General features: G+C 40.7%; 1 protein-coding gene across 6 annotated transcripts; it reads left to right on the top strand.

The window, feature by feature from the left end:
* Positions 1–22,344: 22,344 nt before the first annotated feature.
* MELK (maternal embryonic leucine zipper kinase) lies at positions 22,345–55,343 on the top strand. Of its 6 annotated transcripts, XM_058173271.1 has the most exons (19): positions 22,396–22,417; positions 23,858–23,950; positions 24,164–24,248; positions 28,541–28,626; positions 30,034–30,150; positions 35,298–35,441; positions 36,309–36,377; positions 37,670–37,762; positions 40,026–40,124; positions 41,753–41,821; positions 42,641–42,739; positions 43,669–43,755; positions 48,146–48,277; positions 49,145–49,276; positions 50,686–50,896; positions 52,224–52,311; positions 52,733–52,901; positions 54,605–54,708; positions 55,044–55,343. In XM_058173271.1, the coding sequence occupies exons 3-19, from the start codon at positions 24,185–24,187 to the stop codon at positions 55,219–55,221; spliced, it is 1,941 nt and encodes a 646-aa protein (XP_058029254.1). In that variant the 5' UTR covers positions 22,396–22,417; positions 23,858–23,950; positions 24,164–24,184; the 3' UTR covers positions 55,222–55,343. The 6 variants fall into 6 exon arrangements, with proteins under 6 accessions (XP_058029252.1, XP_058029254.1, XP_058029256.1 ...); XM_058173269.1 differs by lacking the exon at positions 23,858–23,950 and having other exon boundaries at positions 22,345–22,417; XM_058173273.1 differs by lacking the exon at positions 28,541–28,626.
* The last annotated feature ends 16,746 nt before the right edge of the window (positions 55,344–72,089 follow it).

The following is a 72,089-nucleotide window of genomic DNA, read 5'->3' as shown; positions in this document are numbered from 1 at the left end:
TTCCACATTGGTGAGAAGAAGACATGTGACACTCTAAGTCTTCAAGAAGGCAAGGTGTAACCTTTTTCAAGATAGGTATATTGTCTCAACTTTCCTTTCCTTTTCTTTTTTGCAAAAACTGTTGAGAAGGAAGAGGATTTACAATTACAAAGGACCTTGGAGGAAGTGACTTTTCTAGATCACTATTTGCATGGTTATAGACCCAGGTACAGTACTGATACCTCATTGATTAGGCCTGTGGATGATTCCTGGAAGAATCAGGATAGGAAGGCATGCCCTTTCAGTCCTGTTCTCAGAAGTTTTGATTCTATAAAGGATAGTGTCCTTCTAGACCAGGGGTGTCAAACTCACATTGTCCTAGCGGCGTCATGTGACATATCAGGACTTTTTCCCCTTCGCTAAACTGGGTGTGGGCTTGGCCAGCGCGTGACGCATCTGGCCCATGGGCTGGGATTTTGACAGCCCTGTTCCAGACTATCTCCAAGAGTTGAGAAGGGCAATGGCTTTCCTATAGGGGTTTATCATGATAACAATGGGAAAACTCAAGCCGTAGGGGCCTGTGTGATGAGGTGCCACAGGGCTCAAAACTTTCCCCATTCTTAACATCCATATGAAGTTACTGGGTCAGGTCCAGGGGTGAAATCCAGCAGATTCTGACAGGTTCTAGAAAACCATGTAGCGGAAATTTTGAGCAGTTCAGAGAACCGGTAGTGGAAATTTTGAGCAGTTCGGAGAACCGGCAAATGCCACCTTTGGCTGGCCACAGAGTGGGGTGGGAATGTAGATTTTGCAATATTCTTCCCCCAGGAGTGGGGAGGGAATGGGGATTTTGCAGTATTCTTCCCCTGGAATGGGGTGGGAATGGAGATTTTGCAGTATCCTTCCCCTGCCACACTCACCAAGCCACGCCCACCAAGCCACACCACGCCCACCAAGCCACGCCCACAGAACCGGTAGCAAAAAAAATTGGACTTCACCACTGGTCAAGTCATATAGTGGCATGAGATTAAGTGTCACCAATATGCAGATGGTACTCAACTATATATTTCATCCCCAAGTTGAACAGGCTCAAAATGCACCAATTTGTATGCCAATTATGACTTTTCTGGAATAGGACACCTTAACAAAAGTCACTCCTACAGTCACTTACTTCATCTGGACTATTGCAATGAGCTCTGCAATTGGCTGCTTCTGAAGACTGCCTAGAAACTATAAGTGATTCAGATGAAGCAATTTAAGGTGTTTCCGCACTTTGTTCATATAAACAGCTTTACTTTGAGATCAGTGCTGGTAACCTTGAGGTATATTTCAAGAAGCTGGTTGCCACCTTTAAAACCTTTTAAGGCTCAAGATCCTGGCTTCTTTTTTGCTTCCCTGGAATAAGATCAGGAGAGGCAGATTCTCTGAAGGCAATATAAAAGAATTGTGAAGACAAGCCTTTTCAGTCGCTGTCTCCTTCAATGGATCGCTTAAATTCCACTGGAAATTTAACAGGATATAGAAAGGCCTTAGAGATACAGTAGAGAGGGTTTGAACAATATCCTCCTTCAATTTGTTTGTCTGTTGATTTCATTATTATTATTGTACCCAGGTGCACATAAAGCACGTGGTAGGAGTTTTTGTTTGTTTGTCCCATTGTTCATCTGTATTGTTTTAACTCTGCTTCCATATGTTAGTTATATAAACTGCACCTCCTCAGCATCGATTAGAGCAGCCTGGCAAACAAATAAATAAAACACCAAGGGTGCCAGTAGCAGCAGGACTCTCAGTCCACATTTCCCTTCCATCTTTACAATCACACTTTGCAAGATGACTCAGCTACCCCATCAAATAATACCGTAATAATAATAATAAAAATGTTTGTGTGCCAGGCTCAACTTCTGTGTTATTAGGGAGCACCAATTCAACACAAAAAAAAAATGTTTCAGGTGGAAATAATCTATAGATTGATGTATTTTACTTTGGCCATGTTTGAGAATTACATTCTAAGATGAATAATTTGCTCCAGATAAGAAATCCTACAGCACTGTTTCATCTAGCTTCATAAATAGATAAAGGTCACATAGTTGGATGCAATGGAGAGAAACTCTATTTACTATATAAACTGACTTGTGAGGATTGGCAAAGGTATGGCTGGCTGTTTTGATAAAGCAGAATTCTTTTCTTTTTGCAAATGGGCCAGATTCCACACCTGATTCAACAAAGGAGCTGTGAGGTACACAACATCAGCTTGATGACTGCAGCAACAGCACCAAAGCTCTGAAAAAGTCCGTCAGTTTAAGAGCAAAATGATTGGAAAGATCTTCCTGAGCAGAGAACTAAGTTGAAGTGCTAACAGATAAAGAATTAAACAAAACGAAACAGGATAACTGTACTCCTACAGGGTAACATGAGGCTAGTAGTAATTTTCAGCAAGATTGATTTCTTAAATATCTTTAAAAATGTACCAATCTGGATTTTTCCCAGAGATGTCCTTGGGAGGACTTCAGATGAAATGTTATGTGCAGGAATCCTGATGCAGCATTTCTGCTAGAAAAGGCTCCCAGTTTGAGTCTTATTTCATATTATGTGCCTGTGATGTCCAGTCCTAGCATCATAGTCACTGACATGAAAAGAATCGAACACAATGGTTGATCCATGGTATTGTTAATCAGGGTTTGTTTGGGGTGTTATGTGCTTGTCTGTTTGAATTCTAAAGTCCCAGAGCACTTTAGCTTTTTCATTTCTATTACTTGGTCTATTTTGTGGTCCCACCAGGTTTTGCTTGCAGGCAAGCGGTGTTTTTTGCAGATCTTCCAAAGCACCATTGTTGCCGCTTTGTCATAGTCTGTGCTATCTTCTTGCAGCAGCTAACTAGGTGGGCCCACTGTTTCTTCATCTTCTTTGCAGCATTTGCTGTCTGTTTGTTGCTATCTTCTCAATTCTGGCTTTGTATACATTTGTTCTTAAGGCCTGGTCTTATGCAACCAGATTAACCCATCTGTCTCATTCTTCAGTTTCCTGCTCTTAGCCATCACCAAATCTTATTGTTATCTGCTTTGACTGATATTATTTTTTTTAATGTACTGGCCATGTTCTGCTTTATCTTGCTTTATTTATTTATTTATTTTATTTATTTTATTTTGTCACAACAATATATGTAGGTATCATACAACAAGATTATATAGTAAATAAACACATATATGAGTAAATATAAGGAGGTATAAGCATATATATAGGAAGACGAAAAGAAAAACAATAGGACAGGAACGGTAGGCACGTTTGTGCGCTTATGCACGCCCCTTATGGTCCTCTTAGGAATGGGGTGAGGTCAATAGTAGAAAGTTTTTGGATAAAACTTTTACGATTATGGGAAGAGACCACAGAGTCAGGTAAAGTATTCCAAGCACTGATGATTCTGTTACAGAAGTCATATTTTCTGCAATCTAGATTAAAGCGGTTGACATTAAGTTTAAATCTATTGGTTGCTCTAGTATTATTGCAATTAAAGCTGAAGTAGTCTTTAACAGGAAGGACATTACAATAGATGATTCTGTGAGTTAAGCTTAGGTCTTGTCGTAGGCGATGGAGTTCCAAGTTTTCTAAGCCTAGGATTTCAAGTCTGGTGGGATAAGGTATTTTATTGTTTTCAGAGGAATGTAAAATATTCCTGGACACGTTCAATTGTATTGATGTCAGAGATGTGGTGAGGGTTCCAAACTGGCGAGCTGTATTCTAGAATTGGTCTAGCAAATGTTTTATATGCTCTGGTTAGTAGTGTGGTGTTTTACCTTTACCTCGTGAGGTCTATTTTGTATTCTTCATTTGGTCTTTAAGTCAGTTTGGTCTCTGATATTTAATAGGCCTTCATGATACAGTGTACCTGCTTCAGTGCACTTCCTTCACTGTCCTTCAGACATTTTTTTAACTCCTCCCTTTTTTTTCTTCAACTGGTATACATGCAGCATTCTATATCCTAGTTTCCTTGGTGAGGATGATGAGTCCTGAAATATTTGACATTTTATTAGTATTTGATATACATATCAATATTTTAGCCTTTTCTGTTCTTTTTTTTTAATTTGCTACCTGTTTTTAGTTTTGTAGCTTTTTGTGTATTTGTTTTTCTTTCTTAATAATTTATAATTCTATTTCCTTCTCTGCAACATATTAAGAAATGAATAAGTAAATTAAATTAAATTAAAAATTAAAACCCCATGATATTTTATTCATTTGTTCATTTTTTTATTTTACAGCATTTCTACATGTCCCAATCGTCTGACTCTCGCTTAATTCAGTGGCTTGTTATAATTGCATTGCGAATGCTTAAAATGATAAAGGAATCTGTGTGACCTCTAGACAGATGAAACTGATGAGTTCATTGATATTAAGGGTTGGGCAAGAAATAAACATAACACTTTTAATAAGGACATTTGAATTTATATATCCCAGGGAAGTCTCAAATGTTATGTTAGAGCAACTGCCCACAGCAGGCTTGAATAGGCAAAATGAGAAGCAACACCCTAAGTTTACTTTACAGAAAGTCCTCAACTTGCAACCATTCATTTATCAACAGTTCAAAGTTACAATGGCACTGATAAAATTGACTGACAATCTCGCATTAATGACCATCACAGCATCCCACAATCAAAATTTGGGTGATTGGCAACCAGAAGGTGTCTGTGACAGTGTGTCGTGTCCCACTCCTCCGCTGACGGCCGGGTCAGGGAAATCTGAATCAGGCTTGCCTCTGCAGCTCTGCCCAAAGTCCTAGCAAAGTCCTCAGAGCAGGCAGGAGACCAGAAAGTGACTTCAGCAAGATAAGTTCGACTTTGCCTGACTCAGAGACTGCCAGAAAGCAGATCCTTTATATAGGCCATGGGGTGTGGCTCCATGACTCAGCACTCATTAAGGCCTGCCCCTCCCTTCCTTCTGTTGCCTCCGCCTATCCAGTCTTCTGATGCCAGGGTCACTCCAATTAGCAGCTGTTGGAAATAAACTTTCCTCAGGCTCACATGCTGTGGAGGAGGGGGAGGGGTCTAGCTGCTCCGTTTGCCTGGGCATGGAGCCAGGGCTGGGGCCGGGGGTTGCTCCCTCCTCTGCAGCCTGCTTGGGCATGGAGCCAGGGCTGGGGCCGGGGGGTGATCCCTCCTCTGCAGCCTGCTTGGGCATGGAGCCAGGGCTGGGGCCGGGAGATGCCCCCTCCTCAGCCTGTCTGGGCATGGAGCCAGGGCTGGGGCCGGGAGGACATTCTTCAGCGTTCGGAAGCAGATAAGCAGACCCCGGCTGCGGTGAGAACGGGCAAGACACAACACAGTGGCAGCATCCTGAAATCATGTGATCACCATTTGTGACCCTCTCAGTTGGCTTCTGACAGGAAAGTCAGTGGGGAAGCTGGATTCGTTAATGACCATGTAATTGACTTAACAACTACAGTGATTCGCTTAACAACCATGGCAAAAAAGGGTCATAAAATTGGGTGTGACTCACTTAACTGCCTTGTTTCGCAATGAAAATTCTGTCCCAAATATTTTCATCAGTTGAGGACTAGCTATGCTTTGCTGCTACAACTTTCATTGGGTTCAGAGTCATAGTCCGAGATCCAAAGATGCAATTTTCTTAATAAAGTCAGTTAGGTCCCAGCATATTATTGAAAATAGGATTTACTTTAAAGATATAGTATTGAACAACCACCCTACACCACTGGCAGCAAAATGTCTTGGGCCAGTCTTAGAATACCACCAACAGCCTTCTGCAGAATTTTAAGATTAATGGTCCCAGAACTTAATAACAGGCAGGGGCATCCATGGAGGTTGGACAAAAAACTTCATGTTCGAAAATGTATGGCTTGCTACTTTCTCGGTCAAACAGGGAGCTTTCCAAATGTCATTGTTTTTGTGGCAAATCAAAGAGATATTAATGACATAATCCCCAGCCCAAATGGATAATAAGCTAGCATCACTGCTATCAGGGGACCAATTCAGAATGTAGGGAGCTGACAGGATCTCACATCTGTTGCAAGAACTGGCTATCTCCTTGTGTCTGACACAACCTAGTCCTGTTCGGAATAGGCTACTATTTAGGGCTCCTAAAATCACAGTTTAAGAGCCAGACCTGGGCATTTTATGCATCCAGCCCTTTCTTTGACTGTCCCAGTCTGGTCTGTGGGGGGGACAGCAGTGGGGGGCAGCAGCCCTCCACAACAGTCCAAGTTTCTCATATGGCCCTTGGGAAAATTAATTACCACCCCTGACTTAAGCAGAATGTGGCACTTCCATTTCCATTTGTGACCACATTTGGTTTTCTTAAAGAGATATGTTGTATACCCCAGTCTCCTGAATCCAGTATTGACATCTGACAGTAATTCCATGAACTGTTGAATTATAGATTGCAAAATTCTGAGCAGTACCTTACTAGCATATAAAATATATACAATTGCTTGGTAGTTTAAACATTGTTGGTACTGCCTCTTTCTGATATTGGAATGTACTATTTTTTTCCATTCCCTTATCTCTTTGCCCCCATGTTTTCTGTATCTGCTTACAAACCTCATGTAGCACTGTGATATGTTCTGTTGGTAATTCATCAAATCCTAAAGCTTTGTAATTTTCTGAGGCCATTTAACTTCATGTTCCAAAAAGTATAGATTTAGTTATTGCCCATATCTTTCTTCATACTGATGTTGAAATTTTTCCTTCCTTCCTTCCTTCCTTCCTTCCTTCCTTCCTTCCTTCCTTCCTTCCTTCCTTCCTTCCTTCCTTCCTTCCTTCCTTCCTTCTTTCCTTCCTTCCTTCCTTCCTTCCTTCCTTCTTTCCTTTTGTGCAGTGACTTAAAGTGTTGTTTATTGTATATGCTGCTCTGTTTTTTCCCCTAGAATAACAACCTTATGGCATGCTAAATCTAGGAGGCTTAGGGGATTTTTAGTTAATTGTTTTAACCGTTTTTTAAGTGGGAGTTTTAATGGAAATTTTAAGGGGGGGAGGGAAACCGACGGGTCTGGGTTGGGGGTGGGTGGGAGGTTAGGGTGGGTGATGGGGGTAGCCCGTCGGGAGAGAAACCAGTTCCAGCGCATGCTCGTGGCGACAATCAAAATTTGGGTGATTGGCAACCAGAAGGTGTCTGTGACAGTGTGTGGTGTCCCACTCCTCCGCTGACGGCCGGGTCAGGGAAATCTGAATCAGGCTTGCCTCTGCAGCTCTGCCCAAAGTCCTAGCAAAGTCCTCAGAGCAGGCAGGAGACCAGTAAGTGACTTCAGCAAGATAAGTTCGACTTTGCCTGACTCAGAGACTGCCAGAAAGCAGATCCTTTATATAGGCCATGGGGTGTGGCTCCAGCACTCATTAAGGCCTGCCCTCCCTTCCTTCTGTTGCCTCCGCCTATCCAGTCTTCTGATGCCAGGGTCACTCCAATTAGCAGCTGTTGGAAATAAACTTTCCTCAGGCTCACATGCTGCAGCCTGCTTGGGCATGGAGCCAGGGCTGGGGCCGAGATGCCCCTCCTCAGCCTGTCTGGGCATGGAGCCAGGGCTGGGGCCGGGGTGATCCTCCTCTGCAGCCTGCTTGGGCATGGAGCCAGGGCTGGGGCCGGGGGGTGATCCCTCCTCTGCAGCCTGCTTGGGCATGGAGCCAGGGCTGGGGCCGGGAGATGCCCCCTCCTCAGCCTGTCTGGGCATGGAGCCAGGGCTGGGGCCGGAGGACATTCTTCAGCTCGAAGCAGATAAGCAGACCCCGGCTGCGGTGAGAACGGGCAAGACACAACACAGTGGCAGCATCCTGAAGTCATGTGATCACCATTTGTGACCCTCTCAGTTGGCTTCTGACAGGAAAGTCAATGGGGAAGCTGGATTCGTTAATGACCATGTAGTTGACTTAACAACTACAGTGATTCGCTTAACAACCATAGCAAAAAAGGGTCATAAAATTGGGTGTGACTCACTTAACTGCCTTGTTTCGCAATGAAAATTCTGTCCCAAATATTTTCATCAGTTGAGGACTAGCTATGCTTTGCTGCTACAACTTTCATTGGGTTCAGAGTCATAGTCCGAGATCCAAAGATGCAATTTTCTTAATAAAGCCAGTTAGGTCCCAGCATATTATTGAAAATAGGATTTACCTTAAAGATATAGTATTGAACAACCACCCTACACCACTGGCAGCAAAATGTCTTGGGCCAGTCTTAGAATACGACCAACAGCCTTCTGCAGAATTTTAAGATTAATGGTCCCAGAACTTAATAACAGGCAGGGGCATCCATGGAGGTTGGACAAAAAACTTCATGTTCGAAAATGTATGGCTTGCTACTTTCTCGGTCAAACAGGGAGCTTTCCAAATGTCATTGTTTTTGTGGCAAATCAAAGAGATATTAATGACATAATCCCCAGCCCAAATGGATAATAAGCTAGCATCACTGCTATCAGGGCACCAATTCAGAATGTAGGGAGCTGACAGGATCTCACATTTGTTGCAAGAATTGGCTATCTCCTTGTGTCTGACACAACCTAGTCCTGTTCAGAATAGGCTACTATTTAGGGCTCCTAAAATCACAGTTTAAGAGCCAGACCTGGGCATTTTATGCATCCAGCCCTTTCTTTGACTGTCCCAGTCTGGTCCGTGGGGGGGGACAGCAGTGGGGGGCAGCAGCCCTCCACAACAGTCCAAGTTTCTCATATGGCCCTTGGGAAAATTAATTACCACCCCTGACTTAAGCAGAATGTGTCACTTCCATTTCCATTTGTGACCACATTTGGTTTTCTTAAAGAGATATGTTGTATACCCCAGTCTCCTGAATCCAGTATTGACATCTGACAGTAATTCCATGAACTGTTGAATTATAGATTGCAAAATTCTGAGCAGTACCTTACTAGCATATAAAATATATACAATTGCTTGGTAGTTTAAACATTGTTGGTACTGCCTCTTTCTGATATTGGAATGTACTATTTTTTTCCATTCCCTTATCTCTTTGCCCCCATGTTTTCTGTATCTGCTTACAAACCTCATGTAGCACTGTGATACGTTCTGTTGGTAATTCATCAAATCCTAAAGCTTTGTAATTTTCTGAGGCCATTTAACTTCCTGTTCCAAAAAGTATAGATTTAGTTATTGCCCATATCTTTCTTCATATTGATGTTGAAATTTTTCCTTCCTTCCTTCCTTCCTTCCTTCCTTCCTTCCTTCCTTCCTTCCTTCCTTCCTTCCTTCCTTCCTTCCTTCCTTCCTTCCCCTCCCCTCCCCTCCCCTCCCTTGCGTTCTTTCCCTTTTGTGCAGTGACTTAAAGTGTTGTTTATTGTATATGCTGCTCTGTTTTTTCCCCTAGAATAACAACCTTATGGCATGCTAAATCTAGGAGGCTTAGGGGATTTTTAGTTAATTGTTTTAACCGTTTTTTAAGTGGGAGTTTTAATGGAAATTTTAAGGGGGAGGGAAACCACGGGTCTGGGTTGGGGGTGGGTGGGAGGGTTAGGGTGGGTGATGGGGGTAGCCCGTCGGGAGAGAAACCAGTTCCAGCGCATGCTCGCGGCGACTATCAAATGGGTTCGGAGGTTATGGGGGGAGTGTGTTCCTTTGTGTGAGGGTGAGTCCATCTGCACGGTAAGTGGGAGGCAGATATGGCGGAAGGGGGATCGATCGGTTTAGGGGTCACGCGTTCGATGTATACAGGCGATCGCGTGCCCGATCCCCTGACTTCTCCCGCTCCCCGGATGGTCAAGACCCTCAGAGCCTGGGCCTTCGCCTGATGTTATGCAACGCACGGTCCGTGGCCAATAAGGCCCCTAATACATGATCTGATTCAGGGGTGCCGCGGATATTATAGGCGCACGGAGACCTGGTTGGGCACTGAAGGCGTGCCCTGGTCGAGATGTGCCCACCGGGTTTCCGTGCATTCCATCAGCCGAGGCCCAGGGTAGGGGTGGTGGGGTGGCGGTTGTTATTAAAGAGAGTCTAGAGCCGAGGAGACCACTGTACCTCAGATTGCCGGGTGTGAATCCTCTTGTGAGGTGGGGTCATAGATGTCAGATGGGCTTGCTGGTCGCACCTGGCTCCTTGCTACGTGACAGCCGCCTGCCCGAGCTTCTGGAGGTGCTTGCCGGGTGGCAGTGGAGACCCCAGACTTTTAGTCATGGGGGACTTTAACTTGCCATCTGCCGGCCCGTCATCGACAGTAGCTCGGGAGTTCATGGCCTCCATGACGGCCTTGGACCTGACTCAAGTAGTGGATGGCCCTACTCACATCGGGGGAGGCACACTGGACCTGATTTTCATCTCTGGTCAGTGGCTGAAGGATCTGGACTTGAGAGATATAGTCACAGAACCTTTGTCATGGTCAGATCACTCTCCTTCGCCTGGACTTTCTGACCGCTACCCAACACCGCGGGGGGACGGACCCACTTCGTTGGTACCGCCCCAGGCGCCTGATGGACCCAGAGAGGTTTCGGACGGAGCTTGGGCCATTCCCTGAGGGTCTGGCTCACGGCACGGCAGAGGAACTAGCCGCAGCCTGGGAACGGGCTGCGGCTGGGGCTTTAGACCGTGTCGTGCCTCTGCGGCCTCTGACCCGGCGCAGATCCCAACCGCCCTTGGTTCTCCGAGGAGCTGAGGGGGATGAAACGCCGGAGAAGACGCCTAGAGAGTTCCTGGAGGTCCAGCCGTTCAGAGGCTGATCGGACACTAGTTAGATCCTATACTAGGACCTACCTAGTGGCACTGAGGGAAGCGAGGCGTTGCTACGCCTCCCTCATTGCGCCGGCAGATAACCGCCCAGCTGCCCCAGCCAGTGACCCGCCTCCTCCTTCACCAGGGGAGCGGGATGACCCGTTGCAGGGACGTGCTGAGGAGTTTAACGGTTATCTATACGATAAAATCGTTCAGCTTAGGGACGGCCTGGACCAAAATTGTGGCGATCCGGACGGGGCATCTGAGGGCGGTCTTGGTGATGTTGTTTGGGATGAGTTTGACCCTGTGACTCCGAGGACATGGACAGGTTGCTGGGTAGATTGAATGCCACCACGTGTTTACTGGACCCGTGCCCTCCTGGCTGGTGCTGGCCACTCAGGAGGTGACACGAGGCTGGCTCCAGGGGATTACGAGTGCTTCCTTGTTGGAGGGAGTCTTCCGCCGCCTTGAAAGAGGCGGTGGTGAGGCCCTCCTCAAGAAGCCTTCCTGACCCGCTGTTTTAGGTAATTATCGTCGTCTCCAACCCGCTCGCGAAGGTTGTAGAGAGTATGGTGGCATATCAGTTTCCTGCACCTGGAGGAAACTGTCTATCTGGACCTGCTCCAGTCCGGCTTCCGCCCGGTTACAGCACTGAGACGGCTTTGGTCGCATTGGTGGATGATCTCTGAGGCCAGGGATAGGGGTTGTTCCTCTGCCCTGGTCCTATTAGACCTCTCAGCGGCTTTCGATACCATCGACCATGGTATCCTGCTGCGCCGGTTGGAGGATTGGGAGTGGAGGCACCGTTTATCGGTGGTTCTCCTCCTATCTCTCCGACCGGGTCGCAGACGGTGTTGACGGGCAGAGGTCACCCCGGCGCCTCACTTGTGGGTGCCGCAGGGTCGATTCTTCGCCTTCTGTTCAACATCTATATGAAGCCGCTGGGTGAGATCATCAGTGGCTTCGTGTGAGGTACCAGCTGTACGCTGATGACACCCAGCTGTACTTTTCCACACCGGCCACCCCAATGAAGCTATCAAGTGCTGTCCCGGTGTTTGGAAGCCGACGGGTCTGGATGGGGAGAAACAGGCTCAAGCTCAATCCTCCAAGACGGAGTGGCTGTGGATGCCGGCATCCCGGTACAGTCAGCTGAGTCCGCGGCTGACTGTCGGGAGCGAGGCATTGGCCCCGATGGAGAGGGGGCGCAATTTGGGGGGTCTCCTGGATGAACGGCTGTCTTTGAAGACCACTTGACGGCCGCTCCAGGAGAGCTTTCCACCAGGTTCGCCTGGTGCGCCAGTTGCGCCTTTCTAGACCGGGATGCCTTGTGCACAGTCACCACGCCTTGTGACGCCTCGCCTGGACTACTGCAATGCTCTCTACATGGGGCTCCCTTGAGGGGCATCCGAGGCTACAGTTAGTCCAGAATGCAGCTGCGCTGGTGATAGAGGGAGCCCTCGTGGCTCCCGAGTGACACCTATCCTGCGCAGGCTGCACTGGCTACCTGTGGCCTTCCGGTGCGCTTCAAGGTGTTGGTGAACGCCTTTAAAGCGCCCATGGCATAGGGCCGGGTTACTTACGGGACCGCCTGCTGCTACCGAATACCTCTCACCGACCTGCGCCTCACAGAGAGGGACTCCTCAGGGTGCCGTCGGCGCGACAGTGTCATCTGGCGACGCCCGGGGGGAGGGCCTTCTCTGTGGGGGCTCCCGCCCTCTGGAATGAACTCCCCCCAGGACTCCGTCAACTTCCGGACCTCCGAACCTTTCGCCGTGAGCTTAAAACTCACTTATTCATCTGCGCTGGACTGGGTTAGTTTTTTAAGTTTATGGGTTTTTAATGGGTTTTACTTCTAAATTTTAATTCTGGCCAATTTAATAAGTTTTTTAATAGTATTTTAATTGTATTTATAGTGTATTATGTATTTTTACTTGGCTGTGAACCGCCCTGAGTCCTTCGGGAGAAGGGCGGTATACAAATTTAAATAATAAATAAATAATAAATAAATAAAATAAATAAATTAGATTGAGGAGAAATAGAAAGAGAGAAAGTGAATGAGACTGGGCTGATGATTTCATTCGTTTTCTTTTATTTAAATTGTCATTTTGCAAAAAGCTTGTGATCTAAGTCACAGAACGAATACCTACATGAAATAATTTCCTCTACAAATATTTAGGGGCATGCCTACTGAGGTAAACAGAATGATTAGAGCAATACCAGTACAGAGATCAGTAAAAAGAACTAGAGACAGACAACCAGAGTTAAAGTAAGGATACTTTTAAAAAATCTGTAGCATCTGAAGAAAGCAAGTGATTGAACTGAGAAGACAGTTCCCTCCCACAAAATAGAAGACAGCAGAAGCCCAGGCTATAATTAAAACTTCAACATAAAATGGGACTGGCATAGTACAGAAGGCTTATTTCAGCCATCCATTAACCCAACGATAGTTCAAATATAGTTGACAGTGGGCTACGTTTGTTTGGTGTAAAAGAAATAGAAAGCCATAGAATGAGATTCATCAATGTACTTCTTTAACTGTATAAGCCAGGGGTCAGCAACCCGTGGCTCTGGAGCCACATGTGGCTCTTTCATTCCTCTGCTGCGGCTCCCTGTCTCCAGTTGGCTCCACAATTGATAGGGCTTTCAGTTAGGACAGATAGAGGAAAAAGGACATCTCGCTAGGAGGAGACTCTATGGTGGGGGAACTGGACTTCCGGTCGGCTTCAGAATTGAATTGGAAGCTTCCGGTTAGGACCTTTGTGGCTCTTTGAGTGTTTAAAGTTGCCGACCCCTGGTATAAGCTATTGAACAGCCAAAGGAGATCTCAAGATCTTTTATTCTTCAATAAATTCTACTAAAAACACTGATTATGTTTACCTAACAATTAATGTGTGAGTTTGAGCTGGAGGAAGTAGAATTCCAAAGGAATAGCCATATCTTATGCAGCATGTATTTGCTAGAAAAGAGAAAAGCTAGAATTGTGTGTGGGGGGTTAATTTTTGCTCTATCAGCCTCACATATATTTTTACTCAGTTGGTATGATTTTTGTTCCTTTCAGTAGTAATGGGAGAGACTTTCTGGATGATAGCCTTAGAGCTGATATTCATTTTTCATAATTCTGGGAGATCAGGTTGGGAAAATAAGTTCATATCCACAAATGCCTATCCCACTTGTCTGAATACCAGAGAAGCAAACACTACAAATGTTTCTCTAATAGCTACGAAGAGATTTATGAGATTTAATCTTCCCATTAGGGGGAGATTTCAAATAGCTGGTGAAACTTGGAAATTTTTTTCAAAGAACTATTAGAGATCCAACATAACATATAAATTAACATCACTTTTAAAAAAACCAAGTATTGCTTAGATTCTTATACGTAAGGGGCAATGAACAACTGAATGAATACAATGAACAGTACTGACTTATGCATGACATTCTGTTAAGCAGGGTTTTTTTTTTTTTAGTTATCTAATATATTTATATAATCACTCAGTTCACACAGTCCACTAGTTCAGAAGACACTTTCAGAACTGCAAGGCGAGGTTATAAAATCTAGGAGACACTAGCAGACAGCAGTGGTCTCCAAAAACCCAACAAAATCGATGAACTGAGTAAATAGTGGATAATAAAATATTAAAACAAAAGCTGCACAATGAATTATGTTTTTATCTCATCAGTTCTAAAAGGAAACAATCCAAGGTGAAAATGGGGGTTTGTTGTAGGCTCACTTATTTGTGACAATACAGTATTCTTCTTAAGTCTAGCTTATGTTCCCTTGTTACTTTATTATCCTATCATTATCAGTATATAGACTGCTCTGAAGAATATAAGTAAAGCCAGCTGTAAGCTAGATTGTTCCATGCCCCTGCAGAGAAAAAATTACCAAGTGAGTTTGTCACAGTCATGTATACAAAAGCACAACTGGTTCTTACAACTCTTCGTTAGTGACCACCTTTAGGTTTTTGGTAACTTGAAGTACTAATAGTATGAATTACCCAGACTCTGAAGAAATTCAGCAGGAATACAAAATGCACAAATAGCAGAAGACAGTCAGGCATCTCCTGTCATGGGACTTGTGGACTGTATTTAACAATGGATCAGATTCAGGTATAACTAGATTTTAGATACAGTGTGAAAATCAATCATTGATCCGGTTCCTTAGTTAAACCTAAAAATCACTGAAATAAATAAAACATATTACCAGAGTTTAAATGGTGATTGCTGATTTTACCAAGCCTTTCATCCCCCAATTTTTCTAACTTTTTGTCCAATCCAGAAATCTAGTAATCACCAATATTTTTGAATGAGCCTAATAAAGGTATTACCCCAGGGGTGAAATGCTACCGGATCGGACCGGATCGGGAGAGTAGGTAGCGGAGATTGGTTCTGGTTCGCCGATCCGGTAGCAATCGCTGGCTGGCCACGCCCCCGAACCACTCCACGGCCCACAGTCCAGCCTTCGCAAGCTGGACACCGGAACACCGGGAAGGCAGCTCGCCACCTGCTCGCCCTTAGGTCAGGGGCCGGGGCCCATTCCCCGAGGCCCCGGAGCCACCGCCTGCCCCAACCGGGTCAGGGAATGCACCATTCCCTGACTCTGGCCTTTCCCTGGAGCTGCTGCCTGCTCTTCCTTTGCCCACTTGCTGCCCACTTGCCACCTGTTCCCCCTTCACCTTTGGTCAGGGCCCAGGGATACCTCATTCCCCTGAGACCCTGGAGCTACCCCTGCTCACCGCCTGCCTCAACCAGGTCGGGGAATGCACCATTCCCCAACACCAGCCTTGTCCCGGAGCTGCCGTCCGCTCTTCCTTCGTCATGCAGCGTATACTTACTTTCTCCCAGCGGCTGGCTGCCAGGAAAGGCAAGCGTCCAAAAGTTACTGGAATCCCTTTCCTTGAATATGCCGCCGCCATTGCTGCTTGTTCCATGCACCGGCTGTGCAAGCGCACACCGTTTATTTCATTTATTTATCAGCGGCAGGTTGGGTGTGTGCTTGCGCAGCCGGCGCATAGAACAAGGCAGCATATTCAAGGAGAGCAACTCCGGTAACTTTTGGATGCTTGCCTTTCCTGGCAGCCAGCCGCTGGAAGAAAGTAAGTATATGCCGCATGGTGAAGGAAGAGCGAGTGGCGGCTCCAGGACAAGGCTGATGTCGGGGAATGGTGCATTCCCCAACCCGGTTGAGGAAGCAGCGAGCAGGGGGTGACTCCGGGCCTCAGGGAATGGGAAGTCCCTGGGCCCCAGCCCCTGACCAAAGGCGAAGGGCGAGCAGGCAGCGAGCCGGCAGTGAGTGGGAGGTAGCTCTGGAGAAAGGCCGGAGTTGGGGAGTGGTGCATTCCCCGACCCCGTTGAGGCAGGTGGCGGCTCCGGGGCCTAGGTGAAGGGAGAACAGGTGGCAAGGGAAAGAGAAAAGGCAGAATAGAAATTATTTTTTTCCCCCTACTGGGTTCTGTGGGCGTGGCTTGGTGGGGGGTGGTGACTAAGTGGGCATAGCTGTGAGTGACATTGAGTTGGCCACGCCCACTCAGTCACAGGACACACCCACCCACCAAGCCACACCCACAGAATAGGTAACAAAATTTTTTAGATTTCACCCCTGTATTACCCTAATATGATTTGGGAATGTTATGGTTAAAGGTATCAATATACCAAGCCTTAAATGATATAACATTTCTATACCAGAGAAAACATCTGTTTTAGTGCAGTGCTTAAAATAGAACATTTTTTCTGCAATCAGCATGGTAATTATGACTGGATCCCACGCAACAATTAAAGGCTAAGCATTTGTTGTACAGTAGGTCATTAGCATTGATTTCAGGCCCCTGTAGAAATGATTTTATAGTAATTATGATGGATAGCAGATTTGTGTTTCTGCCAAAGACTAAGATGATTTTTGGAATGGATACAAGAAAGGGAGAGTTCAAAAGGTCTTTAAAATAGTTAGGCAATTGTTAAGAGACCTTACATAATGACCTGATGTCTTCTGAATAGGGGTAAATGCTGAACAAATAAATGAACATAAGGAGTTTGCTGCCACCTACTGACCCATATTTATCCATGTAGGCTAGACAATTAAATAATATTCTATCTCAGAGGTCTTCAAACTTGGCAGCTTTAAGACTTGTGGATTTCAATTCCCAGAATTCTCCAGCCAGCTATGATGAATTCTGAGGGTTGAAGTCCACAAGTCTTAAAACTGGTCAAGTTTGAAGACCTCTGTTAATCTGAAAGCATTAATTATTCCACGAAAAATAGGCATGCTATTTTATTTATTTTATTTTATTTATTATTATTTATTTACAAATAAATAAAATACTACTCTGCTTTATCTGGAGGTGTAACGGAAGAGTCCTTGCCATGTTTTTTTTTTTGTTTACATTTATATGTTAAACAATATACAGTATTATGCTTTTAAAATGTACTTTGCAGAAGTTGCTTTTTTGAAAATATGCAAATCTCAGCTTTCTCAAACTTGTTGGTTTTCTTCTTCAAGAATGTGCAAAACATAACATTTGATATGACTTGAAGAGAAAACAGAGTTTTGTCAGAGTATTCAAAAGAAAGTATAAGAACCTTCTTTTTAAATCTCTCCCTGGGTGGACTGAATTGGCATCACATTTTTTAAAAAAAATAATAATAATCCCACTTTTGTTCTTTTTATTAAAAAAAAAACACATCTAATACTCCTTCCTCCTCCTATTTCCTCCACAACTACATCAAACTTGTGAGGAGAGTTGAGCTGAATGACTGGCCAAAGTAACTCAGCAAGCTTTCATACCCAAGGCAGGATTTTGCTCTGATGTTCATCATACTATTCATGGCACTCTAAAATAATAGCACAAGTTCTTAAAATTCACTTCAGCTGTTCTACTGAAAATACATTTTTCTTGTTAGGTGAAAGGCCCTCGGAAGCCTCAGCAAAGGTAGAAATATATCGTTCAGGTATGATTGCTGTAAGGCAGGGATGTCAAACTAGATTTCATTGAGGGCCGCATCAGGGTTGAGTTTGACCTTGGAGGGCTGTGGTGGGCATGGCCAGTTCACTATCACCCGTGTCGGGGGCACCTGGGGTGGCCAAGTGCTAAGGAAGGATTTCCCTGATACCCTCCCTCACTCTCATTATAATCTCCTTCCTTCCTTCCTTCCTTCCTTCCTTCCTTCCTTCCTTCCTTCCTTCCTTCCTTCCTTCCTTCCTTCCTTCCTTCCTTCCTTTTCCTTTCCTCTTCATTCTTCTTCCTTCCCCTCTTTCTTTATTTTTCCTTCCTTGCTCTCTTCCCATCTTTCCTTCTTCTTCTTTGCCTTTCCTGTTTCCCTTTCTCCTTTCCTGTCCCTTCTTGCATCCTCAAATGCAAAAGGGGAAACATCTGTTTTCACTGGCAGAGGGCTGCAGGAGGCCATTGCAGCCAAAAACGTGTGTGGTCTCCCCTTGCGCTCCGTTTTCGCTGGCAGAGGCACTGCAGGCCAGTCCTTTGCTGTTTCCAGGGTTTCCAGGGTCACATCATTAGTCATGAGAACATACACCAGTTAGTGTGTGTGTGTGTGTCTAGGCAAGGAGATCTAGAGACTATTTCAAGCTATTCCTACAGTTCTAAAATTCCTTGTTAAATGGTAGATAGAGATAATATTCAGCCAACTTCATTTTGAAGGTAGTAGCAAGTTTTTAGTATGTCTTGCGGTTCCAGGTAGAATTATTTTGGAGTAGTTTTCATACTAATTGAGGAAGATTTAAGTATACACATTAAGGATGAAGAGATATTTATATTTCTATTTAATTATTGCAATTTAAAACTATTTAAATATTGCAATCTTCGATCACCACTAGCCAAATAAGTTAAAGCATCTTTCCTTGTGAAGTGAGCTGCTGCCTCCAGTGAGATATAATACATAATGCCCAGGTTAGACAATGTTTTATTCATATTTTTCAGCCTCCTTTTCCAGATATGCAACTCTAATTAGGGATAAATTGAGATTTTGTATATGTTTCCTCTATTTTTTTTTATTACATTTCCTGTATTCCTTTTTGCAAGAAAGTAAATACCTACCACCCATCCATCACCAGAGGTGTTTGAATGCTGGGCCTCTCTTAAGAGTAAACAAATTGTTTTTTCCTCAAGAGGACTAGAAACCTTGTGCACCACCAGTCACCTCGGTTTTTCTTTCCTGTAGCACATGGCGTACAATTGGGCTGTGCTGTGAGGCTTGGAAGTGGACTCCTTGGTGATGTTGGAAGGCCTTATTCTGACACAAAGCAAAAGGGTAACCAAGCCCCAATTGCTTTAATTGTGTCCACACAACACATTTAATTAGCTACTGAGATCTCATGTTCGGAGCAATCAATGGTAAATTTTCCTCCTTGTGTCAGCATTCCACGTAATGCAGTCATAGGAAGTAGAACTCTGAAGCAAGTAGATTCCTCAATGAACAATTTTATTGGATACAGCATGTTGGCACAACTGGTGAGAGCTGACTCTGAAAATTCCTGTGGCTTTCACCTAATTAAAAAGTAAAATTTCCCCTTTTCCCCAAGTCACTGGTCATACTGTCCAATCAAGGTGCTGGCTGGTTGCTTGGTTACTTCCCTCCTCCTCTGGCCAGCCACCTGCTAGAATGTCCTTGGTTCCCACAGGAAACTTTTTTTTTTTGCTACAAAACCCCATCTAGCTATTTCCCCCCTCCCTGCCCCTTCTTCTGCCTTATGGCAACTCTGAAGCCTCCAAGATGGCCTCAGCCAGGTTCATTCCTGAGTTGACACCTTGGTTGAATTTACTGTGAGCTTCCCCCAAGCTAACCACATTTAAAACAAACTGTGTGAACGGAGCGGCTTGGTCTTTTAACTGTTCTAGTTATTATCATTATAACTTTAGGGAATTTGTTTGCACCTTTGAAAAGTCCCTTTCTAAAATCCATCCACCTTGCAATTTATGGATTATACAAGGCCATGAGTTGGACCAGGATCCAACAGGGGAAGGGGATATCTGGGGGTTGAAATCCACCTCTTAAAGTAGCCAGGTTTGAGAAACATTGTTCCCACCCATATGGAGGGTGCAAAAAAACCTACTGCTTTGTATCCTCTATATGTCAAATTCAGAAGACCAAAAAGTAAGCCCATTGCAATGCTTAATCAAGATACTTTATTGCAAATGCTGCTTAATAATCTCAAATTACTTCCAAGTGTCTGATTGATTGAGTCACTGACTGATTGACTGAATGGTTGATTTCATTGATTTACTAGGGCTTGTAGACCACTCGAATTCAGCGGGACTCTAACTACTGGCACCAACTAAGAGAAGATAGAAGAGGAGCTCTCTGCCTCTACTGATCTCTTTCCACCCTACCACACCCTCTTGCTTAGTGCTTGACGTAGGAAAGGTTCCAGTCTCCTGTGATCTGGGAGGGCGGATGTGTTCAACAGGGACATAATGATGGGCATAGTTGAAGAGTGGTTGGCCATTGGGATAAACCTTGAACTTGTAGTTATCACAGTGGATAGAAAGCTGGGAAGAGAGGAAGTATGTTTAATGTGGCCAAATCAGCACATCTGGATCACCTTCGGTCCTCCAGGCTGGGAGGGGGGGTCTACAGTCCACGACATCCACAGCTTTTATCAAAATAAAAATCCCCCCAGTACACAAGAAGTGGTGGCTTTGATGGGGGGAGGTCACAATGGCCACGTTGTTTTCTTACCCACCATCCTACTCACCCTGCTCCCCAAAAGCCTGAAAGGCAACGCAGGAATAATTTTCCAGATGTAAAAATGGGATTTTGAATGGCCTTTTGGGGAGCAGTTCCACTCCTCTCCAATAGAGGGGGCATTATCCCACCAGCCTTCCAGAAGTTCAGATTTCAATTCCTTGAAGCTGTGCCAGCTGGAAATTATGGCAAATGGAGCCTCCTACCTCTGGAAGGCTCCAGCTGTATGTTCTCTTAATTCCCCTGCTCCATTCTCACAGAATAGAATAGAATAGAATAGAATAGAATAGAATAGAATAGAATAGAATAGAATAGAATAGAATTTAGAATAAATAGATAGATAGATAGATAGATAAATAAATAAATAAATAAATAAATAAATAAATAAATAGAATTTATTGGCCAAGTGTGATTGGACACACAAGGAATTTGTTTTGGTGCATATGCATATCAGTGTACATAAAAGAAAAAGAAAAAAAACCTTCATCAAAGGTACAACATTTACAACACAAATGATGGTCATAGGTTGCAATTTAACTCTTAATGATAGCAACAAAAAGTTACAGTCATACAGTCATAAGTGGAAAGAGATTGGTGATAAAAACGATGAGAAGATTAATAGTAGTATAGATTTAGTAAATAGTTTGACAGTGTTGAGGGAATTATTTGTTTAGCGGGAAAAAACTGTTCTTGTGTCTAGTTGTTCTGTTGTGCAGTGCTCTATAGCATCGTTTTAATGGTAGGAGTTGAAACAGTTTATGTCCAGGATGTGAGGGATCTGTAAATATTTTCACGGCCCTCTTCTTGATTCGTGCAGTATACAGGTCCTCAATGGAAGACAGGTTGGTAGCAACTGTTTTTTCTGCAGTTCTAATTATCCTCTGAAGTCTGTGTCTTTCTTGTTGGGTTGCAGAACCAAACCAGACAGTTACAGAGGTGCAAATGACAGACTCAATAATTCCTCTGTAGAACTGGATCAGTAGTTCCTTGGGCCAACTAGCCAACTAGCCAAGCTCCTTGCTGGAATCCAGGAGTGTTGTACTGTTGTTATTGTTGCTGGAATTCAGGGGTGTTTTATTGCCACCCAGAGTCACTTTTGGTGAGACAAGCAACTGTATGAATTTGATAAATAAAATAAATAGCTTTGAGGAAAGCTAATATCTACAGGCCAAGTAGCAGACAGCTGGCTTGCTGTCCTTTGTTAGAGACTTAAGATATTAAAGCCAAGTTGGTCCTAACAGCAAGTTTAACTCCATCGAGCACACAGCAGAAGCCAACAGGTCAGGATGAGCTGCTGGAGGGGAGAAGTGGGTTTTGCTTGCTTGGTTCCACTGAGCAGAATCTTTGCCAAAGCTGTTAAAAAAAGTGTACCTATGAACTATGATCTGGCTGTATGAGAAGATTCAGAAGCTTTCTGTTCCAAAATGTTACTCTAAATTTAGCAGCATGTTAAGTATGCAGAGAATTGCATCTCACATAAATTATACTTGGTGGGGTCAGGTTTTGTGGCAACTGGTCTTGTTCCTAGGTGATTATTGTAACCAAGTAATATTCTCTCCGATTACTCAGTTCATTCAGTGAAGGGGTCTAAGACAAGGGTCTCCCAACCTTGGCTGCTTTAAGTCTGGAGGACTTCAACTCCCAGAATTCCCCAGCCAGCAAAGCTGGCTGGGTAAGTCTGGGAGTTGCAGTCCTCCAGGCTTAAAGCAGCCAAGGTTGGGAGACCCTGGATCTAAGAGACCCTCCGCGATCGTCTCCCTTCGTGAAATGGACACGAAGAATTCGTGCGCTTCTGAAGCTCATCAGAAAGAAATCTGGACCAAAGGACAGCTCCTCCCATTGGCTATTTGAAGAAACGAAACCACGCCTCCCCAAAGTCCAACGCTGCAAACCAACCGCCACTCTTCCTCCATCGGCATGGTGGTTTGTTAGGTTTTTTTTTTGACCTTCCTCCCATGCACCCCTTCTTCGCTAACCCCGCCCTTTCCGCCGAGGATACGGCCATTTGTTTGGCTGGAAGCCGGAAACGGTTCAGTTTTCCGGGAATTTTAAACTTCGGGAGCGTTGAGTTGGATACAGTGGGTCATATCTGGAAAACGGTAGGTGTGTCTTTTCCTTTAATAATATTATCCGCCTCCTTTTGCTATATTTATCGCTCGGTTTTTCTTGTTTTTGCAGCTGTACTGAGGATTCAAAGGTGAGTTAGAGAGAAGAGCTCCTTTTCTGCTGTTTAAAATAATGTGATACATACATACATGTGTATATGTGTGTGTACATACGCACACACGCATGTAGGTCTTGTTATATTCGGGTCTTTTCCCGTGTAAGGTTACCTTACACGGGAAAAGACCCTAATATGCCAAGACCTACATACCTATATCTGTGAAAACCTACGAAAATACACACACACATATAGGAGGGAGAGACAGAGAGAGGGGGTATATGGGTATATCATATAGGGGGGCCAAAAGAGGGGATTATTTCATACTTCCTCTCGCACACATATTGCATGGGATAATTACAGAAAAGATTTGTTTTTGTTCAATGTACTTTGCTGCCTTTTAAACCCCCAACCTTCCCAAAACAGGCCATAAGTAGATTATTATAAGTGCTGCAAAATTTAAACAAATTGAAAATACAATACAGTTTTACTTACCTAAGTATAGTAAATGCCATACACCTTCCGTAATCAAGCATGGCCTGGTTTTAAACCCTCATTAAAAGTATCCATAAGCCAGTAAGTAAGCCAGCTGTTACTATAAAGTTATACTTTATAACTACTATAAAGTTCATATTTATAGTAACTGCTGGACTGCAGTAGAATCATCTAATGTGATGTTGGCCTTGTTGATCATAGCTTTTACTCTAGTTTTATAAAGTGTCAACAATTAATTTGTGTGGTTACAAATTCATACTTTTCTATGGAGTTTCCTGAATAAGATCAAACAAGAGCTCTGTGTTGCAAAATGAGACTGGATCCATATTTACACCAAACTGATATACTGCATACATGCTGAATTCACGTAAGATATTAAGTTAAAGCCAATGGCTACTAGATATATGCTGTAAAACTCTAGATAACCACTCAATATCAGCAAACTATAGTAGTTTACCACATTAACATGACTAGATGTGGCTTCATCCATTTTCATTGGTTAGCTTTATATACCTGTGAGGACCACTAAAATTTCATTTACCTAGGTGAACTGGGCTGCAGCTTATTGTATCTTAAATGTTTCAAAACATATATAATCATGCAAATTTTTTGTGAAGAATTTATATGAAGAAAACATAATATTGATAACTTTCCTGAGCTATGGCTTGTTGGTGAACTGGATAAAAGGTAGAAAGGTCTCCTGAGTAAATTGCTCCTGTCTATTCCTTAAGTGTAAATCATGCTAAAGATTCTGAATATGAATTTACTGGCAAAATAATAGCTCCCAATTACTTTATTCTCATGTTGCCAACTAATAAGTGATAGTATGAATATAACATTTCTCCATTTCTAATCAATACAATCAAAAATCCCTTTGTTCCAGGCATATTGTCCAGCTCTTGCCCGGATAGATCTTTACCAGACAAAACAGGAGCCTGAGATGAAATGCTAAGCTAGACTCCCTGAATTAAATCAAGTAAGATAAATGGTATATGACCCAAAAGGAGCCTTGATTATCTGTTCTCTGTAACATTACAGAAAACTCTTTTATTCTTTGAATTATGTTGCTCAGAGGAGGTTTATGAACACAGATTTAAACATTTTGAAGTATTTGTTAGTTGCCTGGTGATTATTTTTGTTTTTTGTTAATTCAGCCATGATTATTTTGTGTTTTGTTGTGTTGTTCCAGAAGACACTTTTCCATTTCAATATGGCTGTAGATGACTATGAGGAACTTCTCAAATATTATGAAATTCATGAAACTATTGGAACAGGTATGCTCCACAATATTTCAGATAGATGTAGGACATATACCATGGATGAATTTCAAAGTAGAACTATTTAAACTTAGCTACTTTATATTCTATTTTTTGGTCTGAGTTTTCCAATGAAGAGTATATCCCCAATATGCATACATTAAAAACACTGTAGGTGATTATTGTGATGTTTTAGCTTTATTTTCAGATTTATTGCAGATTCTAGATTAGTTTATAAACTGGCCCTACATTGTTCAATTAAACAAAGCAACCTGGTGGTTATTCCTAAGAAGAAGATCCACATTTTAATACTGTGTTTCCCCGAAAATAAGACCCTGTCTTATATTTTTTGAACCCTGAAATAAGTGCTTGGCCTTATTGCCATGCACTCAAAAACCCTATTGGGCTTATTATCAGGGGATGTCTTATTTTGGGGGAAACAGGGTATTTCTAGTAATATTTCCTAGATCTGTAGTCTTACCATTTTTCAACATTTTCATACATTGATTTCTTTATGAACACTGAAATTTATAACATTTCAATTTAAAACCCATAACCAACCCTTGAGTCCCTCACTTCCATTTCATCCCAAATCATCACTTCCATTTTAATTCTATTCATTATGCCGGAAACACCTTCTTTAGCTCTGTTCATCCCTAAATATCTATCAAAATGTTCCTACATTTTCTCTGCCTTTTAAAAAGATTAACCATTCCTTGCTATCCTTGACTACTCCTTGCAATATATTTTTCTGTGTACTGATTTGTTATGTATGTAGTTTGCCTGTCAGCTGTCAGAACTTATACATTTCAAATATATATCCTCTCAAAGAGATTATATACTTAGGGCTCAAGATCTTTACAAGAGAGGGGGTATTTGTCATCTAGGTACAGAAAGAGATTCCCCCAGCTCTCCTTTCATGAAGATTTAAAAACAAGTTTTATTTCCTTTAAAACAAAGCAGAAATTACTGGATAGAGGCTGGAAACAAGTGGAGTGCAAGAGCTTCCCAAACATCCTAGAACATAAAGCAGGAATCTCAAGAAGAGTTTTGGGAAGATTAGGAATATTAAACAGCAAAGGGAACATCTATTTGAAGAGTCTATTATTTCTACAGAAATTGGTTATAAGCCTTATGAGGTCTTTATATTTGGGGTTTAGTTTTATTTATTTATTTTGGCATTGTGCTAAGACTAAGACTCTTTGATTCACTGCATAAATTAGGAAACTGGGTTTTAATGTCAGCTTTGATTCATACTTCACATATGTGGCCTACTATCTAATCTTCGTTTTCTTTTTAACAGCAGTTTGCTGTAATTATAATAATAAAGAACCTGTTGTCTTTTTAACTGGGATTTTGGGATGGGGAAATATTATTTGTAGTAGCTTAGTATTACTTAACATCTATTCAGGGTATTACAATACGGTAGGTCTGTTCAGAGTATTGTCTGTTGCATTTTCTTTTTTAATTAAAGATTAGTTAATTTTCTGATAACCTGAACAGATCTATACTTCAATATTCAATATTGAATATTTTAGTTAATATTTCTCCTTTTTTAAAAAATAAAGTTTTATTTTGTTTATTTTTGTGTAATTGGAGAAGAGGGGAACAAGAGCTGATTAATTAAGTGCATCAGTCCTATGTGGTCAGGAGCTGGCAATATCAAAATTGTATCATGTTTTGTTTTTACTTTTTATTGTCTGAAAGAATGCACAAGTACTACAAACTTTATTTCCCCTTTACACAACAGTGGTTGAGAGAGGACATCAGATGAGGTTCCTCTGGAAGATGGCTTATGGCAGTGGAAATTACCACATCACCAATCTAAAACAGTAGGCAGATAGAGCTCATTTAACAAACTTAATTGGGATTGGCAATTTCACCACTAAGTAAAGTACCGTAGTTGCTAAGTGGGAAATCACTTGGCCACAACTGTGCCTTCTAGCTGAAAAGAGACAAGACTACTCAGTTTGATACCTGTAGTCTGTGTTTCCCTCCTAATCACTCCCCTGCACTTTGGAATGCTCCAGTGCCTACTTACTGTCTTGTACACACTGAAAACAATGCAATTGCACGAGCAGGCTGTGGCTGGGAGCCACAGTTACATTATATAAACACACTCCATCATGCATCAGTACTCTCTTGAAATCGTTTCTCCAACCTCTCCACTCTGGGGTGGAGGTGAGAAAACAAGTGTTTTCTGTAGGCAGTCCCTCCTTTGCCTGACCCTTTCCCGCTGTCGGTGCAATAGCATTGCTTGTGATATGTTGAAGAACAAGCAGCTTACTTTCTTGAAAAGCAAGGAGTGTCAGGCAACGGAGATTGCCAGCAAAAATTGATTGCTTTTTCTCTTCTTATCCCCCACCATAGAGCAGACACATTGGAGAGAAAGAGCTCTCAAGAGAGTAAGTTGTTTGCTCATCTACACATAGAAAGCAACATGATTGCACTGACAGCCTAGGGCTGGGAGCCACAGGCGCACTACACAAACAGCTTACAGTACTGTCTTGAAAGCCTTTCTCTAATCTCTCTGCACTGCAGGAGAGGAGAGCAAGCGATTTCTGTAGGCAGTCGCCCCTTTGCCTGAACTTTTCTTGTTGCTGGCCCGATCACATTGCTTTCAGTGTGTAGAAGAGCAAACAGCTTACACCACTGAAATCCCTTCTCCAATGTTTCTGTTCTGCAAAGGAGGGAGAGGGAAAAAAAACACTAGTCAGGTAAAGGACATTGCACATTGACACTAATAGAGATCATATGACTGAGAGGGCTGCAAAAGGTCAGTCACAAATTGGCAGTAATTTTTTCAACAGCATTGTAAGTTTTATCAGTCACTGAAGGAACAGTTGGTGATCAAAAACTATCGGTAAAGACGCAAATAGCCTCCGGAAGAGGTGGTTTGAGACTTCTAGTCCTCTACCCTTCAGACTCAACTCTTTTGCTATGTTGTGCAGGATATTTCTTTCATTTTCTGAGGCAAAAATTCCCTCAATGTGCGTTTTTCCATAGCTGATTTCATTCCCTCGAATGCATTTTTCTAGATTTTGCATTCATATAACATCACAGTCTTTAATGTCATTCCATAGCATAATTCTTTTTAAATTTTTCCAACCAGTTTCTGCATTCTCCCTTGTTTTCTACATTCCATTCATGATTTTGGAAAACCTATCCTCTAATACATGATTTGTACTTTTTTTCTTCCTCCAATCATTTTGCTTTCACACCCATTTTTTTTTCTAAATCTTAGTTTTCCATGCCTGTTTTTTTCTGAAAATGCACTTGACACCACCAAAAGTGGACTTTCCCATAACTGAAGCCTCTCATAACCCTTATCTTCAATAATTCTCTTTCATCAACAACAATCTTGCTTTTGGATTTATATTTCTTCTGTTGCTCTGTCTGTATGAATAGATTAATGATTAAATCATGATTTTAAAACAGACCTTTTCTTAAGGAAACACTTCTGAGTGACTTTATCTATTCCTACCACTGAGCAGGATAATTTTTTTTCTCCTGTGTGGCATTCAATCAGAATGTTGCATAATTTTCTCACAGCACCTCTCTGGTGCTGTTCACTAGAACAATGTGCTCTAGTAATAGATAATAGATAGATAATGTAACTATCGCCCAACTGTAGATTCCTGTTTTCATGTGCACCCACAACACCTACATAATCTCAATTCATACTTCATTGATAAACAGTTCAGTCCTTTGATTGATGAATGAAACTTCACCTTCATTTTCCTGCATTCACAACTCCATCTTACATGATCAGGCTACCTTTCTTCAGATCTGTTACATCCTCTCCTGAGGGGTTCTTGATGCTCTCTAAGCTTGGTTGTTTTTTGCAGATGTTTCAATACCCAAACTAGGTAATATCCTCTCCTTTTTTCTTAGTTTCACAGATACTGTGAATGTTTCTGTTGACCATTTACTCTTGCATTCCAAATTCCAAGATGCCTGGGCCTTTCTCAAAGAGTTGAATTTTGTGAGGGCATTCTAGGGGCAGCAATAGCATCATAGAGGTTACAGGAATAGAATCCTAAGCATATTAGAGGAAGATCTGCTTTGCTACAGGAGTAATCTGCCGATTTAAAGGTAAGACATTATTATGAAATAGAGGCTATGCTAGACATATAGCTGAACAGGTGCTCTAAGTAAGGGCTCCTTTGTTAAATAGCCATGAGCTGTCCTTGGAAAGGAGGTATTTTGACCTAACCAATAATTCTAACTAATAATCACTGTAATCAAAGCAGAATTGAATATAAATGCTAATTTTGAATCATGGTGAGCTTTTCTTTTCCTTACTGTAGGTGGCTTTGCAAAAGTTAAATTGGCTCGTCACTTACTTACTGGTGAACAAGTTGCAATAAAAATAATGGACAAGCTGACTCTGGGGGTGAGTTTCTAAGAAAGGGAATATTAGTTTTATATATACAAATACTGTTTCTAATCATACAGCTCATTAATTGTTAAGGTGTTTTTTGGTCTAAATGATTTGGAACCTTAGGGAATTTGGAATATGCTAAAACCTCTTGGGCCACATTTTGCATTAACTGAGACCAAACATTTGGCATTCTGTTAATGATATTTAGACAATAATGCTAGTTGGATGCCTCTTAATGATAGAATTTTATGTTGGATACAAAAGGCAAACTACTGTAATCCAAAGGTCAAATTGTCCACCTCTGAAGACTTGATAGACCAGACATCATAATGAGTTTCAAACCAAGGAATTCTTTCTCTGAAAGATGAAATAGGCCAGGATACTTACTCTTATTCTATTGGAAAGTGGTGCCCCCAGTCTTTTCCGAAATGAAGTTCTGTCTTCAGAAACTATTTTCTCTTTTAGTGTCATCAAACTAAGTATTTCAGAATATTTAGCTCCTTTTGGAAACACAGCTGGTCCCAGCAGGATGTAGAATATTGAAGGTCATGATATTTGAGGACGATGAGCTGGCCCAGCAAGCTAAATTAGGCCCATGGGCTGGATAGTTGTGATACCAGCCATAGTATTGCATCTGATTCTGCTCAGCTGCTTTCATTAGGCTAGATTGCCTTTATTTCAGATCCTTCCTTCCTATTCAATGTTCTCCTTTTTAAAAAAAAAAATTAGCTGTGACCCAATACATGATGGTCTTGATAAGGTGCTCTTGAAAGTAATTGTAAAAAACATGGTTTGAGTATTTTGACAGCCAACCCTCATTCTTGATTAAGACCTTTTTGTCCCTCAGACCAGTATACGTTAATTCTGAATTGGGGAATGAGGATAGATCAACTGAAACATGGACAATGTTTTTTAATGACATGTATTCTTTTCCTGAAACCCTGAGAAAATAATTTTCTTTATGTAGCACCTGAAGAATGGTACACAAGTTGCTCAGAAAAGCTCCTTTCTCCTTGTCTTGACTTTTACTTTTGTGCTGGATTAGACAAATATTTTTCAAACCTGACAATTCTTCCCCAGGTTTCTGCCTGGGGAATTCTGGGAACTGAAGTTCACACATTTTAAAGCTGTCTAATTTGTAAAACGCTCAGACAGACGAGAACTAGATAAGACAATTATCACTAAGTGTTTTTTCTTCAGAATTTTTTTTACTACTGTAGAACAAAAAGAAAGCAGTTAAAACAGACTTAAAGCTGGGTAGAGATTAAAGAGCAAAATAGTTCTTGTGCACACAGAAATATTGGGACACAAAAGGCAAAAAAAAAATAGGGAAAGAAGTAAGCAAACAAACAGATGCTTTCATCTTATTTATTTTGACATAAAATGACGTGGAGATGTCATGAATCTTCCATTTTTTAGGATGACTTACCTCGTATAAAAACTGAAATTGAAGCAATGAAGAGCTTAAGCCACCAGAATATCTGCCGTCTGTACCATGTAATTGAGACACCAAAGAAGATCTTTATGGTTTTAGAGGTAAGATTTAAAACCTCATACATTTTTACAATTTACATCTCAATTCTGTTATATTAAAGCAATTGCTATGAATTCTTGCAGCTGCCTGGTGTATTTATAAATTTCTTTAGCAAACACTGGATTTATACATTCATAGTAAATAGGAGGCTGTTCGGCTTGGTAAGGATTAGTCATCCCTGCAAACTTTTTTTCTTTTTGGAGAAAATGACAAGATAAAGAAAAGAAAATGAAATTGATTTAGTTATTTTACTGATGAAGATTGAAAAATGAGATTTTATTATTTGCCAATAAATAAAAGATAAGATACTGGATGAAGAGATTTTTGTTGAAATATTAGCGTTGAGTTATTGAAAATGTTTGTATTTGTTTTGATGAATGGGAAATCATTTATTTCTATACTTTTCTTTTGGTATTTTTCTTTTTTATAAATATATTTTTCCTTTTCTCCTCCCCTTCCTTTTTCTTTTCATTTACTTTCTTTTTTAAATATTTGTCTTAGATTGAGGATTGATGATAGAGATTTAAGTTTACTTAAGGAAATTTCAACTTAAATATTGCATAAGAGGAAAAAGTATATTTTTTTGAAAGACATTCAAACAGAAAAAGATCACATTTAGCTGAGATAAGTTGGAAGGGCTGATTTTTAAACAACAGAGATTCAGACTGAGCTATGTGTAGAAAGCAAGAGATTTTGTGGGGGGGGAAATCAAAGAAGAATTGAACGAAATGCAAATGGAAGGATAACAGGTGTGAATAGAATAACAAAAGAAGATTTTTTCTTTTCCCAAAACAAAAATAAATGCAGAGAAAGCCATTGATAATTTGATTTTCTTGTTTAGAGTTTTGGAAGATATGTATTTTGGAGATAGTTATTAGATATTCCATATTTTGAATACAGAATAGATATAACCCCCCCAAAATACCTATTTGAATCGCAATATAAGGGGTATTTTACAAAAGAGAAAAAAACAAATGAAGTGACATGAATCATGTACCAGGAATTCTTGAAGAATCATCAAGGAAAATATAAAATTAAATTGCAACTAAAGGTATACAGATATAGTTGTGACTGCTTTTCCCATTTAAAGTTATCAGAAAGATTTAAAATTGATAAAAAGATTTACAGTGTGGAATAAAATAAGAATTTTAAAATGATTTAAAAATTTTTAAAATGAGGACCCAGATTGTTGGGGGCAATAAGTTGACTTTGTATATAAATATACAAATAGGATGAAGACTATTGCTAACATAGTGTAAGCCGCCCTGAGTCTTCGGAGAAGGGCGGGATATAAATGCAAATAAAAAGAAAAAAAAAGAATTTGAAGTGTAATTGTGTACTGATGATGAACGTGTAATTGCTAACATGTATAAACTTATGTTGAATTTGAGCTAGAAGAGCAGGACAATGTATGATACATTGTATGATAAAAAGGTATCATACAATATATGATAGTAGACTAAGAATTTGGTTATAATATACAGATGAATCAAAAGGGGAATACTGTATGTGAAAAGAGTTAAATTTTACATTGTATTATTGTCAGGCCCAAGCAATAGCTCAACATGTGAAGAGTTCAAGTTGACTGCTTATTGCACTTTGTATCTATAATGCAGGAATCTCTCTACCCTGCTTGCCTTCTGTGGGAACAGATAGATAAGATTCTATGGAGCTTGGGGTGGGGGTGGGGTGAGGTCAGTCCTGGATCTTTTGTAGCTATGCAATGATTTAAGGCTAACTCCCCACTCTTTGCCTGGCTGAGCATTTTTTTATGATATTAAAGAGAAATTTTATAAAATGATGTATACAGGGCCTCTGGTGGCTCAGCAGACTAAGTCTGTCTGTTATTAACACAGCTGCTTGCAATTAGTGCAAGTTCAAGTCCCACCAGGCCCAAGGTTGACTCAGCCTTCCATCCTTTATAAGGTAGGTAAAATGAGGATCCAGATTGTTGGGGGCAATAAATTGACTTTGTATATAATATACAAATGGATGAAAACTGTTGCTTAACACAGTGTAAGCCGCCCTGAGTCTTCGGAGAAGGGCGGGATATAAATTCAAATAAAATAAAAAAAAAGAATTTGAAGTGTAATTGTGTACTGATGATGAACGTGTAATTGCTAACATGTATAAACTTATGTTGAATTTGAGCTAGAAGAGCAGGACAATGTATGATACATTGTATGATAAAAAGGTATCATACAATATATGATAGTAGACTAAGAATTTGGTTATAATATACAGATGAATCAAAAGGGGAATACTGTATGTGAAAAGAAGAGTTAAATTTTACATTGTATTATTGTCAGGCCCAAGCAATAGCTCAACATGTGAAGAGTTCAAGTTGACTGCTTATTGCACTTTGTATCTATAATGCAGGAATCTCTCTACCCTGCTTGCCTTCTGTGGGAACAGATAGATAAGATTCTATGGAGCTTGGGGTGGGGGTGGGGTGAGGTCAGTCCTGGATCTTTTGTAGCTATGCAATGATTTAAGGCTAACTCCCCACTCTTTGCCTGGCTGAGCATTTTTTTATGATATTAAAGAGAAATTTTATAAAATGATGTATACAGGGCCTCTGGTGGCTCAGCAGACTAAGTCTGTCTGTTATTAACACAGCTGCTTGCAATTACTGCAAGTTCAAGTCCCACCAGGCCCAAGGTTGACTCAGCCTTCCATCCTTTATAAGGTAGGTAAAATGAGGATCCAGATTGTTGGGGGCAATAAAGTTGACTTTGTATATAATATACAAATGGATGAAGACTATTGCTTAACACAGTGTAAGCCGCCCTGAATCTTCGGAGAAGGGCGGGATATAAATTCAAATAAAATAAATTAAAATAAAGAAATAAAATAAATAAATGTATCATTGGTACATGATGCCAGAAAATTTATCTACCATAGAATGCATAAAGACATTCCAAATGTACTGTATGATAGAAATGTGAAAACATGAAGCATTTTGTCATGTTTGGTGGATGTGTAAAACTAAAAATTTTTGAATTCAAATATATATATATATTGACATAGAGGATTTTAAAAATTAATATTCAGCTGAAGCCAGAGTTTTTTCCTTCTAGGACTGATGGATGATACACAGTTTGAGAAGAATCATGGAAAATTATTTCATTCCATGATTACTGCAGTGAGATAAGCACAAACATGGATTAATTTAATTTTAGAGGGATTTGGTTAAAATTATATGTATAAATTTATATGTATAGCAGACAAGAAAAAGATCAGAATCCATTTAATACATTTTTTTTAAAATTTGCATTTATATCCCGCCCTTCTCCGAAGACTCAGGGCAGCTTACACTATGTTAGCAATAGTCTTCATCCATTTGTATATTATATACAAAGTCAACTTATTGCCCCCAACAATCTGGGTCCTCCATTTTTGCCATGTTTTTTGTTTTATTCTTTTATTCTTTATTTTTTTCTTTTCCACATCTATATTTTTTCTTTGAATCAATTTCCTATTATATATATATAAAATCTTGTGTTCAAAATTATTTTTTTTTAAAACCAAATAATTAACAAACCGCTAATGTTTTCTTCTTGACTTTTTTTTTTTTTTTGGTATTTCTTGAAACAAGCCAATTGTGGGATTCTCTCTTCAGTGTTTTAAAGATATTCTGCCTCTAGAAATCAACAGCATAGTTGAAAGTGATCCTGGGGGCTATTAAAAATATGGTTTGGGTAATGCCAGTAATTGATGGGATTTTTTTTTCTCTGTCATCAGATTGTTTGGCAAAAAGATGCCCTATCTTTTTTTCCCTTTTTTAATTAAAAAAAATTGTAAATTTCAATAATTCTACTCGAGTAATTTTTACAAAGGTAATATCTGCAGTATTTTGCTGATATTGAATTTAAGAAACGTATATATGTTTCCCCTGGCAAAATATAGAAGTGGATAGGGGTCCTCTACTTATTTCTTTTCAGGAAAGTCTAAAAACCCTTGGATTCTATGGTGGTTTCCCATCCCTGCTCCTAACCAAACTATTCAGCACTTTTTGCAAAGACCAGCTAGTTAAAACCAAAATGAATAAGAGAGCAGGAATTATTAATATCAATAGAAATTGAATTTATTATGTGGTCTCTCCTCTGAGAGCCAGGTCAGGTGGAACTTGAGTGTTGGACATCCCTGCCTTCAGTTTAACACTTTCACCATTGTGATAAATTGCCTTACTATGGAAACCAATTGCTAATTGAAAGGAAGAATTAACAATTATATCTTTATGGGTGGGTGTACTCTAATCTTTCCTTCAGTAGGCATCTGTTGTTGCTGGGAAAGAGAGAACAGGAAACTTACCTTTTGGTAAGTTTCTGTTACAACATAACAGAATAACAGAATTGGAGGGGACCTTGGAGGTCTTCTAGTTCAACTCCCTGCTCAGGCAGGAAACCCCCATTTCAGACAAATGGCTGTCCAATCTGTTCTTTAAAACCTCTAGTGATGGAGTGCCTACAACTTCTAGAGGCAAGTCGTTCTGCTGATTAATTGTTCTAACTGTCAGGAAATTTCTCCTTAGTTCTTTAGGCTGGTTCATAAGTGGATGAAGAAAGAAAGCAAAGACTTTGCCCTCCATGGACTTTGCCCTCCATGGAGTTCCCTGGATTACTCTGTCTTTTTCTTTGAACAGGAGTAATATGCTTTTGGCTCTGGGCATGTCCACCGTTCCTATCAGCTTCATGTACCAATAACATATGGAACCAAACAACCAATGGAACAGCTTGCCTTCAGAAATTGTGGGAGCTTCCTCACTGGAAGCTTTCAAGAAGAGATTGGGCAGCCTTTTGTCAGAAATGTTATAGGGTCTCCTGCTTGGGCGGGGGCGGGGGGCGGTTGGACTAGAAGATTTACAAGGTCTCGTCCAACTCTGTTAATCTGTTAATATAACTCTTGAAAAATTAATGAGCAGGATGCATCTCTCAGCTGTCTACCAGGGCTTGGAAAAGAGGTTCTGTTAAATGCTGATTATTTTTCCTGTATTCAATGTTTTTTGGAGAGCCAGCAACATTGCTTGGGTGTTGTGTGTGTGTGTGTGTGTGTGTGTGTGTGTGTGTGTTTTGGGGGGGAGGGGGGCGTAATTCCAAACTAGCCAATTTTTTCCCCAAACATCATTGCCTCTTTTCTTCCTCTGCAGTACTGTCCTGGAGGAGAGCTCTTTGATTACATCATTGCAAAGGACCGCTTAGCTGAAGATGAAGCCCGCATCTTTTTTCGTCAGATTGTAGCTGCAATTGCCTACGTACACAGCCAGGGATACGCTCACAGGGACCTCAAACCAGTAAGTGTAGACAGCAGTTGCCTACTGTTCCTGGAATAATAAGCCGAATCTAGATTGGCGCCCAGATGGTCTTCATTGCTGGCTGGTGGTTTTATTTCTATTTCGAAGCCTGCAGCCAAAGAACTACATGACAGGTTCAAGCCAATTTATAAAAAGCCTCACTGCCAACACATCTGTTGCTCCTTGGCTGGCATTGGATATCACGAATGCCTTCTGAGTTCAAGGCTCTCTGATCTGCCACCCATGGGCCTCCGTGTTTGTCTGCCTAGTCTTTCTTATTAAACTTCCAGTTTTTTTTTGTTTTTTTTTTGGCTCCTCTCTTTCCCTGCACTTCTCCCTACCCATTTCTCCTCCTTTAGTTTTGCTTAGAGCCTACAATCTTTTTTTTCATTTTTAAACAAGGCCTCTTTTTGCCTTGATGCATTGTTTTATCTGCTAGCTTCAAACTTTTATTTCGTTTCCTCTTCCTTTGTTTCCCCCAGTTCAGTGTCTGCTTTGTTGTCTCTCCCTAGAGCAGTTTCTCAACCTTAGCAATTTTAAGGTGAGTAGTAGACTTCAAACCCAAAATTTCAATTCTGGGAGTTGGAGTTACACATCTTAAAGTTGCCAAAGTTGAGAAGCCGTGCCCTAGAGAAAGACTCGTATTTTCTAGACTTCTGACCCTCCAAAACCTCAGCTACATCTTTACATTCTCTTTTTGCAAGAACGCAAATTTCAGCTAAGCCAGCGATTTGTGTTTTTTATGTATAGGTGTGCATTTGATTGAAATGAAGCTTGAGGCTTCCTTGGAAGGAGCCGCCTTTACTGCCCATAGTTACTCTTACACTTCATTGTACTTGTTCTAACCTGTCATTGTTGTTCTTTTAGGAAAACTTGTTGATTGATGCTGAGCATAATTTGAAGTTGATAGACTTTGGTCTCTGTGCAAAACCAAGGGTGAGTATAAGCTTAATTTTGCTAGAATTTCTTTGCCAAAAAATATCAGACAATATCAGTTTGAATAAGGAGAGAAGTCTGCAGTTTCATCTCCAAACAAATCATACCTATATTTGCTCACGTATTCTGTTTGGATTCTTCTTTCCCACTAGTGCCCTATTGAAGGTCAGTCATCTGTGTGACAGGAGTTTAGAGTCTTAGTTTCAAGAGAAGGTCAATTTGGCACAATGGTTAAGGCACCAGGATAGAAACTGTGCGGCCGTGAGTTCTAATCCTGTTTAGGCCAGTTGGATGACCTTGGGCCAGTCACTTTTCCTCAATCCCAGGAAGCAGACAAAGGGCATACTACTTCCAAAATCTTGCCAGGAAAACTGCAGAGATTTGTCTAAGCAGGGGTTAGGAGTCAATATTGACTTGAAGGCAAAAAAAAAAAAGTTTCAACAACTGATCAAATGCCTAATAGCAAAATCCAATATTGGTTTAGAATATCTGGATCTTGATCTCAATCTTCCAAAGCCCTTTTTCCTCCCTTACAATTTGAATGTATGGTTTAAAAGTAGCTATAGAAAGCAAAATAAAAACAAAATTCTACCATAGTTTCAGGCATTCCCACACCTCATTTTAGCGTTGCTGTCACCATGTTTATGTCATTTCATTACATCACATTTTTACTCTAATATAGCAATAGCACTTAGACTTATATGCCGCTTCACAGTGCTTTACAGCCCTCTCTAAGTGGTTACAGAGTCAGCATATTCCCTGCAACAATCTGGGTCCTCATTTTACTGATCTGGGAAGGATGAAAGGCTGAGTCAATCTTGAGTCGGCCAGACTCATAATGACAAGCCTCTTTTTTTAAAAAAAATAATAACTTGTACTATTTTCCTGTGATGGAATCTTTCTTTTCTCCATTCTGAATGCACAAAGATCAACAGCATCTTAAACCCCAATTTTTACATGCAGTAGCCTCTCATTCACTAAATTTTGGGTTGCTTTAAGCACAACACGGTCTCAGTTTGCAACTTGCGCTAAATTCAAAAATTCCATTGTTTGAACTCCCACTAAAGGCAACCTACTTGTATGCTCATGTGCATGCCAGGTAAAGACAGTAAAGAGACAAAAGACAAATTGCGTTGATGTCAACGGCTCTTAAGTGTGACAAGCTGCTCTGTTTTTCTCTTAGGAGCTCAGGTGTTCAAGCTGACAAGATCTACTCAATTCAGTTTTCATACAGAGGTGAAGCCCCTGTTCTGTGTTGCGGACTTTGCTTATTCTTTTTGTTCCTTTTGTAGGGGGGTCTGGATTACCAGCTGAACACATGCTGTGGAAGCCCTGCCTATGCAGCACCAGAGTTAATACAGGGCAAAGCTTATATTGGCTCAGAGGTATTGTAATAGGTGCTTTGGCCTCTAATTTCTTTTTTTAATCAGCCTCTCAACTGAACTCTTTCAGATTTTCCTCCCAATGTACCACTGTATAGATCTAATGATATCTAACTTTTAAAAAGGGGTAACCTTAGAAAGCCATGATTATGTATAGACAGGGTGCTTGTCCCCCCTCCCCCCCCCAAAATATTTTCTTTGGTTACTGGTCACCCTTTCTATGCTGCTGTCAACGTTCCAGAAAACCCCTCCTGCAGAAAAGACTCCGAAGCCAACATCTTTCAAAGTTCTTTTACTAGCATAGGTAAACTAGCGCAGTTGGTGGAAATCCGAATCTGGGGATTCTGGTTCCTCCCTCAGTAATACAAACTCCAAAATCTCCATCCTCATGACCCCTCTGCCGGTCACAGGCTCCAATCCTCAACCGTCCCATGTCGAAGCATCACTCCGGCCACTCCTTCTCCAGATGGGAACCCAGCGTGACCTTGACCGTCAGGAAGAATGTTGTTATGTCTAATAGCCCCTCGTACTTTCACCCCCTTCTCCTACTTTCCCACCCCGGAGAAAGTGGCAGCGTGTGGAAGCCTTCAACCTAGTGTGGCTTCGAAAGCTGACAGCTGCAGCTTTTCTCCCTGTCTTCTCTCCTTCAAAGATTCTATACAGGTGGTCCTTGACTTACGACCGCAATTGGGAACAGAATTGCTAAGCAAAGGGGTTGTTAAATGAGTCGTGCTCAGTTTTATGACCTTTTTTTTTGCCTCAGTTGTTAAGAGAATTTTTTTTTAAAATTTGCATTTATATCCCGCCCTTCTCCGAAGACTCAGGGCGGCTTACACTATGTCAAGCAATAGTCTTCATCCATTTGTATATTATATACAAAGTCAACTTATTGCCCCCCACAATCTGGGTCCTGATTTTACCTACCTTATGAAGGATGGAAGGCTGAGTCAACCTTGGGCCTGGTGGGACTTGAACCTGCAGTAATTGCAAGCAGCTGCTGTTAATATCAGACTGTCTTACCAGTCTGAGCCACAGAGGCCCAATTGCTGCAGTTATGTGAATCATGCGGTCATTTAGCAAATCCAGTTTCCCCCAGTGACTTTGCTGCGAAGGGCACGACATGACTCCACGATATTGCAGCCGTCATAAATATATGTTGGCTGCCGAGTGCCTGAATTTTGAACCCAGGACCATAGGGTTGCTGCAACAGTCATAAGGGCATAAGGATCTCTTGTAAGCTAGCCTAGCACTGACGATGTTACCTAGTTGGGGTAATGAAACATCTGCAAGAGAACAAGCAAGCTCAGAGAGCACCAAGGAGCCCTCATGTTAGCCTTGTTTCCACACTGATGCTATAAATTGTGAACCGCAGAGGTAAAAAAAAAAACTGCTTTTCAATGCTGAGCTTCTATGACGCTTTTTAAAAAAATGGCAAGAATGATCCACTTCTCTCCAACTCCCAACACTACAGGTAGTCCTCAACTTACAACAGTTCATTTAGTGACCGTTCAAAGTTACCACAGCAGTGAAAAAAAGTGACTTATGTTGGTTTTTCACACTTAATAATAATAATAATAATAATAATAATTTAATTTTTATACCGCCCTTCTCCCGAAGGACTCAGGGCGGTGAACAGGCAGATAAAAGATAATACAATACATTACAATAAAAACACTATTTAAAAAACTTATTCGATATAGCCTAAATTTAAAATACAGTACAAAATAAAAACAAACCCCAATAAAATCCATGTTTAAAAAACCCTATTTAACCCTACTTACGACCTTTACAGCATCCCCACGGTCACATGGTCAAAATTCAGATGCTTGGCAAGTGATTCGTACTTATGACAGTTTCAGTGTCAAAGGGGAAGCCAGATTCACTTAACAACCCTGTTACTAACTTAACAAATGCAACGATTCATTTAACCGTGGCAAGAAAAGCCGTAAAATGGGGCAAACTCACTTAACAAATGTTTCACTTAGCCACATGCATTTTGGGGCTCAATTGTGGTCGTAACTCGAGGACTACCTGTACAGTCTTCCTGTTCCCTGGGGTGACATGCTCGACACCTTAAATATAGTGCACAGAATTGTTCAACCTTGAGGGTTTGGCAGCCAATGAAGCATCACAAGATTTTAGCCACTTTGGGTTTCCGGGCTCTTGGTTGAAAGTGACTCGACACTGTTTCCCAATTGAGTGGGATGTGATGTTGATGTGCCTTCGTTTTTAATCACTCGATCTTTTTTTTTTTAAATCATCTCAGGCAGATATCTGGAGCATGGGTGTCCTTCTGTATGCTCTCCTTTGTGGATTTCTACCATTCGATGATGATAACATGATGGCACTCTATAAGAAAATTGTGGTACGTATCCCATTTTTAAGACCCAGGCACCTCTGTTTAAACGAACTTTTATGGAGTTACTGTGTGAGAGGCCTGTTCCCAAAAGGAGAATTCTGAGCATCTTATTACTTGGCTGATCTTATAAAAAGTAAGATTGGAAACTCCATAGTGTAAAAGCTGGAATCATGTTACAACTTAAATGCTAGTGTTTTCTTACTACTCCAAGATAGTAATACTACATTTTAGCACAAGATGTTCAAATGGTCTCTCCTCTTCTCTTTCCTCATGGTGAGAGGTATAGCTATGAATACCCACATAATCAAATTTGCTTTGGACAGTGTCTTCTCTTGCACCCTGTCCTGGTGTGTAATTCCATTTTTTCTTTCTTGTAATATGCCTTTGCCTTTTCAGGGTGATTTCGAGAAATGGGAAGGTTATGGAATGAAATGAAGGGTACTAGCCTCCTGTAGAGTGGAAAACTTGGTTATTTCTAGACACTGCAGGTTTTTTTTTCTTTTTAAACTGTTTCTTTTCCTATCTCTTAGTTGCCTCTAGGAATCAAAAACATCCAGGGAAAACCGCAAAACACAGTATTAAAAGACATTAGATTGGGTAGCACGCTAAATTTCAGTTGGGATCAATTCTTTTAGGAAAAGATGCTGAATGGCATTCAGATTCAACCACTTAAAAACAAAGCAACCGTGACTGGGTTCAATTCAGATGCCTTGCATTTGTCTTCATTTGCTATATATCCTGTGATTCACATATACACAGTTGCCTAAACGCTTCAGCTGGTAGCCTCAGCTTCAGCCGAACAGTTCCAGCCAGTGTAATCATGTAGAGGTAGTAACTTATTATCTGGAGTATTCTTTTTGTTGTTCCTCAATAAGCCCCTTCAGCAGGCAGATCACATGCTGTGCATGTAGATAGCCTCCAGTTCTCTCCTAGAATCATTTGTAATATATGGAAGACCTTGGACTTTTCTCCCTCCCTCCCTCCCTCCCTCCCTCCCCATCTCTCTTTCCCTCTATCTCTCCCCCCCCCCCCGCCTCGACTTGATTTCTATGTCATTTCTATGATTTTTAAAGCACAGACCACAAAATGATTGATAAATAAGCAGCTTGAAAACAATGCGATAATAATTAGAAACCAGCATTTTTTCATTGTTTAACTGGGCATCTTTTTTCTCTTGCTTTAGGAAATGCAGTACCCATATGATATCTTTAGCAAAGTACTTGACAAAATACTCTGAGATTCTCATTAGCAAAGTAGCTATGGGGGAGATGGTATGGCAATTAACATAGCTTGCTCACTTAGGACTTAAACAGCGTTCGTCAATTATTTCTCGTTGAGGTGTCAGGCAGGGTGCTTTCAAATCTTATTATGGGCCTAATGCTCTTTAACTTATTTATAGTTAAGGATCAATATGTAGGGTACATGAGAGAGGAAATGTCAATAAAATAATTGAATAAAATGAAAATAAGTAATAATTATTCTCCAATATGTGTGGGTCTGGCCAACTGCACTCAGTGTTAACATATTTAAATGATGTGGATTGAGAGATAAAGGGGATGCTTCTGAATTTGTGAATGATGTCAAACTGGAAGAAAAGTTCATTCCACTGTAATATCTTTTGTTTTTTCCTACAGAGGGGGAAATACGATGTCCCCAAATGGCTTTCACCTGGCAGTATCCTGCTTCTGCAACAGATGTTGCAGGTAAACCTCAGACACCAGAAATGTGTCTGGGATATCCATTCTTTGTTCAACGCTTCCCACTCCGCTTCTGTCAGTCTTTGTTTACAATGATCCCCTTCAATTGTTCTGTTAATCTACAGCTAGTATTGAGTTATTCTGCCTTTGAATATGGAAGTTGTATTACACTATTGTAGCTAGAAGTCAGTAGACCTGTTTCCTGTACAGTTGTTCAACTAGCTCAGATAGGATAATTTACTTTGAAGGGTAAAACCATTCAGTAGCCTCAAGAATAAAGCGCTAAAATGTCTGAAAAACTATGGCTGCTATTCTTAACAGCACTGACTTCTCTTAGTTGCTCTGATACCTTTTCTAATCCCTATACAGGTAGTCCTTGAGTTATGACCACAATTGAGCCCAGAATTTATGTTGCTAACTGAGAAATTTGTTAAGTGAGTTTTGCCCCATTTTATGACATTTCTTGCTAAGTTGTTAACAACCACAGTTGTTAAATTTAACATGGTATTAACTTGATTGTTAAGTGAATCGGGCTTCGCTGTTGATTTTGCTTGTCAGAAGGTCGCAAAAGAGGGTCACATGATCCTGGGACACCGCAACCGTCATAAAGATGAGCCAGATGTCAAGCATCCAAATGTAAATCGCATGACCATGGGGATGCTTTATCAGACATAAGTGTGAAAAACGATCATAAGTCACTTTTTTCAGTTTCGTATCTTCGAACAGTCACTAAATGAACTGTTGTAAGTCAAGGACTACCTGTATATATATATATATCTGTCAGATGTCTATATTTGAAATTGTGTTTCTTTTATTGACCACTAGGTGGACCCAAAGAAACGGATTATGGTGAAGCATCTTTTAAATCATCCGTGGCTCATGCAGGGCTATTCCTTTGGTGTCCTGTGGCAAAGTAAATATCCGGTGAGTTGATTAAGTTATATTAATGAAAGCATATCTAGGAAAACCTAAGTTCATGTGATTAGTGAATAGTTTAATCACCAATTGCAAGGAAACATACTATTAATTTTTTATTTTTTTTTTATTTTTTTGATTAAGAGCCATGCTATTCTAGTATCGAAAATTCTCTGCTGAGCAATCTTGTTCCTCTGATATTCTAGGACAAAATCAAAGGAGATACCATTATTCTACCAGTTGCTATTACAATCTGTCAAAATGTACATGACCCTCGGATTTGGGGAAGAGCAATATAAAGCATTGATTTCAGCTATAGCTTTCGGTTACATCTAGTACTAGGGATATTTAATGTAATTTAAAAGCTATTCAATATCAATCAAACTGGGCAGTTGTCAAAATAAATGTTTTCCCAATGAACATTTCCATGGCCCCAATTCTCTGAAGATATAGTTGCGAGGAAACTGTCTTGTAGATCAGAAAGCCTGGCCACGATTATCTGTTCTGATTAACACACATTATCCTGGGCAGTAGGCACAGATCTTAAAAAGGTCCTCAGAAGGCTGTGAGGAGAGCCATTTGGATATGCCACTTGAAATTAAGGACTTTATCCTACTGTGCGCCTTCACACAAACACACACACAGACAGTCCCCCAAGCCCCCAGTGTTTACCTCCTCTTACCTATCACAAATGGCATTCTTGGCTTTCTCTAGCTCAATGGCCCCCAATCTTTTGGGTACCAGGGACTGGTTCCATGGAGAGAGGTTTTTTTCTGTGGACAGGAGGGGGCATGGTTTTGCGTGCTGCCTGCATCCCGCAGATGGGGCTTCGCTTGTTTGCGTGGCCCAGTTTCTGACAAAACTGGTGTCATTTTTTTTTAAAAAAAGCGTTTATGTTTTCAAATCTTAATGGTAATACGTAATGTTTTTCCTCCCAGCTTGTGTGCCTTGATGAAGATTGCATAACAGAACTTTCTGTGTTTCATAAATGTAGCAGACGAAAAATGGCAGATATCATTTCAGAGGTAATGTTTGTTTTTAATCATTGCTGGGAGAGTCTAGGGGAGTAAAAATGCTTTTGTTCATGTATGTAAAGCTTCATATTTAGAGCTAACATATCTTTACCTTCCTTTAAACTTGTAAATATATTTGTAGTGTAAACACTGGAGAGCCTTTTCTGGAAGTTCGGAAAGTGTTCCATGTAGATTGACTTCCCATGCTCAAAACTTACGATTTCAAAGAGCATCCTTGGAAACCTGTTTGGGAATCCTCTATGTCAACTGTTAAATGTCCATTTATTGGGCATAGCAACCGGGAGGAACATTTGGTGTCCATTTCAGATTGCATTCTTAGCTTCCACAGATCAGTATTGAAAGTTATAGACTTGAACCAGAAATTTAAGCATGTGAGATTAAGTCCTTCCACGAACAGCTTCTGGTCCAATGTCTATTCTATTTCTGGTTCAAGTCTTCTGTTCTTTTGTATGTATTTTATTCATTTAAATTTCTAGGGCAAACAGCCCCACTCCAAGTAGTTTACAGCTCCTATTTTACAATATTAAGATTAAAACAGTATAAACACAGTAACCATAAATGTGTCATCCAAAAACCAAAGTCTATTAAGCCACACAGTGTCAGTCTGATTATAGCAGCAGAGAAACATGTTTATAAATCCCATGATCTTTCTCCCCACGTAGTCAGGCATCACTTCCCTTTGGAAAGAACATCACAATTCCGTTTCATCCTCCATTCAATGACGGGAAAGTCAGATTATTATTGCTCATGAAATCCTGACAGAAAAATGGGTAGGCTATTCTAGAGGTGTTAGGGCCACCACCAATGTAGGCAATCTTAAAAATATCCAGGAATTAAGTTACATATAACTAAAGGTAATGACCAGAACTTTGAATTACACTCAGAAGCTAATTAGCTTAGCAATCAAAGCATCTACTGCAGGAAAGGTGTCAGGTGGGCAAACTAACTGAGCCCATAACTACCCAAGTGTGCTGTATTATGGACCAGCGTAGCTTCCAAATGGTTCTCAAGGGCAGCCTCATGTAGAGCAGGTTGCCATAATCCATCTGTAAACCCATCAGCTTTTTACCTGAACCAGAACATTGCAATTTGAACCGATCATGGCCTAGCTGGTTTGATACAATCTGTTGTGAGTGCCAGGCTGCAGACCAGACATTCACATCTGGCCATCTTATAGTCCAGACAGGTACAGACATTGAATCCACGTTTTCGTGAAGTAGATAGGTTCTCTGTCATGCATACAGAAAGCAGTCCCAGTCCCTTCCTCTATTTTGGCTACGGAAAAAGCAAGACAGTGATTGCCGGACCAAAGTTAGATTAAAAGAGAAGATTATCATTGTTTCCAAGAGTCTCAGATTAAATCTTGGAATTTAAGGGGGGGGGGGAATCCAGGAAGATTGAACTTGAAAAAAATATGCTTGAGGTAGGACTTCTGGAAGAAAAGAAAAGGAATTTGTTTTGGTGTGTGTTTCGTGCTCTAAAAGTCTCCTATCATTTCTCTCTGCAAATTCAGTAATTGTATGGACTTTGACCTTATGTATCAAGTAATAATTCCGTTTTTCTGTGATTTGAAATAAGAATTTAAAATCCCACTCAAAGATCTTTACAATGAACTATTTTTTTATTTGTAGCCAGCACCATCTTGTGGTCTGCCTAGAACATTGTCTTTTCTTTTGCAATTCTCTTTTACAGCTGCCTTTTTTCCCCCTATGGCCTGGACTGTTCTATTTATTTCCCTCAGCCTGGAATGTTGGCTTTAATGTCTAAAACTTAAAATAGTGCTGAAGATTCTGCTAAATGTTAAATGTATCTAAAGTTTGTTTTTGTTTTTGATGGGGCTGGGTCTCGTGTCTTGACTATGTATGGTCAAGAGATAATGCTAAGGTTTCTTTTTTCTCTCCTCTTCTCAAGATTTTAATCATCAGAAAGAGTGCACCATACCAGGCTTAAGGGGGTAGATACCCATGAGGGCCTCTGGAAATTAAGTTGTGGTTGGAGGGATTAACAAGCCCTTCCCGCCAAGTAGGAGGGAGAGTCAGGTGTGTGAAGAGCCAGAGGGCTTCTATTTTATGAGCTGAACTGTGGCTTCCATTACACAGTCCCTGTTGTGTTTTTGGGTACATACATTAGATGAAGTAATGGCACATAGCGCTTTGTCTCATAAAGAATTGACCTCAAACTTACTTCTGAATACACATTGGGCCTTTTGGGCCTCGTTAGCATGAACCAGCACCATTTCTCCATGTACAAACATTTGGATCTGACCACCTTTACCTTACTTTCCTTTCCTTGAATGGGGCTCAAGTATAGCCATATCACCAACTTCAGAGAAGTTTGACCAGAATCTCAAGCTGACGTTTTTTTTTGTTTATGGAATACCTCTTGCATGGAACAACTTTCCATGAATTTTTTTTTAAAAAAAATGACTGGATATCTGCATGCAGAAATTTATTGTGATGCTGTACTTAAAAGTATTTAAATTATCCATATTGTCAAGGACAAGATAACCAATTCCTTGAACTCATTTACCATTGGAAATGAAATATCCACATGCCAGATATTTTTGAGACACGTTTGAAGATGAAGTTCATTGGCATACCAAGAAAATATATTATTTAGCCCCCTTGTTAATTGAATTATTCAATTTATGAAGTTGTAAAATACAAATATCTGGATTTATTTATTTTTGTTACTTTTTTGGTCCAATCGACTTATCTCAAGATACAAGATTCTGCTCTCCTAAAGCAACATACACATTAGTAGCTATTGATTCTGTGAGGTAAGGAGTCGTTTGAGAGGGAAGTGTCTGTAAAATAATGGCTTGGGTGCTGCAGAGTTTCTGATTTGAAACTTAACAGAGCACACACACACACACACACACATACCACACGTTTAGCAATGCCAAATTAAGTTTTACTGTTTCAAACTCTTTGCCTTTTAAAAATGCTTTCCATGTCTGTTGTAATAAAATGCTGCGTTTCCTGCAAGGATTCTAGTTAGAGAGGCTGGCTGTTCATTTGAGATGCTAGTCAGGCTTGTTAGTTTACAGAGGATATTAAGAGCACCCTTTAGACCAGTGGTTCTCAACCTTTATAGTGCTCTGACCCCTTTAATACAATTCCCCATGATGTGGTGACCCCTTTAATACAATTCCCCATGATGTGGCGACCCCAATCATAAAATTATTTTCGTTTTGAATTTATCGCGCCTGAAGCCATATTGGCTAGTGATCTGAACTGCTTGCGATTGCCTTGAGGACGGAGGCATTAAAGCAGAGACTCCTCCCCTATTAAGTTTATTGCGCCTGAAGCGAGATTAGGCTAGCAATTCGGAGTGTTTGCAGCTGGCTTGAGAGGGAGACATCAGAGCAAAGATTTCTCTCTTTTTTAATTCATCGTGCCTGAAGCCGAATTCGGCTAGCGATTTGAAGAGCCTGCAGCTGGCTTGTGGAGTCAACCATTGGAGCGCGATTCTTTGACTTGCAAGTATACTTCCCATATTTCCGATGGTCTTAGGTGACCCCTGGCAAATCGTCATTCGACCCCCAACGAGGTCCCGACCCACAGGTTGAGAACCACTGCTTTAGACTTTTCTAGAATACCCCAAGGAGTCTTTTGCATTTATATTGGTAGAAATGGATGATAGCGATGGGTACGCCTTTTCCCCAATACTGATCCCATTGTTGAGAACAGTCTGTTTTTTCTTGTTGAGTTTCTGCAAATATATTGGTCTGTGCATTTCACCGCTGGTATGTGGGCACTAAATTTCATATCCCTTTGAAAAATCATGCAAACCTAAATTCTTAACTGCTCAGGCTTCATATTCATGGCAATCAGCTGCTTATTTCATGGTAAGAATTTGCATATTTCATGGCAGATTGACTTGAAAAATACAATGTTTTACGATTATGAAATTAAAACTAAAGAGGCTAGAGGTAAGACATGAATCTCACAGATTTTGTGATCATAAGGTAGGAATGGAATTAATGAGAGTTTTAATTCCGCTAAATGTATCTTAAATGAGCAAACATGTCTCTAAAGGGTCAAGATTGGGGCTAGGAAATTCTGTAAAATTATTCTGTAATTTAACTGAAAAGACTGCAGAGTAATAAAGCGACCTTGGCTTTTGAGGCAGGTCACAGATTCAAATTCTGAATGTCTCTTTCTGGTAAGGCGGGGGGGTGGGGAGTTACTGGAGGAGGTTTGAAGTGTGAGGCGTTTTTCTCACAAGTTGGGCTGCTGTCTGTCTTTTCAAGGAAGAGTGATGATCTGTGGCATGCATTTAGCTGAAAAAAGCTTAAAATTCTGAAATGCAAGTGAGTTTTGGGTAAATTGTGTTTTTTTTTAGAAACAAGTAACCAGAATGTATATTTCTTTATTAGTGGAAATATGATAATGTATCTGCAACATACCTTTTGCTTCAATACAAGAAGACTCATGGTAAACCTGTTCGCCTGAGGATTCCTTCTCTGGCAGGAGAATGTATGAGCATCACACCATCCAGAGAAGGAAAAGTATGTTGTCTATTTTTATTGTTATTTATTTTGCTGATATTCCAATAATAATTATCGTGGGGCGGGGGGGAAACTCCAGTGTTTGCAGTGTGGCTTGATACTGCTCTGAATTGTGACCCACTCAGCCTGCCACATATTCGGTTTAAGTCATGGCTTAGCAAATCTAGCTGTAATATATACAATCCAGGGCATTGTCGAAGGCTCCAGATATTGCTGTATTAAAACTAAGCTATTTTAAGACTTTGTGGCTTTGAGCCATTATTGATTCCTTGCAAGTGCCGGGACAAGTCCCTGTATTTTGGGGCAAAATTTCAGAAGTAGTTTACCCTTGCTTGCTTGCTTGCTTCCTAGGGCTGAGAGAGAGGGATAGCCCAAGATCAGCTGAATTTGTGGTTAAGGCAAGAGTAGAACTCATGATCTCCTGATTTCTGCCCACTGCCTTAACCACTATGTCAAACTGGTTCTCTGTTTTAAATCTTTGGCACGGTCAAAATATCAAACCATTTGATAGCATTGTTCCTTTCCAGTTGGACAACGATTACCCAGGTTTTTAAAAAAAATGGGTGTTGCAGTTCTCAATGTACAGGGCAAAGCTCTCGCTACACAATCCATCCTTATATTTCATCAGCAATCAATTTGTAGTTATAAAAATGGGACTTGATGGGAAGTGGATGAGAGTAATATATAGACACCTTGTTAACAAAATAAATGTTCCAAGTGTATTGCACTTAAAGCCTTTTCTTTAACTATACTGAAGTCAAAGTGCCAGGCTGGATTATTCTGCCAAAGGACCTTCAGAATCAATCATAGACAGTTGTGGATTTCTGTCTATCTATACATTATTTCTGAAACAATTCTTTTGTACAGATAAAAAAAGCCCTGAGTTATGAAGATGGTCCAGACAATAAAGAACTTCCCTATGTATTTGGCTCCATGGAATTTCTAACATCTTTTGATGAAGGTCAGCTTATGTTAGGAAATACACCCAGACCTAAGCAGGTATCTATAAATATTGACCTTTTATTCTAATTTATTTTCTCAACAGTGTCTTGAAGCCATGTCTAGCTTTTGGTTTGTACTCTTTAGAAAACATAATCTACTTGAATCTTTGCTTTTTATAAAATTGCTTCTGTATGTAGATATTTTATTGATTTGACTTATATCCTGCCTTTCTTGGGGAACTCAAGGCAATATACATATTTTCCCCATAACAAACCTGTGCAGTAGCATCAGCTGAAATGGAGAAAGTGGTCCAGGGTAAATCTATAGCTGAGGATAGATTTTAGGATATGGGATTTCCCACTTCTGGTTTAACAACCCTAACCACTACACCATGGTAAACAATTGTATTGCTTGACCTATCCCAGGTTCAGGGGTAACAGCAAAGATTTAGGCGGGTGGGACCCAATTTCCATGAGAAAGATCAGAGATCAAGTTCTTGGCTTCTCCCAAGAATTTGAGAAATTTGTTTGTAATCCTGGAAAATACTGAACTAGACACACCCATAAATTGAGAAATGGTTAATGGCAGCCTTCGGTAAAGGGCATCTCAAGTCAGGAGAAGTAGGCATCTTCTAATCAGCCCCTGGATAGGAGGACAGCTGTAAAGTACACTAAATTTTATTTTTTAAGATGAAGGTAAAAATATATAGATGTAGATTGTAGATTATCATTCAGATAAGCTGGTTAATGTGGTGCAAGAGTTAAATAGATATGGAAATAAGGGTGACGAGCTACATTTGTTTCTCCAGAGCTCTTAGCAACATGCTATTAAATGCCAGCAAATTGTGGTGCTGGTCTGTCACCAGATACCAGTGGCACCTTCCATGTGTAAAAGAAATTATGTAGAGTCAATTGGACAACACTTATGGATTTACTAGAACATTTTGTAGGGAAGAATATTCCTGTCATGCCTGGAAGCCATATTACCTTTGTGCCCTCAGGGTCCAGGCCTGACAGTTCTCTGGTTTTATACTCATACTCTACATTACTTATATGCCAGTGCCTTAGATCAGATCAGATCAGATTAGATACAGTTGAAGTGGCCTTGCCACTGCTGTCTGTATGTTCCTATTTTCTGCTTTCTCCGTTCTTCCATCTGAGACGGATAGCAGAGTGTCCCTGTAAGAGACCTTCCGAATTCTAGTAGCTGGGCCTTCTTATGTCCTCTAATACGGGACCTTGCAATCAATAAAGAGTTGAAAAAAGCACTGACACAGAGCTAACTTGTTTCTCGGTGGAAAGGATACTTGAGCTTGTCCAATTCATAAATAGGCTGCTCCAGTATCTAGGATTTATGATGGTGAATAGATAAAATTCTGAGTGGTGAATAGATAAAATTCATATTCTTCACATAAAATAGGAAAGCCTTTGTCTAAATATCTCTTTTTTTTAAAAATTTATTTTAAGAATCTAATGTTCCAGGATAGGGGAGAGTTCAGTTCACCGCTACTTTCTGTGCCCAAGAGAGGAGCATCAAAAAAACGCGCCAACAAAGAGAATGCTGGTGCTCCAGCTGCCCAAGCAGAGCCCTTTGCGCTTCCTCCACCCAAGACACCTACTTGGGCCATGACTGAGAAACAAGTGCTGACATCTTCCAATTATACTGCTCCACTCGAGGGTATGATTTGTAACTATAGAGAATGGATTGAAATGACAAACTTTGAACAGGCCACATGGGGTGTGGACTTGAGAACAAGCTACAGGCTTACCTATTTGTCCTGAGACAAAAATGGCATCCTTATTTTGATGGGGAGTGTACATTTTATTTAAATACCAGGTTGATGCAGACATTTTATGTAATGCACTTATCCAATCATTTCTGTCAAATTTATTTTCAGCACACAAAAGACTTAATGGGTAGACTATTTACAGATGTAAATAGTCCCCGTCTTATATATTTTTTTTAGCTCCAAAGGATACATTAGGGCTTATTTTCAGGGAAACATGGTATCAAGGTGATCAGCCTTGCTGGGTGCCCGATCCCCCCCAGTGCGCGTACAAGAGGCAGCAAGCACACAGGGGTTGATCTTGTCTACCAGCAGCTGCAGCCCGCCAGCTCCTTGGTCGACATACTTTGGGGCTGCGCAGTCCACGCAGCAGAGGTGAGTTGATTATCTGTCCAAGCAGCAGACAGAGGCAGAGGTTCCGGGGGGAGAGGCACGTGATCCAGATGTACCATGCAGGCTGCTGGAAATCCAAGAGTCAGTGGGCTGTGGGCTGCAAGCAAGCCGAGAGATGCAAAGACGAGTCTACTGCGGCCAGCCACCTGCAGCACCAACTCTTGGCTTTCCCATGGCGTACCCAGATCACATGCCTTCCCCCATGCCTCTGCCTCTTATATCCTGGCGGTGCTGCCACGCGAAGACGAACCGCCTGCCCTCTCCAGCCCATCGACTCTTGGCTTCCCTGCACAGCATGTTCAGGTCGCGTGCCTCCACCCAACTTTGGACTCCACCTGCTTCTTGGAGAGGTACTCACCTGTGCTACGCAGGCTGCGGCTGCTGCTGAATACTGTCAGCCTCCTCGCCCGGTGCTGGCCATACCTATCCCCAAACCAGAGGTGGGCGTCACATACTGTAACAACTGGTTTGCCCAAAACCAAAAATGTGAGTGCATGTGCGTGGCATTGAAAAAATGGCAATTATATAAGGCGGGATAGCGCCAGGGCAGGTGAGCGGGCCTAGCCGCTAGTCAGAACTATTGATTCATCCAAACCAGCTGCCCACCTCTGCCACAAGCCCCCCCCCCATTTAATTTTAACTTAATAGTTAAACTTAACTATTAAGGTAGTTAATTTTTAACTTATCTCTTTATTCATTTTTTTCTGGCACCAAAGAATAATCAAGTATTCTTTGTTAACTTAAAATTAACTTAAGCATGGGTATAAGAAGAAATAGTTATTTTTCTAAAGCTACTGACTCAAACTTGAATGGTTTCTCTTGCAGAGAAAAATCCAGCCGCCCAACCAATACCAGTAAATACTCCTATTAAAGCAGATGAGCTGACAGCCGGCGTCATTAGCCCCGAGAGAAGGTAAATGTCCAGCAGTTACTCCAGTCTTAATCCTTATATTGGTAAGAAAAGTGCTTTTTGCCATGTATCAGTGCTGGCTGCGTTAAACCTATTTAAATCCTTTCTTACATTTACCAACAAATATTAAAAGGCTGTGGGCCTTTCTTTAAAAACATTACACACTTCAGCAGTCTTGGATGCCTTCCTATTTTCCATAATTAAAATTCACTTTTGTGCCCCCAGAGAATTGGAGCACATATATAGTTCTCTCTCAAAATCCCAAATGGCTGTTGTGCAGCAAGGTTTTCTTTTTTCTTTTTGCTAATTTCTTCCTCCTTCCACTTCCTGCTATTGAAACAGAAATGGAAGGATCCATTGTTCCTCTAGCTTAAGTGAGCGGCGTTAAATCTACTCACCTGCATGCTGTCTCTCATTATGACAGGTGCCATTCAGTGGAGCTGGACTTAAATCAGATGCACCTGGAAAGTGGCCAAAAAAGAAAAGGAGCCAAAATGTTTGGGAGCCTTGAAAGGGGCTTGGATAAAATGATCACAATGCTTACCCCTAATAAAAAGAAAGGTTCAGCTAAAGAAGGCCCGAGGAAGTTAAAGGTATGTTTGTCAATCAGACTAATTCAGATGAAATGGATTGCAGGGGATCAAGGGAAACAGTTGATACCAATCCTTGTTTTGGCTGCAGATCCCCAAATATGAAACTGGCTCTTCAAGAGAAATGAGCCGTTTTATCTGATAAGAAGACCCATAAGACCCATCCCACTGCTGGCACACAATCTTTAAAAAATACAATCAAATGGTTTCTTGTATCTTAGGTTAGCTAGCTTGAAGGACTTTTGATCCGTGATCCCAACCTTTGCAGAATTGCAGGCTCGGAATAACTACCACATAACGTATTTAAGCATACTCTGCATATAAAACACAGGGCAAAGTGGCCTTGTTTTCCAAAGGTTTTCCCAGGATGCCTCTAACCAAAATTAACTCTTTTTTTTTTCATGGGGCTGGTAGATTTTAGCATTTTCATTGCTGAAAGGAAAATTTTGGAGTACAAAATGCTGATTTAAGTTCAAATGTGTTGTGCTTTTCTTTTTTTGCCCCACCTCCTGAAAGAATGCAGGAAATGATCTGGCTTCTCAACAAAGTTAGGGATAATTGTTTATTACCTCTCATATAAAAAACAGTACACTTCTCAATATCTGTTCCTAATAGGAATGCTATGTTTTGATTTTATCCAATTAAGCTGGCTTCTAAGGGGCATCTAGTTGGCACTATGGAAACAGATTGCCGGTCTCAATAGGTTTTTGATTTGATCCAATTCAAGTGCATTTATATTTTCAGGTTCCTCATTTAAATGCAGGAAGTTGTCTCAGAAGGATTTTCCACATGTTAGCTTGATGTTAACATACAGCAAATAAGAACCCATATATATATATAACCTATATATATATATATATATATATATATATATATATATATATATATATATATATATATATATATTTGTTTTCTGAGGTTTTCGCGGGTGTTTGTATGTAGGTCTTTGGTTATTCGGGTTTTCTCCCGTGTAAAATTGGTGTCTTGGCGACGTTTCGACCAAGTTTCATTCATCATCTTCAGGCTGGGTATTTACAGCTTCGTGCTTCTAGGAGAAATGTGTGATTGCAGCTGTTTCTTCCTTTTAACTACTAGTAGGGGTTTGAACTGATTGGTTGGGAGCTCGGCTGTGTTCTGATTGGGTGGAGGTGTGTTCTGATTGGTTGGGGGTTTGGCTGTGATCTGATTGGATGGTGGGGTTGGCTATGCTCTGATTGACTAGGGGTGTGTTCTGTTTGGGTGGGGGGAGGCTTGGTTGTGCTCAGGTTGGTCTGAGTTGCAGGGGGATTTGAGTTGGTGAGCTGCATTGTTGTTGTTTGGCTTCGTGGTCGTGCTACATCTTCATGGTGGGTGTCAGTCTGCTGCATGTATGGATTGGAGGGGTTTGAAATGGCTAATGATGCAGCTGCGGTCTGGCTTCTGGTCCATGGTCATGCTTCATCATCGGTGTGGGTTTGAGTTTGCTTTCCGCATGGATGTGTGGTGGTGACATGCTGTGTGGCACTCGTGAGTGTGGGTCTTGCCTCATTCGTCATGTTAGGGGCTCGTTTGTCAATAAGGGCGGGTTTCCAAATGTCTGGTAGATGGGAGGTGTTGACAACCTCACATATATATAGACACACACACACACACACACACACACATATGTTTTCGTAGGTTTGCTCTGGGAAATAACCCTTTTCTTTGTTAAATACTTTTTCCCGTAGGCTCACTACAATGTGACATTGACTAACTTAATAAATCCAGATGAGTTGCTACAGGAAATAATTGCTGTCCTTCCAAAAAAACAAGTGGAATATGTACAGAAAGGGTAAGTAGGGTAAATATTCTTGAGTTCTGCCCGTGATGGTGATAGCTTCTCTGAGATCTGTGTCAGGAATTGCTTTGTGCCAAACTCTTGCTTCATGTCATATTCTTCAGAAAAAATATTGCCTGAAGTATCAACATACCAGGTCTGAAGCTGCTCATTTTGTCCTGGCAGATAAAAACAATCCGTTATGCCTTTCTTATGTCTTAGTGATGTTTATTGGTTTTTCAAAGGAGTTGAATCATTAAATCTTCCCGAAAATAAAAACCCAGGATTCTTTTTTAAAAAAGATTTGCCAGTCAGTAGCTTCACTTTTGCTTCTTTTTTGTTTTACCCAGTTATAAACTGAAGTGTCAGACCCAGTCAGACTACGGCAAAGTGACAATGCAGTTTGAATTGGAGATTTGCCAGCTAAGCAAACCTGAAGTCATGGGCATTAGAAGGCAACGGTTGAAGGGCGATGCCTGGGTCTACAAGAGACTAGTGGAAGACATCTTGTCGAGCTGCAAGTTCTAGATCTCCCAGTTTATTATGAATCTACTGACAGTTTTATCTATGCTACCCATGCTTATTTCAACCCATTTAGTATATTTTGTTTTAAATAGAAACTTTTTTGTCAATAAATATGGCCTACCATGTCTTTGTCTTCATTTTGTCTTTTTAATGTGATTTCTGTCTCTGTGTGGGTGACCTCGGGGATTGAGAGGAAGAAAGGTTGCCTAGGAAACAATCAGGCAAGAGAGGCCGGAGCTCCAAGTGGCTAAATGGTCAGAGAAAGAAACTTAGAAAGGATCTTTCCCTAATGGATCAAGCAGTTAAAAGTGGCAGCAGGAAGTTGGCACCTTCATCCTTGCAACAGTCTATTCAAGTAGCCTTACAATAAAGCAGAGTTAGTTCATCTAGTCGTGCTTCCTGGCTGGCTTACCTGGGAGGACTGTCGATGATCTTGCTCATCTGGAGGCACAAACTTCCAGCCACAATGTCTAACTCAGTGGTTCTCAACCTTTATAGTGCTGCGACCCCTTTAATACAATTCCCCACGATGTGGCGACCCCCAACCATAAAATTATTTTCGTTTTGAATTTATCGCACCTGAAGCCATATTGGCTAGCGATCTGAACTGCTTGCGATTGCCTTGAGGACGGAGGCATTAAAGCGGAGACTCCTCCCCTATTAAGTTTATCGCGCCTGAAGCCAGATTAGGCTAGCGATTGGGAGTGATTGCAGCGGCTTGAGAGGGAGACATCAGAGCAAAGATTTCTCTCTTTTTTAATTTATCGCGCCTGAAGTCAAATTCGGCTAGCGATTTGAAGAGCCTGCAGCTGGCTTGTGGAGTCAACCATTGGAGCGCGATTCTTCGACTCGCAAGTATACTTCCCATATTTCCGATGGTCTTAGGCGACCCCTGGCAAATCATCATTCGACCCCCAACGGGATCCCGACCCACAGGTTGAGAACCGCTGGTCTAACTGCTTGATCCATTAGGGCAGATCCTTCCTAAATTTCTTTCTCTGACCCTTATACCACTGAGGGCTCCTGCCTCTCTTGTCTGATTGTTTCCAAGGCATCATCACGACTCCTCTTTCCCCAAGGTCATCCGTACATTCCATTACACTGTGGGAATGAATTGCATTGGATTGCAATTTAGCAAATCAACAAATTCTCAGATTACTATTTTTGTAATTACATGTTGCCAGTAACCATGGATTTCGGGAGCAGGGGGAATAATAATGGTCTAATCCCAAATACCTTACTTCATCAGTCAATAGACATGATTTGCAGTTCAAATTAATTAGTATCGGTGCTTAAATGTAACATGTGACACTTGTGTGCTGTTTTCATTTACATTCATTTACAGTGTCACATTATTTATGACAATACTAATTGTTATGTCATAAATCCCAACAACATTTGAAATGCCTGCCTTATAATGTTCCATCTGTTTCCCTATAATTGGATAAAGTCTCCAAGCTTCAGACTGGCTGGTAGTAATAGCTACCAATAAGTATAACAACCATTTGTTTAAAACTTTTGTTCATATTTTTTGATTTTTTTAATTTTTTTAATTTAATTTTTTATTTTTATATATATATTTTTTGCTGCATGATGAGGCTACATTTCATTTTTATCTTCTTCCTTTTTCTTAACTGTTCTTGACAAAGTACCATACATACCTGTGGATAAGCCCATCCGCAGATAAGTTGATCCTCAATTTTTTTATAAAATACCATGAAAAATGTGCTACCTGGGGATAAGCCAACCCTTGAAAAATTTATATGTTTTAATTTTCACATTGACCTATCCATGGATAATGCATTTGTTCACAGTGTTTGGTTAAAAGAATTGAGGGTCTGCCTATAGAGAGGATGGTCTTAGCTGCAAGTATATATAGGTACTTTAAAAAGTATTGTATATACTCATGGATAAGCCTATCCACAGATGTGCCAATTTAGGTATGTGTGTGTTTTGGCATCTAAAATTCTCTGCTTATCAACAAGCATATGTGGTAGTTATTATCAAAGAATGAGTGTTTGTCTTTCTTTGCATCTTTGATCAGCATCTCATAAGCAAATCTTGAGAGGCCAGTTCAAAGGCTGGGTTGGGTGGACCTCACATACACTTGTATATTGTGGAAGACTGCTCCTTTCATGCTTGGTTTGAAACTAGCTATCACTTTTGAAAGCCAAACATTGCTCTACTAAAGCTTTCCTTATCTGATTCATATAAAACATCCTGTATCCTTGGATAATTGTGGTATTTGGGTACTCTTGCATGTGTTATTACCCTACAGCTGGATAGCTTTATTCCATTTCTGTTGCCGTTTAATTCTGAATAATTGGGCCTATTCTAGGTACCTCCACCCGTTCGTAATCTTCCAACACGAAGAACTATTTCATCCCAATGCAGTAGACCTGCTCTTAACAACTGTTTGGTCCTGCTGATAACAAATGCACGCAACCTCTGCTTGTGATAAAAAGCCATATATTCTGGGATTCTGCCTTCCCGCCTCTCCCCTCTTCCTCTTTTAAACTAAAAACAAGCAGAGGATAATTGATTCAAGTTATCTTACACGCTCTGATGTGTGAAATAGGCTCCTTTTTCCCCCAGTTATGGTGCTGATTTCTTATGCCTAATATTCCCGGGTAGAAAACAAATTACTGCACTAAAGGAATAATCAGATGATCAAAATGCCTGCTTCTCTGAACCAGCTGAGTTGGGGGGCAGTCAGGGCCCCCAAGCCATTGCCTTTGAAAACTAGATTGGTTCCTCTCTTAAGTGTTTCCTGTTGTGATGCTGAATTTCAACCTTTGGACAGGGTCTTTGTCTGCAGCCTGGACATTTTTTCCCCCCTGAAAGACAGTAACGGGCTTTCTCACATACTGGAGTTGCGTGAAGCCTTACAACAATACGGCATTTCAAGAACATTTATTATCTTGCTTCTCCACTGATTTGCGTGGGGTTATGGAACGGTTACCGTGCCTTGGGTTTTTTTTCCCCCCGGTTAAAATGGGCGGATAAGAAATTTAATACACAATAATATACCAGCCATCCTGCACGTCTCCATCTTAACGAGCTCTGTCTAACAAGCTAGAAAGAATAAAATACAATTGATTGCAGTCACATCGTCCAGTTCAAGTAATGGTTTTAAATTTATCAACCCATTTAGTCAATGAAAGTGCAATGAGTAATTACCAGATAATCTGCTGTATTTGTCTGAAAGGAAGATTAATTTTTTCCCAAATTATTTACCCTTAAATGGAAAGCTTATCTTGGGTTTGCTGAGAATATGCTAATGAAGGCTGGTGAGGTTTTTTTTCCCCTGTCTAATCTTTTAGGAGGGAGGGAAAAGAGCATTTATTTTAAATTCAGGGTTTTGTTCAAGGAAATGTGGATTTAACTTTGCTGCATTTTTCATCTAAAGGCTTGAAGGAGATCTCATGTCCCAAATGCTATTTTAGATAGACAGTGGACTTGGGCAATCCCCTTGGGATATTATTTCTTTTAGAGTACACAGCCTCCCCTGGCCCCCACCCTGTATGCAGATTCCTCTCCTCCAATGGCCCTCTTTCCTCTCTTAATTGTCTTGCTGCCTTTTCTGGGCTCCCAAAATCTGTTAGGCATTCCATCAGACTTATCTATGCAATTTCACAGAATTATTTTGAAAACTCCTTTTATTATCTACAGCAACTTTCCATGAAAAGGAGGGTTATCATTTAATTGAACCAACCGCCCACCCCTCAGTTTCCCGGTTCTTTCAACCCTTGTATTTTGCACCCTTCCTAAACTTCAGTGTTTCATCCTCTCCTAATCCCCACCCCACTCCCACCCCCAGCTTCAAAAGAAAGTAACGACAAATTAAATAGGTTCTGGTGGTAAATAGGCAAACTTGCATGAGTTGACATGATAGCATTTTGAGGGAATGCAACAAAGAAGAGGGGGTCAAGCCCCAGAAGGCAAGATAAGAAACAATGGATGGAAACGAATCAAGGAGAGAACCAACCTTGAGTGGCTCAGACTGCTAAGACAGTCTGTTATTAATAGCAGCTGCTTGCAATTACTGCAGGTTCAAGCTCCACCAGGCCCAAGGTTGACTCAGCCTTCCATCCTTTATAAGGTAGGTAAAATGAGGACCCAGATTGTTGGGGGCAATAAGTTGACTTTGTATATAATATACAAATGGATGAAGACTATTGCTTGACATAGTGTAAGCCGCCCTGAGTCTTTGGAGAAGGGCGGGATATAAATGCAAATTTTAAAAAAAACCCTAGAACTAAGAAATTTCCTAATGGTTAGAACAATTAATCAGTGGAATGACTCTTCCAGAAGTTGTGGATGCTCCATCACTGGAGGCTTTTAAGAAGCCATTTGTCTGAAATAGTATAGGATCTTTTATTTGAGCAGAGGGTTGGACTAGACGATCTCCAAGGTCCCTTCCAACTCTGTTATTCTGTTATATCTTAACAGAAGAGATCTCTAACCTACAAAATCTGAATATTGTAATACAAGTATTTCATATGAAATCTTTGGATAATTCTGGTTTTTCTACATTTAGGAAGATTCAAGTAGCCGTTGATGTACTCCACTAAGATTAAATGAGTTCTTGCAGACTGGAGGAAAATAATTCTGTAACTTATTATTGAGAAATTACAGATTGGGAGACATTCCCAGCTGCACCTGGAGATGGCAGAAAGGAAACACAGAGACTTTTTTGCATAAAAAGTAGATGCGCTATCATAACGAGTTTGTATTATGTATTCAAACATAATAAAAAAGTTATTAATCCATTTATATCCCCCCCCTTTCTGTTCAGACAAGCATTCAAGAGGACTAACAAAAATGTGCACACAATATAAAAGATTAAAAATGAAATGCTACTAATTAAGGCTGTGTTGTGCTTCGGATTCCAAGGCAACGATGTGTCTTAGAATGTGCATATAGCATCTGTTAGTAATTTGTTAAACTCTGTCTTTTCCTGGGATTGTGTGACAGTTGAGGAAGGCAACCATGCAGTTCTGGAGTAGTGGGGGAAGACATAGCTGCTTTAAGAAGCTGCAGATAGGGGAGCAGTCCTGTGTATTTTTCTCCCTTCAAATCCAAAGTACTGCCCAGCTTCACTATTAATACTCAAATCAGTTAACAATTACACTGTTACAGTTAACAGTAACTGAGCAAAAAGAGACACATCTTTCCAGATTTTCCAAGTACTGACAACATGGGAGTGCATTTCATAGCCTGGGAAAAGAACACAGAAGGTTTTCTCCTACAAAGCAGATAGACAAGCCCCTACAATAGGAGAACCTTCAAAAGAACCTCTTTATGCATACAAAGATTAATGCTGGAAAAGGCAAGCTATTGAGACACTAGAAAGAAGGCAGAGAAGAGCAGAAAGGTGATTGGGACTGTACGATGAATGGTCGCAGGAACTGAATATGTCTACCCCAAATGGGTGATATAATAGCAGTCTTTCAATAATTCACTGGTTGTCACAGAGAGAAGGGGTTTGACCTATTCTCCAAAGAAGGGGTCTCCATCCTTGGCAATTTTAGCTGAGGAACTCTGGGAGTTGAAGTCCACAAGTCTTAAAGTTGCTAAGGTTGGAGACCCCTGCTCCAAAGCACCTGAGGGCAGGTCAAGAAGTAATGGATGGAAGTCCCAAAGGTGCTTTTTTTTCAAGAGGCAACTAGACTTTCTGGTTTTGTCTTTGAAGATGTTTTGCTTCTCGTCCAAGAAGCTTCTTCAGCTCTCAAAGCTTCTTGGATGAGAAGCGAAACATCTTCAAAGAAAAGGAACCAGAAAGTCCAATTGCCTCTTGGAAAAAAAAAGCACCTTTGGGACAACCATAACCTGGATGACTAAGAATCTCCATAGACATTTAGCAACGGATGGAAGCTTATCAAAGAGAGATCCAACCAAGAACTAAAGAAAACTTTCGTATCAATGAGAGCAATCAATGGAGTGGTTTACCTCCAAAATTTGTGAAGAGATGACAGTCATTTGCCTGGAATGGTATAGGGCAGTGATGGCTAAACTTTTCTGGACCAAGTGCCCAAAGTGTGCATGTGTGCACACCCGATCCCCCAAAATGCAATGCATATGTGGTCCCACGCATGCGTGCGCCTCCCTGCATGCGCCCTGCCCCTGTGTGTGCATGCATGCATACCCCCCCGCATGCGCCCCCCTGCACATGCCCTACCCCCACGCATGTGCGGCAGAGACCCGAAGACCAGCTGGCTGGTGGGAGGCATGCGCGCATGCGCAGCAGAGCTGAACTGGGGTGACGGCTCGCATGCCATCACAGAGGGCATTGCGTGCCACCTCTGGCACGTGTGCCATAGGTTCACCATCATAGGTATAGGATCTCGCCCTTGAGCAGGGGGTTGGATTAGAAGATCTCCAAGATGCCTTCTAACTCATATTCTGTAATTCTACAATACCTTAATCAGTAAAGTCCTAAATCATATTCTTGAAGTGATAAGTATACAAATGATAGCTGTTATATTAATTTCTCAAAAAGTACTTTCCAAAGAAGCATAAAAAGCTTCACCAACCCAAAGGCCTATTGAATGTGCCACTTTCATTGGCATAAGGGCCAGTTGGCAATTTTTGATGCTCATTACACATGAACACATCAGCTCACTCCCGCAGTTACTTTCCCAGTAATGGATAATAAGCCATTCTCTTTTGAACCTAAGGATCATCTCCATTAATAGAAATGTACTCTCTGAATGTATTTAATCTCCCTTTGAAACTCTTATAAGTTAATGGTTGTCACTAGAGCCTGATTTTCTTCAAAGCTTTAAATAATGATGACATGTCATAAGCATACTTGGCTGCTACAATCATTTCCACACCAAGTTGGTTAATCCATGGATGAAGTAATAAAACCACCCCCAAGACAATCCTTAATTCCAAACATGGCTTGTCTTTGCCTTTTGACTGGTAGCCCTTTGGAAGGTAGTGTCATATGGAGAAAAATTACGTTTGTGACTGTTGGATCCCAGAATTTTGGCCAAATGAAGTCAACCAATATTTTAAACAGACAATGGACTTAAAGTAATACTTGTAATAAAAAAGAAAGCACTGAAGTTTGGAATATAAATAAAACTATGGGGGCAAAACAAAGATTTTCTGAATCAATGAGGAGCTGAGGCTGTAAGTCTAATTATCCAACTGTGTTTTACTTAATTAAGCCAATCTATTAACCTGAGGGAATTATTGAGCTGACAGGTATAACTTATGAAAATGGGGTGCAGCCTTTTAGGAAATACACCAGTGCAAATGCCATATGGAATGCTTAGCTTATGCATGAAAGCCACCAACCATGATAGCAAAGAGAGGGAAGGGAGAGAAAGAACCTGTAATCTTTTATTCCATGGGAACCTATAAAAGGAAATGGAACCATATGCACAAAATTTCAGCTGGTAGGATGAAGTGATTTCAGTTTCCATTTCTTCCATTTGTAAGTTCATCACAAAAAGAATTAGTAATGGCAGACAAATTGACTAAAAAATACGACAGACCTCCAATAAAGTCCCTTTATTAATAGTCTTTCTTTCTTTCTTTCTTTCTTTCTTTCTTTCTTTCTTTCTTTCTTTCTTTCTTTCTTTCTTTCTTTCTTTCTTTCTCTTTCCTTTCTTCCTTCCTTCCTTCCTTCCATCCATCCATCTATATATCTATATATATCTCGCCTGGATTACTGCAATGCTCTCTACATGGGGCTCCCCTTGAAGGGCATCCGGAGGCTGCAGTTAGTTCAGAATGTGGCTGCGCGGGTTATAGAGGGAGCCCCTCGTGGCTCCCGTGTGACACCTATCCTGCGCAGACTGCACTGGCTACCTGTGGCCTTCCGGGTGCGCTTCAAGGTTTTGGTAACCACCTTCAAAGCGCTCCATGGCATAGGGCCGGGTTATCTACGGGACCGCCTACTGCTACCGAATACCTCCCACCGACCCGTGTGCTCTCACAGAGAGGGACTCCTCAGGGTGCCGTCAGCTAGGCAGTGTCGTCTGGCGACGCCCAGGGGAAGGGCCTTCTCTGTGGGGGCTCCCACCCTCTGGAATGAACTCCCCCCAGGACTCCATCAACTTCCGGACCTCCGAACCTTCCGTCGCGAGCTCAAGACATATTTATTCATCTGTGCAGGAGTGGACTAGATTTTAAATTTATAGGGGTTTTAATTGGTTTTTAATATTTATATTTATATTTTTAATAATTTGGCATTAGAATAAGTTTTTTAATGGTTATCTTAATTTGTACATAAATGTTTTATTTGCCTGTGAACCGCCCTGAGTCCTTCGGGAGATAGGGCGGTATACAAATATGAATGAATAAATAAATAAATAAATATATCATTATCTATGTAGTCTGTCTGTCCATCCATCCATCTACCCTATCAAATTTGAATACCTGCCAATCTCCTTCATAGAGGAATTATATAGTTTTCTCTATAATTTGTTTAGCCAAAAGCATGAATGAAATTTAGGTTGGGGTCTGTGTGGGGGATGTGTGTGTGTGTGTGTGTTACCATTCTGTTTAATATTTGCATGTTTTACTTTAAGGGGGAAGGAGAATAAAATACCAGCTAGTGAGGGCAGATGAGATGAGAATCATAATCAGCAATACATCTCTTCTTTGAGTTAAAACTTTCAGGACAAATTAACTGTATCCTAAGATAATAAATGAATCACACTGAGATCTGGGCAAAGCTTATAATCTGTGACAAATGCTGAAGATCTGAGGCAGCACCAGATGGAAGAAAGAAAATGTCCCCATCTTCCAAAAAAGGGGGGAAAGGAATATCAACAATAGGCTCTGTCAAGCTGACATCTTCACATGGGCAAATTCAATGACTTCATAAACAGCTTGTTTTGTAAATACTAAAGATGATCAGGGAACCAGAAAGTGAGCCCTATGAAGAAAGATAGAAGGAATTGGCTATGCCTAGTCTTCAGAAAAGATGAGAGGGATATGACAGCACTCTTCAAAGACATGAATGGGTGGGTAGCAAAATGTCTCATACAACAAAGTCCAGTTGCCAGGACTCAACTTTCAGACAACTCTACATGGATGATTAGAATCAACATTACATGAAAGGATGTTATGCAGAAGGAAATTGTGTCATTCTCATGCTGAGGGAATGGATTTATGTTGAATACAAGCAGATTCTGATTGAATGCTAGAGAATCTTCCTAACAGAAATAACTCTTCAAAATGGAACCAATTACTTAAGAGACATAGCACTAATATACCACTTCACAGTGCTTTACAACCCTCTCTAAGCGGTTTACAAAGTCAGCATCTTGCCCCCCAACAATCTGACTCCTCATTTTACTGACCTCGAAGGATGGGAGGCTGAGTCAACCTTGAGCCAGTGAGATTCGAACTGCCAGCAGCCAGCAGTCAGCAGAAGTAGCCTGCAGTACTGCATTTTAACCACTGCACCATCACAGATCCACTTCACGGGTGAAATTTTAATTTGCATTCCTGTTTGAACAATAGGTTTAGCTTTCAAGTCTATGATTTGATAATGGTCTAAGGCAAGGATCTCCAAACTTGGCAATTTTAAGAGTTGTGGACTAACACTCTCAAAATTCCCCAGTCAACCATGCTGAAGCCCATAGGTTGAGTTGAAGTGCACAAGTCTTAACACAAGTTGCTAAGTTTGGAGACTCCCGGTCTAAGGGAAATACACAGTTATATGTATTTTGAAAGCGTAACAAAACTGGGTCCATTTTCCTTATATTTTTCATCACGGCTGTTTATTGCCATAGAAAAAGTGTGCTGTGTTTAATAGTATTACAGGCAGGATGCAGACATTCGTTTTTTTAAAAAATTAACTTTGTAAATTTAAATGCTATCTATTCAAAAATATCCTCTCCCCTCTCCTTTGCACCACTTGATAAAGTAAACGATAGTACTGACATTTTGTATGAGGCAACATCATGTATATATGAAGTTGCCATCTCCAAGTAAGTTCTTATATGAGTCAAATTTCTGTGGTTATATTTACACCCTTAGTTGCTATGTACTTGATTATTCTGAAGGTAAGCTAAAAACCCTGTTTCAATTCTGCACATGTTCAGCAATATTTAAAGCTTGGCTAATGCAATTTTGTATAAGTCCAACGATCAGATGAAATACACACAGCCATCACCTAGCCCACTTATTACAGCCACACATTGTAATGGTGGTAAATTTTACAAACTATTTTACAGTGGTCATTCAGCAAACATATGACACGTGACTGCAAGGTGCTGCAAATTGGCCATAACTGTGGCTGTGTTACCAAGTGCTTGAAGTGGGTTCACATGACTGCAGAGCAGGAGCGACCATTGAAACTTTGGAACCAGGTCGTTGTTCCCACTTTTCCAGGTAGGTCATAACTTCAGATGGTTGCTAAATGTAATGGTTGTAAGTTGAGGACTACTTGAAGCTGTCGTGTCAAATACTATGAGTTATGGAGAGAGAGAGAGAGAGAGAGAGAGAGAGAGAGAGAGAGAGAGGGAGGGAGGGAGGTGGGCGGTAGAGAGAGAGAGACTATACACACACAAACACACACTTTGAAAAACTATATAGAATTAAACAGCATTATGATCAATTCCTTGGACTTCATATGATGTCCCTGCTTTGGTATAAGAAGCTGGCTAACCCAGTGTGATTTATGTTTTTATCGTATTAATGTAAGAGGGAAGATCAGTGGAGACTTTGCTGATTTTGTAGTATATAAGAGCAGAGAATATATGCAATTCTGTTCTTTTTTTACATTTTCTGAGAATCCTGGTTCTGTTCGCTTACACACACATAAATATCTCTGGACACAGAAGGGGGCAGCACCTCCCCAACGTTGGCTAATCTCAAGAAACTAAGCAAGGTTTGTTCAAGCTGATGGTTGGACAAGAGGCCACCAAAAAACCCCAGTGCTATAGGTTACGGGAAAGTAAAGAAAAACAAATATCCTGGGAGAAAGTCAGGATAAAACTTTTAGTATCATTGCCAAAAAAAAAAAAAAACCCCAAAAAACCCTCTCCTAGTTACTAGGAGTTGAACTCGATTTGAGGGAATCTGCTTTTATTTCAAATGTCACTAAATTTGCTTTACGGTGAAGATGCATCAAATGCAACATTCTTAATCTATCTTTTAGTAGTACGGCCACCTAAATTTAGTTGCCCTTTTTATATAAATTTAAATGTCTTGTCACTAAGTTATTCTAACCACACGGTCTTGTCCCACCTAAGCGATTTAGATAGCCTCCTCACTTCTTCCCTAACTTGAACCTGCTGTACTTCCACAAGGGAAGTTAATGGGCTTAAAATGAAAGGGGGAACTACTATAGCAGCATAAACTAGATTAACACTGGCTGCATATTTGGCACATGTGAAATCCAGAAAATGTTTTGAATTATTTTTAATATTTCTTTCTTTTTTATTTGCATTTATATCCCGCCCTTCTCCGAAGACTCAGGGCGGCTTACACTATGTCAAGCAATAGTCTTCATCCATTTGTATATTATATACAAAGTCAACTTTTATTGCCCCCAACAATCTGGGTCCTCATTTTACCTACCTTATAAAGGATGGAAGGCTGAGTCAACCTTGGGCCTGGTGGGACTAGAACCTGCAGTATTTGCAAGCAGCTGCTGTTAATAACAGACTGCATTAGCAGTCTGAGCCACAGAGGCCCAGGCTTCAACATGGAGTAAGATGGAGTAAGATGAGTAAATACATGTATATTTAGTAGTTGAATTTTTGATTTACCTAAAGTGTAGAGTCCTTGACGTTCTCTGAGCTTGGTTATTTGCTTGCAAATGCTTCATTACACCACTAAGTAAGATCATCAGTGTGAGTATGAGTTTGCTCCCTTGTTTATATACAACAGCTTACACTGCCTGGTAAGGATATGATTTTCTCCTTGGTGGTGCCTTTATTTGATGGTTCTTTGAGCTACATTTATTCTCTTTTTTTAACCTTTTACAAATTTTTATTTTATTCAAACTATTAAAATACAAAATCAAAAAGGAAAATAATAAAGAAAAAACCAAGCTAAACAAGTACATTAAAAAAGTAAATTAAAAGGACAAAAAACCAAAAATACGTATTCACCCCACCCCCCAGTTGAACACCGACAGATATATGGCAACAATATTTATTCTTATTGAGCAAATATCTCAGCTACATTTCTAACCAGTTAACCATATACCTATATGTACTTATCTTCCTTGATTTCTCTATTTAATAAGTGTATATTTTAAATGCCTCAATAATATACATAATTTTAAAAAACAGTATAGAAGCTAAGAGAGCATAATGCCTTTGGTATGGGCCAGTGGTTCTCAACCTGTGGTCCGTGAACCCCTGGCGGATCACAGAGGGTCCGTGAAGGCTTGAAGAAATGTTATGATTTAAATCTTGAGTTAAGTCTTGTGGTCTGTGGCCATGGCACGTGGCCTGTGGCCACAAAAGGTACCATAGTTTTCTGAGTATAAGAGGCACCTTTTTCCCCCAAAATAGAGGGTGAAAATCTGGATGCGTCTTATACTCCGAATGTAGCCCCACCCCAGCTTCTCAAATGGAGATTTCAGAGTCTGAAAAAGCATCAGAAATGAAGCTTCAGAAAAGAAGCCCCCAAACAGAGCTTCAGAAAAAAAGCCTCCAAACAGAGCTTCAGAAAAAAAGCCCCCAAATAGAGCTTCAGAGGCTTTTTTTCTGAAGCTGTTTCGGAGGCTTTCAGAAGCAGAAAAAAAGGTTTTTTTCTGAAATGGAGTTTCAGAAGTTTCAGAGGCAGGAAAAAAAAAAGCAAAAGAAAGCAAGGCACAGAGCTCACGACCAAGGAACCTGTTGCTAAAATTCACCTCTGGGAACAGCTGATTGGGGGTATTCAGGGAGGCCCACCTACCAATCAGCTTTTTTCTTATTTTCCTCCCCAAAAACTAAGGTGCGTCTTATACTCTGAAAAATACGGTATTTAAAGGGGATCCGTGGTAAAGAAAAGGTTGAGATCCACTGGTATAGACTATACTTCTGTTAACAATTTCTACTTCCTAAAATCTGGAAGAGAAATAGTGTAGGAAAATTCTGTGAGGAGAGTGGTTTTACATGGCCCTATATCTAAAGATGGAGAAGCTCTATACAGTCAGTAAAAACAAGTCTAGGAGCTGACTGTGGCTCAGATCATGAGCTTCTTCTTGCCAAATTTAGGCTTAAATTGAAGAAAGTAGGGAAAAGCCCCAGGCCACTCAGGTATGAACTAAATCATATCCCTGATGAATATATAGTAGAGGTGACAAATAGATTTAAAGAATTAGATCTGATAGACAGAGTGCCTGAAGAACTATGGACAGAGGTTTGCAACATTGTACAAGAGGTAGCAACTAAAACCATCCCAAAGAAAAAGAAAGGCAAGAAAGCAAAATGGTGGTCTAAGGAAGCTTTGCAAATAGCTGAGGAAAGAAGGGAAGTGAAAGGCAAGGGAGAAAGAGTGAAAGAAGTGAAAGGCAAGGGAGAAATTCTGCATTCAACATCCAGTTGAATGCAGAATTCCAGAGAATAGCTAGAAGAGATAAGAATACATTCTTAAATGAACAGTGCAAAGAAATAGAAGAAAACAATAGAATAGGGAGGACCAGAGATCTCTTCAAGAAAATTGGAGATATGAAGGGAACGTTTCATGCAAAGATGGGCATGATAAAGGACCAAAGTGGCAGGGATCTAACAGAGGCAGAAGAGATTAAGAAGAGGTGGCAAAATTACACAGAAGAACTATACAAGAATGAGCTTAACATCCCTGATAACCACGATGGGATGGTCACTGACCTTGAGCCAGACATCCTAGAATGTGAAGTCAAATGGGCTTTAGGAAACCTGAGCAACAACAAAGCTAGTGGAGGAGACAGTATTCCAGCTGAGCTATTCAAAATCTTAAAAGACGATGCAGTAAAAGTGCTACACTCAATTTGTCAGCAAATTTGGAAAACTCAGCAGTGGCCACAGGATTGGAAAAGGTCAGTTTACATTCCAATTCCAAAGAAAGGCAATGCCAAAGAATGTTCAAACTATCGCACCATTGCACTCATTTCACATGCTAGTAAGGTTAGGCTTAAAATCCTACAAGCTAGACTCAAGCAGTATGTGGATCAAGAACTACCAGAAGTACAGGCAGGATTTCCAAGAGGCAGAGGAACTAGATATCAAATTGCCAACATACACTGGATCATGGAGAAAGCTAGGGAGTTCCAGAAAAAACATCTACTTCTGCTTCATTGATTATGCTAAAGCCTTTGATTGTGTGGATCACAACAAATTGTGGCAAGTTTTTAAAGAGATGGGTGTACCAGACTATCTTATTTGTCTCTTGAGAAACCTGTATGGGGGTCAAGAAGCAACAGTGAGAACTGGACACGGAACCACTGATTGGTTCAAAATTGGGAAAGGAGTCCGGCAAAGCTGTATTCTATTGCCCTGCCTATTTAACTTATATGCAGAACACATCATGAGAAAGGCGGGCTGGATGAATCCAAAACTGGAATTAAGATTGCTGGGAAAAATATCAACAACCTCAGATATGCAGATGATACTACTCTAATGGCAAAAAGCGAAGAGGAACTAAAAAGCCTCTTGATGTGGGTGAAGGAGGAGAGTGCAAAAGTTGGCTTGAAACTCAACATTAAGAAAACTAAGATCATGGCATCCGGCCCTTTCAATTCCTGCCAGATCGATGGGGAAGAAATGGAGGTAGTGACAGATTTTATTTTCCTGGGCTCCAAGATCACCGCAGATGGGGACTGCAGCCAAGAAATTAAAAGACGCTTCTTCCTGGGGAGGAAAGCTATGGCAAATCTAGACAGTGTACTAAAAAGCAGAGACATTATCTTGCCAACAAAAATGTGTATTGTCAAGGCAATGGTTTTCCCAGTTGCAATATATGGCTGTGAAAGTTGGACCTTAAGAAAGGCTGAGCGCTAAGGAATTGAGGCCTTTGAACTCTGATGCTGGAGAAAACTCCTGCGAGTCCCTTGGACTGCAAGGCAAATGAACAAGTCAGTCCTAGAGGAGATCAACCCTGACTGCTCTTTAGAAGGCCAGATCCTGAAGATGAAACTGAAATACTTTGGCCACTTAATGAGAAGGAAGGACTCACTGGAGAAGAGCCTAATGCTGGGAAAGATTGAGGGCAAAAGAAGAAGGGGATGACAGGGAATGAGGTGGCTGGATGGAGTCACTGAAGCAGTAGGCATGAGCTTAAATGGACTCCAGAGGATGGTAGAAGATAGGAAGGTCTGGAGGAACGTTGTCCATGGGGTCGCGATGGGTCGGACATGACTTCGCAACCAACAACAACATATCTAAAGACAGGTGTTTAAATGCACAGCCATAATGCTAAACATTCTTACTGCCTTCAACGGGATCATGTGACAATTGACATGTTGTTTACCAATGTTTCTAGGACGTAAAAAGAAAAGTACTATTCTGTTTGAGGGTTTTTGTTTGTGGTGTTTTACATATCAATATCTTTTCCTGGAGTAAAATCTATTAATTTAAATGGAGGAAATATTTTAAAGATGAAAATGTTCATAGAAATGAATTAAATGTAATTCCGTGAGTCTAGTCTCTTGGGTGTATCAGCCAGCTCTTCTTCAGGATACTTCATTCGATCTGTTTTCGGGAAGCGGGATATTCAGTATTCTTTGAGCACTTAGCCCCTTGTTTATATTGGTTTACTTTTTTTTTAATGTTTCAGCCTATTGTCTATGGAGAATCTCAATCATCCAGGTCATGCTTGTCCCAAAGAACTGAAGAAGCTTCTTGGAGGAGAAGCAAAATGTTCTCAAAGCAAAAAAAGAAACCAAAAAAATCCAATTGACTTTTGGAAAAAGCACCTTTGGGATTGAGTTGCTTCTTCTTCATTGTTTTGAATGCAATCTAGCAAACTTTGGATTCACCTAGGCATACTGTCCTTTGACTACAATTTTATCAGCAATTGGTAATTGTATTTGCTATTAGGACTTCAGCTGAGAATGTAAGAGCTTTTTCCTTAATAGGACACTTATTTCTAAATTGGGGTGTTTTTAGAACTCTCCCCCACCAAAGCTGTTACAATACCTTCCTATGTTGCTTAAGAGGTAAATGTACCCCTTAATTGAACAATGATAATTAAGCATCCTGTTAACAGGATGAATTCTTGACTCTCCTTTTTCGTGCTGTTTTATTTCTATGTGTTAATCAGGTTTAATAATTTACTTAGAAAGAGGAAGGAAGGAAGGGAGGAAGGAAGGAAGGAAGGAAGGAAGGAAGGAAGGAAGGAAAGACGGATGGATTGAAGTAGAACATGTATAACAGGTAAAAAAATAATGATTTGCCATCACTATTCTTTCAGATGTAAGAAAAAACTGATCCATTCTTTGAGACGATATTTGAAGACAGACATGGTTCCTTCCATTGACCGGTACAGTTGGCATGTTGAATATGTTCATTGAGACATGTAAGGCAAAATGTTGATCCGTATATCCAGAAGTGATTTGGCTCCACTCATTGGAAGGTCTGAACTTTTCAGCTGTGTTTTCAGCTGAAAAAAATCAGACACATGCCAGCTTTGACTGAATTGCTGAGAGTGTGACATATTTATGAACATTCCAGATGCTCTGTCATACTGCCTGAGTCACTATACATGATCCGAGAACAACTGCAGAGCTGCATGGTAGAAAGAGAACAAGCAATATTGAGAGGATTGTCATGTTTTAGGCTTGCTGCATGGCTCTGGGACTTGTACATGAGTGACGTATGTATGTAAGGAATTTTGAAAGGAAATACAGCAGGCATATATGTGTGTCTGTGGAATGTCTATCAAGAAACTATAATGCATAAGAACCCTGCATTCGGACATGCGTAAGT

Source organism: Ahaetulla prasina, chromosome 2, assembly GCF_028640845.1.
Source record: "Ahaetulla prasina isolate Xishuangbanna chromosome 2, ASM2864084v1, whole genome shotgun sequence".
Classification (NCBI taxonomy): Eukaryota; Metazoa; Chordata; class Lepidosauria; order Squamata; family Colubridae; genus Ahaetulla; species Ahaetulla prasina.
Note: the sequence above shows the minus strand (reverse complement) of the source record. Positions and strands in the feature narration are given on the sequence as shown.

Bases quoted from the DNA above. Each gene is read 5' to 3' on its own strand.
- MELK (XM_058173268.1), top strand. The intron at 49,277-50,685 runs GTATCTATAAAT...ATTTATTTTAAG, and splicing joins ATACACCCAGACCTAAGCAG to AATCTAATGTTCCAGGATAG. The intron at 50,897-52,223 runs GTATGATTTGTA...TTTCTCTTGCAG, and splicing joins TTATACTGCTCCACTCGAGG to AGAAAAATCCAGCCGCCCAA.